Source organism: Cavia porcellus, unplaced genomic scaffold (genome assembly GCF_034190915.1).
Source record: "Cavia porcellus strain 051 isolate PalLab524CR breed Dunkin Hartley unplaced genomic scaffold, mCavPor4.1 scaffold_14, whole genome shotgun sequence".
Taxonomy (NCBI): Eukaryota; Metazoa; Chordata; class Mammalia; order Rodentia; family Caviidae; genus Cavia; species Cavia porcellus.
Genome location: NW_026947497.1, coordinates 10,606,049 through 10,678,137, shown reverse-complemented (window position 1 = coordinate 10,678,137; position 72,089 = coordinate 10,606,049). Strand labels below are relative to the sequence as shown.

Genomic DNA, 72,089 nt, shown 5'->3' with positions numbered 1-72,089 from the left:
ACAGGGACACAGAGTCCTGGTTCAGCCACTACCAGCTGGGGACTTTGGGTGTATCCACCAAGTCTGCATTTCCTTCTGGGAAAATGAACGTAGAAAAGTCCAAATGCTTCCCCCACCCCACAACTCTCAACTCCAATATACCTGGCATAAACCCCAGCAATTTCCTGTAGCCATTGGCACTGCCTGCATCCCTCCCTTACCTGAGAGATCCACACAATCTCTGACTTCTTTCCTGACAGTGATCACAAAACTTCTAGGTAGTGAGAAGTTAATCGCCCAAACTATTGCTGACATGTTGCCGGTGGGACCCAGTGTAAATTCCTTTTGAGGAGTAATCAAGGGTCTATAGAATTCAATGCAAGTGAATTTAATTTTCAACACTCATATGATGTTATATTCTAAGATTTTTCTTTCTCACCAATGCTTTCTCCCTGCTCTTACACGATGCCCATTATCTGCCTTTCTGGGTATCTTATTCTTTTCTTTGCCGTCTGTTCTTTACTTTTAAAAGCATTCCTTTTCTGTCCCTCAGCTCATTCATTCTGTGCCTCCAAGTCCATCTGCGTCTCCTCTTTGTGAAGCCTTCCTAGATGTGTATACGTTTTACATTACTGTTCATACTTCAGAACTCTCACTTTTATGTCACAACCTTAGCTCTTCTGGATTGTTTAAGAAATGATGAGAATATTATTATCTAAGATTTATAAAATCTTTACTAATTATTAGGAATTAATTTAGTACTTTGTTTTCCTTATCTAATTTATTCTTATCATTGGAACCTTCTGACCATGGACTGAGACCACTAAAAATCTCCCCTCCCTAGTGTTGCTGGTGTCAGACACTGTCTCACTGATGGGCAATGGGTGATGTTGCCACCCTGGGTATTGTAGTTCCTGGGTATTCTAGTTCCCAGATGTTCTGATTCTTGGATATTATAGTTCCTGGGTGTTGTAGTTCCTGGATATTCTTGTTCCGGAGTGTTGTAGTTCATGTGTTCTAGTTCCTGGGTGTTCTAGTTCCCAGATGTTCTGATTTTTGGATATTATAGTTCCTGGGTGTTGTAGTTCCTGGGTGTTCCTGGGTGTTGTAGTTCCGGAGTGTTGTAGTTCATGTGTTCTAGTTCCTGGGTGTTCTAGTTCCTGGATGTTTTAGTTCCGGGTATTCTAGTTCCTATGGTATAACAGATATAAACTATCCTTATAATAATTATGTTTCTATTAACATGGAAGGAAAGGCGAAGGCTATACACCAAATTTTAACATTAATTTTTAATACTGCATTTGTTGGGTGAAGTTAAAGAGATTTATACCTCCTGATTATGTGATTATGTGACAGACAATAGAGAAGAAAGTGGCAATATTAAAATTCGAAATTTTGTCCTTTTTTAAAAATATTTTTGTCTATACTTAAGGAATACAACATCATTTTCTTACACATACATGTAAAAAATGTTGCTATAGTGAAATGAATGTCCATTATCTTACTTAGTACCTACTATTGATTTTGTTTTGTGACAAAAGGCTTTGGAAATCTGATTTAGCTAAAGTCCCAGTATAGTGTAATTCTTCTGACTTATTTAGAATATTCTTCTACTACTTTCCTGAAATACTTGGTTTCATTTTCTCTTTCTCATGTTCATACCTGACTCTTTACAAATTGAAGTGGATTTTTTAAAGTGTCTACTGTGACAAGAATATTACTGTAGTAAGTGAAAAAAAACAGGGAATAGTTTTTCTTTCTTTCTTTCTTTTTTTTTTTTTTTTCTTTTTTGCACACAGTACAACTTGTTTCAAACTCTCAAAAACTGTGAGTTTGACATTCAGGACTGCGAACTTTACTTCCAAGTGCAGTCAATCATGCTCATCTTAGGGTGCTCATACTGAGGTCGTTATTGATTTATTCTTCATGTGATTTTAATCTATTAATTAATTCAAAAGACTAAACATGGGAAAATATCCCCAGATCTTTTTAACATTTCATGTACAATGAATGCCAAAAAACAGTATTTGAAGACAAGAGCTAAACTTTTGAGATGTAATATTCTCAAACATTGTCTGCAAAATTCTTATAATTAGCATGATTCTTGGAAAATGTCATTGGATATTTGACGAAACAGGGCATGAACTCTGTCTGAATGTTTGGGGGAGCCTGTAAAACTACCCAGAATGACGCCTGGGAATTTTAAACTACCAGATAGTTCTTATCTAAAAAACTCAGAGGGAAAGGCGTTTGTCCACACTAATGACTTCTGTTAGCAGGTTTATGCCACTCAGATCAATATATTTCCAGCTTCCCACCACCTACGTTCTACCTTTTAGATTAAAAAATAAAAATGAAATGAGAAGGAAGACATACCTGATCTGAGTTTTCATAAATGAAGAGAAAATCCAGCATAGGAAATAACACTCTGATAACTACTCTAGCTCATATACCTTGTTATGTTTTTAAAGTGTACCCAGAGATACTAAAAAATAAATTTTTACAAAAAACTGTTGTCTTTCTTTACAAGATTAATCACACATTTTAAGAGAATAAGTAAAATTAAATTAAAATGAGAAGTTATGGAATAAGATATTTTATTACAAATTTCAATTTAAAGTCACTTCTTCATAAAGATCTTTTAGAAATGGTCATTGTTTCTGTCATTACAAGACAATTATCCTTTCTCTTTAATCCATCTTGACTACAGATCAATGCAGAGAATAAATGTCCCTTTTATAAAGATAAATACTGTGGGAGAAAGGATGACTTTTAAAAAAGGGTGTGTTATAGTTGCAGAAGGAGTGAAAAATCACCTATTATAACCAAGGGTTTGCTCTCTGATTAAAAGTTTTCCTAGAACAAATAACCTGCATGTGTATATGTGTGTGTAACTAATGCAATTAATCTTCATGCTAGATTAACTTGATAAAATATTGACCTAATTTAGGATTAAAAGATTACCAGTAACATTTTGCCCTGAAGGCTGCAACATGCCTCGTGTCAACACAGTAACAACAGAATTAACCTCCCAGCCCTCCTCACATGGGCATTTCTGAGCTACTGCTGGAGCGACGCATGGGGGACCCGCAGTGGCAGGGACAGTGGGCCCCACAGTGCTGCTTTCTCTGCTGATTAAGCCTCCTCCACCGTTCAGAGCCTCACGAAGGGAAAAGAGATTCAAAAGACATTCTAGAAATGTCCAGCTTCTGCTTGTCAAATGAATGTTTTAATTCACTAGTAAAACAAATGTCTGGAAGTACGTAAAACATTCTTACTACAAGTACAAAAATGTCATTTGTAAACAGTGTTTAATTTTTTGAAATGGCAGACATGTTGCTATTAAATATAAAAATCTGAAGCTGGAAATAATTTATCCTGATGTTTAATTCTTTTCTGCCATTTGGGTATGTGTTTCTGACAACGAGTGGTTCTTACTCATTGGTTAATGTGCATAGAGACAATGATATTTGACCATTATTATTTATTCTTTTTTCATATTTTTTATGATGCATCAGATTCTGATCTACAGTTCACTCTTGGAATTGGGATTGAAGTTGCACAACAAATGAAATACAGAGATGACTGAAAGTATTTTATAAAAATGCAACTGTAAGAGAGAAAGGGAAACACCCACAAAGCCACCTTCACCTGTGGATTAGACCACAGTAGGCGCTGGTGAATGAGGCTTGCAATCTTGGACAGACCCTGCCTCCCTCTGATAGAATTTCTAGTGATCTGGACCCTGATTTTCCTTACCTGTGTAAGTACACCAAACACGTACACGGTAGAAAAAAATCCCAAGCCCATCAGTTTATAAATTTATAATAACTTCACAATGTACATAAGTCAAAGCTGTCAAGTCTTTATAATATGCAGTGTGAACCAATTCCTAATTCTCCTACCAGGACAGTTTCCTTCTTTTGGGTTTGGAGGATTTTGGAAAGTCAAGAATTATCTTTTAGAAAATTATTACATTCACTTTTTGTAATACTGGGTTCTTTCCCAAAGTCAAAGAGACCATGAAAGGTAAATGTTTGAAGTTGATACCGGACATTAAAGCAGCCACAGCAATGTGACTAAAGACACTCAGGAAACAGGATTCCAGAGCTGCTGCAGAACGTGGCAAGAAGAACAGGCTAAGTATGTCTACAGCAAGGAGAAGTATTTTGAGGGGCGTTCATGGCAATGTTTCTTTTATTGCAATATAGGTTTAAAATTTAAGTGTTCAATGTAGTCTTTAATGACAACTCATACAAAATCATCTGAAATATCCTCTATCAACAAAACTTACTTCTAGAAATTCCAGCGATGGAAAAAAAATCTGGAACATTCAATTTAAAATTTGAAAGACACAAAATATAAATAGTGTTTCTTAGCCAGTGGATGCAGGCGTTTGAGTTTTTTTGTGTCTTGTGCTTTCTTCCTGTTTTTTTTTTTCTTTTTTCTTCTTCTGATGGTTCTTATTTTATTCAACTGGAGAATCAGCGCACAGTAATGAAAAGCAAGCACATGATAGTGGAAGGGATATTTTTAGGTCAGGAGGAAATATGTTAAGCTCTATAGCATAACCTATTGCAAGTACACACAGGACAATAATAATGAACAGCTTGATTTTTAATTGTGTTTGTTATTATAACTCTTATATAAGTTAAAGTTTCTGCCATTCATTAGATGCGACGTTCATTATTAAGGAAGAATGTTAAGTTTCCATAATTATGTTTTCACAGGATTAAAATTTCTGTATTCTCTTTTTTATAGTGTATTATAGTAAGGTTTTTTTTTTATAAATTTCATAAAAGACAGTTGTTGATAGGATGTGAAATTGAAGCAAAAAAAATGACTGCCTTTTCAGTGGAGCATTTTAATGTATTTGCTTCCTATTTTTCTCTACTAATGTTAGTTTTGAAAACATAGCTTTTGATTTTCTCTGCCTACATCTGAGTGTCTGATCTGAAATGGCATCATGGTGTGCTGGACTGTGTGAGACAGCGGAGCCCATTCCCTGCTCGGCGCTATGTGGGCCATGATGGTGCTGGACTCTGCTCTAGTTTGTAGGATAAAATAGTGGGCAAAGAAGAATAGGCTCCTCCTCTGACAGCTTTTGCTAACTTCAGCGGCTCTAAGACACTGCTCTTCACACTGACCGAGTTCCCTCACCTACAAATAAACATTGCGGTGGATGGGTGCCAGCTCATTCCAAGCTTTGGCAGTGATTTACCCAAGTGCCTTTTACCGCGTCCGAGAAACAGCAAGCCCTGCATAAGTGGTAGCAGTCACTGTGGTTCATCTTCTTCCTAGGACGCAGGCAGCTAACAATGCTGCAGGCTGAGCTACGACTTTACAAATGGATTTATTAAGCATTTCCTTTTAAAAGGTATTTCTTTTATTTTTTATAAATTTTATAAATGTATTAATTATAATTTATTAATTTTATAAATTTATTTATAAAATTTATAAAATAAATTTATAAATTAATTTTATAAATTTATTTTATTTAGTTTATAAATTTTAATTGAATTTCAACATCCCCACCTCGATTTTAATAATATACAAGAATATCTATTAACCTATTACAAAAACAGACCTGTGGCACAACACAAACATGTCCACAAAATAGTGTGAGTTACGTTACAATTAAGAACTGTGATGGGATTTTAGGTGAACTTTTAATGGCTTATACTGGAGCTAAATATTTATCCAAAAATACTTTTCGAAATGTATTATCAGGGGTTCTGATTGACTATGAATAAAGGTCATGAAGACTATTCTGTCACCGATTTCTTGACTTCCATTTTCTCTGCACCATTACTCACTTCCTCCTTCCTTTTGTTCTTGTTTTGTCCCATAAGTAAGTGACACCCTGTTTGGGGTCTGTGTGGCTCTGCCATTTTATCTCTGTAAGTGTTCAGCAGACTGAGGCAGTCTGCATTGTTCCTCATGTGTGAAAACTCAAAGCCAGAGGAAAAAGATTGCAAGGAATCAGTCCCTTGTCAGTGATTCCATTAGTCCAACCGAGGAGGGTGTCGTGTATGGCAGTTTATACTTCAGATGTTTTTGCAGATAAAATGACACTTAGCTGTGCTGGCCTTTCAGCAGATCCAAAACAAATGAACGGGTAAAAGAAGTTGTAATCTTTCTGTCAGTGTGTACAATTGTCTCCTCAAAGTGATTAGTGCTTATAAAAAAGAGTAGATAAGCCCAAAGTTGTAACTTGTACTGGGACAAAGTTCTATTTTAGTACAAAGCACTGTTACTAGTGTGTGCCAAAGAAAGGAACTGAAAATGTATTTTTCTGAACCAAACTTGTTCCTGTATATCATTAATATTATTAAATTTAGAAGCTTTCGTTAGATGAGTGATCTATGATACTTGTAATAATGACCAAGCAAAGCTGTGCTAAGTTAATTCCACTGACTTTTCCCGTCCGTCGATTCCATCTTCCTGTAATTTTGCGATTCTGCACCTCAGCTCCTTCCTAACTTTTCTCTTCCAGCTTCCTGGGATGTGCCTGCTCCGATTCAATCCCTATTGTGGCGATTCTCTTTTCCTGCCTGTGGAGCCTCAATTTTATTCCTCCCGAGTTCTTTTCTTTTATTTCTGTCTCTTGATGGGTTCATTTATTATTCTCTTCACTTCTGCTTTCAAATTTAGGTTAATAGTATCAATCACTAACCTCATGCTCTCCCAAACCTTCTATTTTTGCATTTTTAACTGCTTTTGGCATTTTTGCTGGGCTCAGAACAACTGGGTACTGGAGATGGACCAAGAGAGCTTCCCCTGTGCACCGCACTTCCCTGTTCTACGGCAGCCTCTATCTGTGAGAAGACAGTTGTGTGCAGAGTCTTCGCTGGCTCATGGGACTCTTGATTTTTACAGAGCACAAGTCAGTCACTGTTTTGTGTTTATCATTCTTACATCATTGTATTGATTTATAGTAACAACCAAAGCCATGATCCACCCCTCCAGCTCAGCATTCCTTCAGCTGAAGACATTTTTGTTTTTCTCCATAGGCACAAAATTAGTCACAAAGAGTAGAGGACAATGACTGTGAGTGTTTGTAATTGTTCTGTTGTGAACATTTAAACAGTATATCTTCAAGTATACTTACTTTACATATTGAAATGCTTGATAACACACCTGCAAGAGTAATAATTAGCATGAAATATGAGCAAGTAAACCTTCCACGTATGTTGTGAAAAGAACAACTGGGCCTTGGACGCTTTTCACATTTCATTCTCTGTCGTCTCTGCTGAGTCCTCTCCACGGGGTAAACACACCATGGACTCCTTATGTCCGCACTATGTAATGCTGCTACACTGAGGGCTACTTTATTAAGGACACACCCACCCATACATACACACACACACATATGCACGTGCATCTTTCCTTTACTTGGGTTACTGGAAACTTTGTTATATATATATATATATATACTGGGAGTAAATATATACACTATATATATGCATATATATACACTATATATATACACACATATATAATATATACAGTATATATTGTCTTCTTTTACGATTCACTTTGAGATATTTACGGTTTTTTGCTGTCCATGAAAGTGTGGCTTTATTGTGGTTAGAATACATTCCTTTCTTTTCTCTTTGCATACTTCTTGGAATTTTCCTCAGTGTCTAAAATACACTATTCTCTCAGGAAGGGTTTCAAATATTGAACAGAACTCACGACATGAAGGTTTCGTTCTGCATAGTAGGGGTAGTCAGGATTTTATGATTGTGCTTTCATTAAAAGATTTTAGTATTTCCTTCCTTGAGAATTATTATGATTTTACAAGGCAGTGTTTCAGCACGTGCCAACCTACTGCGGTCTGGAAGCTGAAGGAGATGCCCTGTGTAAAGCAGGTTGACTCCTTGCCAATTTGTCACCGTTAATGAACAGGCTTGTACCCGACACTCATGAGCGGTGGGGGTTTTAAGATTGTCTTGTTCTCTCTTGGTAGAATCAGACATGGCACTCTTGAAGGAGGGCTCAGGGTGGATTTGCATGTTAGGTGTTTGTATTTTTGTTCTCTTGTATTTTGGGAGCAGTTCCCAACAAAATACTGGAAGCAGAGTTTCTGTTCAAAAAATAAATAGCTTCACCTCAAGCATGTTTCCATGGTGACTTCACACAGTCACAAAATACACTTAAAACTTAGGAGTAAACTTAAAATTGATTCAGAGGCCAAACAGTTTTATTTACAAAATTGGACAGAAAGCTATTTTGAGATTAATCAGATTCTGCTATATCGTTCCTTCAAACTGTATGGTAAAACTTTTGAGAAGTTTTCTAGATGTGCTCATCAAACTTTATGTTTTATTATTATACAGAAAACTAATTTTTTTCTCTAATACTGCCAGTTAGAACAGGAAAATGGCTTGGTTGGTCTTGGAATACTGAATCTCCAGTCTTTTGTCCTTAGACTTCCTACCCCAAGGCTGTCTGTTATAATACCTACATTTAAACAGCTCCTACTACATATGCTGATGGCTCCTCCTCTTTCAGGTCCAGCCGCCCCAATCAGTCTCACCCATATCATTGATCCTGGTGTGAGTCTAGTCATCTACCACCCACGAAATCCTAATCCCACCTTCTTGCCCTATCCACTTTCTCCAATTCCATATCCAGATGGCCAAACATACAAAATAGTAATCGCGTAAGTTTATGGACATCGTCTGTTACAAAATGGTAGAGACAGTTTGATGATTCATTTTGACAACTGTCCACCTTTAGTATTTCTTCTCAATCTCCATGATTTGAACATGTATTATTCTTTTAATGTTCCCTGATAAATGTTCCCTGATCAATGTTTCTCTATTATAAACCAATGACTTCTTGATTCATGGAGAAAATATGACCCATCACAATGTTTTAATAGTAACTATAACTTGTACTTCTATCTACAAATTATCCAGTTAGATCTTTAAGTTCTTTTCCCTAGACTCAGATATTGTATCCACCTATTCTATTTGATGGGCTCCATAATCTCCATTTCCTGGGATTTTACAGGATTGCTCAGGCACAACCCTTACCTTAAAAGACGTTTCTCTTCTTTAAAGATTCCCTCCCAAGGGCTGTGTGGGTACAGTTTTTCTTTCTTCCTTTTTATTTCTGCTGCTTTTCTCAGTCACCTTTATAAAAGCATAGTTTTCATTTTAGTGCTGTACTAGTTCTCTGAAATTTAATTTCTTCTCTTACACAGCATTTCCCAAAACTTCCTCAATTAAGGCAGCCCTGAGAGCTTTTAATTTTCCAAACCCAATCCTCATTTTTCATCTTTGTGTTACTGAATCAGATGCTGGACAGGAAAATGCATGTGTTCTAGGATTGATTTGCTGAGTCATTCAATGGAATTTTATTTTATGCTAGAAAATTCTAAACAGTCTGTCTCTACAATTTAATGTTCTTATTTAGGATAGCAAGAACAAATAAAAAACAAAATCAGAAGTTCGACAAAAACTCGAATAAGATCATCGGCAACCAAAAGGAAAATCCTGTCAACCTGGACTCTCTAGAATTTTAGGAGCGGCTGCTGGCATTTTTGAAAAGAACAATGAAATAATTCACTCCCTTGAGAAAGTCATCTAGTTTAAGGAGTTCAGAGATTCTCTACGTGCACCGATAATTTCTAATATCACACTTCATCTTTCCCTCTTAAGTGCTTAAAGTGTGTCTGTCTGTCTTACATGAATCAGCACAGTCACGGAAAAGACAGAAATTCTTCGGCCTACTTTGGGGGTTCTCTTATCTCTGAAGAGACTGGGGAAGGGTAGAGACTCGCATGAAATTCTGCCCCGCAGGTGGTTTCACTGAAATGACTCAGCTAACCGCCACCCATACAGTGTCTGTAAAAGTTCTCCCTGTCCTGGCAATCTTTTAGCATATTTAAAATTGTAAATATTTGGAGTTTTTATGTAACTCCCACCATAACCCATTTGTTTGTTTTTCCACTGATTCTTTTATGTACATAACATGAATGGCAGTTAAATAAAGTTCTCTGATTCTATAAACATCCGTTAATGTTTTCTAAGCGGTTATATTATTCATGGAAGTATTTTTATTGCTAGTTCACTACTCACAAAAAAGAAATGTATTTCCATTCGCATCATTGCTTGTATTTCCTCAGAAACAAAGAGAAAGCTAGAGGTTTTTTTTTTTTTTTTTTTTTTTTAATTTTCACAGCTAAATTCATGGCATGCTTCTCCTGAGGTTACAAAATAAAAAATTCAAGCCAGGGTGCTGAGGCTCAGGCCGCTGGCTCATGGTTAAAGGTGTGTGGAAAAGTCGTATTCCTCAGCCTAAGGGGGAAGGAGTTCCTGGCCAGCATCAGGTTTCTCTGAAAAACCAGGGTCTGAAGCAAGACTTCCATGCCTTTGTGTGCTACACTATGAAAATAATCAGCAGTCACAGTCAAACAAACTTGTCTTCCAGGTTATCATTTGGAAAAAAACAAAGCCCTCGTGTTTCTCCGTGTAGCTGTTTATTTTACTGTGTATAAAATAAAAGTTAGTTCTCATTAGTAACTAAGAAATCAAAATTGCTTTTAATGATTAATAGCCAGTAAATTTATTCTGTATGTCTAGAGGCAACAGCAATTTGATGTTTGCTAGTACAAGTGAAAAAATATATATCATTCTAAAAATCAGTATGTTTCATACTGATGATGTATGCTGAACAGGTTTGTAAGTAGACAGATTTGAGAATTTGTTTGTATACACAGACTAACTTAATTGATGCTAGTTAGAAGAGGATATAGCGTCAGGCCAAAGAACATTTTATCAATTATAATTCCAGATAAACAGTTTGAATCCATACTTGTAGTCATAATTCTTTTTGTGTGCTGTATGCATTAATTGATCCAATAAAAACAAAATTTCTAATAGGGATATTTTACTTTTCATGGATCAAAAGAAATTCTATATTTTCCAGCAAATATGTTTTATTGATTTGTCTATGTAATCATCAACTATTTATTGGGAACTAAGTGTGGGACAGACGCACTAATGGAGCCATGGGATAGACAGAATGAGGATCCTCCCCACACTCAAAATGTTGATTTGGAACTGCGGATCCCCTCTTGTTATAATTATAAATGGTTAAGTGCCCAGTGTATGGGATGGGAACTTAATTTCCAGTGTTTCCTGAGAAGAAAACTCTTCTAGTTCAAAAAACAGAGAATCTGTCTTTGAAAGCATTAACTGTGAGTAAGCATCCCACTGTGCTCCTGCTCGAGTCTGAGTGCATCATCCCCTCCACTGCAAAGTGAGAATAATCATTCAGACAAAATTCGAGATATCTGAACTTTCTCATTTTTGATATTTTAGAAGTATTTAGAAAAATCCTGCTTAGTTTTTTCTCAGTCTAAGCAGAGAGCTACTCTCTGATGAGAGATAATTTTCACTTTAAGAAACACCAGATTATCTAAGACAAATAAACAAATCTTACATTATTTCAGAACCTTAGATGTATTCATAGGTGGGAATTTTATCACTGCGACTATTTCATAGCCACTCTTTAAGAATTTCAGTAAATATAAGCTCCTTCTGTAGAAACTAAAGTTGTTTTTATTAAACATATTTAAGCTTCATAGCTATTAACTGTTCTGGGCATAATAATAGTGATTGTACGAATACTATTTTGGCTGTTGCTTCACTTTGGCTGTAGATTTCATTATCCAACACCATCATATTAAAAATGTATTGCTTAAGGAAGAGAGAAGCACAAAGCACATGTCACTTGGCTGTCTCACCCGATGTCAAAGTTCCCTTTCATCATGGTGACATGGGGGTGGGGAGCTGGGAGAATGGGGTCTCCGTCTCTCTTGGAGGTGCAGGTATTATTTTATGAATCCAATCTCATATCTATCTCACCATCTGTCACTAGGCAGAAGAGATATAGGACAGTGGCAAACTCATGTTAAAAAGCCTGTCTTGGGATAACAAAGAGAAAAGCTAATGGACATGGATTTACAAATTATTAATGATTTTTCTTGTCATTTCTTGAAAAATGAAAGCTATGCACGCTGCCTCTCTCCCCAAACAGATTGCATTTTATTCCTCTGCAGTTTGTCCATCAGCCTTCACCCTGACAACATAATCCAGAACTAATCCAGAGCATTCAGTTTTCCTTGTTGGCTCTCAGGCAGGCTGCTTAGACAAATCCTGCTACCTGTCAGGTCTCCCGAGGGTGCCACGCCGGCTGCCAGGTTAACCCCTGGGGAAGCCGGAAGACCCGCTGATTTAACCCCTACTTCCCTTGTAATAATCCACAGTAAATAGGGGGATGTGAACGGGCTAACTGTGTTAATCAGGCCTGGATCCCTTAAAATCTGCTTCATGCACAGCTCTAAGAACTCGGGTTATGAACATTCCTAGGTGAAGTCACATGGTAGTTTCTCAGAAATGTGGGCCTGAGAGAAGCAGATGGATCAGATACACGGAAAGGTCTTAATCCACTGACATCCTCTGTGCAAAAACATTATCTATCTATCTATCTATCTATCTATCTATCTATCTATCTATCTATCATCTATCTCCCTTTCCTGAGCCACACCATTGCATACAAATACTTCCTCACTGTCTGAGTGAGGTCAAAACAAACTTAGGAACAGAAGGGATGGGGGAAATCCCAGTCTTGTTATAATAAACATTCACTCTTTGCTAATTCCTGATATGACAGTCTGGCCTGGCCTTCTCTTTATCCTCTGCCTCCGCAGGACGGGTATCTGCACACCCGTTAATTCTTGTTGCATGACAGTGAATTTGAATATTGTTTACAGATCAGTCTCCAATGATTCCAATACAAGCAAATAACTAGACAAACTTTTCAAATGAGTAAATATAAATTAACATTGCCTGTCATTTAAATAGCTCACCTCGAATTGATCCAGAATAAAACTGGAGCACATTAGGGCCAGGAGCCCCTGAAGATACTCTTCATTCAACAAGAGCTCCACACTGCCCCCTCCTCGTGGGCACGCAGCGTGGAAGTCCCGGAGCGCCAGCTCTCGAAGTGGCACATTGGGCAGGTCGCCCGGTGAGCCTCCCTCCCTGGCAGTGTGACGGGGCTCCACCAGCTCTCCGTGCAGGGAGGCAGGGCATCCTGGTGAGGGGGAGAAGACCCGTTGCTGGCCAGGATGTTAACTCCACCGCACATGTGCCCGCAGCCAGTGACCTCCAAGGACACTCTTAGCTTGCTTTCTTCCCTTAACAGCCAGGACCAGGCCCCCACCCTCAAACTCCCTCCCACAGAGCAGAAGATGAAAGCCGAGGAATGCTCCTTATGCAAAACAAACACCCAGATGTGGGCTCCACGAGGGAAGAGCACTCCTACACGCATTCACACTCGCGTGCACACACGCACAAACACTGCGCTCGGAGCACACACAGGCGCTTGATAGCTTCTGACCTTGCCAGGGTTGAAATTACAACTTTTATTCAACTCTAGTGATTATGGGGGTGAGTGGATTTTTATAAATAATCACATCTCAGAAGGGAAAGGAGGAAGTTTTTTTCTTGAGTAAATAGTTTTTAAAATAAATATTTGGCTTTATTTCTATTCAACAGGTCATAAATATTTGTGCTCACTTGAAAGGGGATTTTTTTGTTTATTTTTGTTAGCACCCTTCTCCCCTCTCCCTATCCACAGTCTATGTTGTTTCTCTTTCTCCTTTTGGTTCATACAGTATTTGTTTTATTGGTGCTAAAATTTACTAGGATGGCAGACCAATTTATCACAAGCTGACTTTCCTGGTTAAGGTGAAAATGGCGATTAATTGTCAAACAAACCATTTAAGATAAAGCTGGTTTTAAAGCAGGTCGACTTGTTTATATTGTTTGATAAGTAGGTAGTTATTAAACTGAAATTTGGAGGTAAAATGTAAAATCAGGAGGACAAGGGGAAATTTAAAAATTCAACCACTAGAGCAAAAGCTCCATAAAGTTGTATTGATCACTATTTAAAATGCTTTTGTAAAATAACTTTTTTTCCAACAACAGCTGTAAGTTCTGTGATAGTGCTCTGGGCTACAGTCTTAGGACTGACTGTGGGTGATAGCTGCATCTCCTCCACAGCCAGAGGTCAGGAAATGAGGACGGGGATCAAGGAGGTGGACAGTGGCATGGGAGGGAGAAGCCAGTGGTTTAGGAGATCATAGAGTGATCCTTTGGGAGAAAAGAAATTTCAAGACCCTATGGAAATGAGTTCAGCAGTGAAGAGAAATAGAGAATAAAGGGAAAAAGAAAATAGAAGCCTGTCATTTCAGGTTTATAGAAGGACATTCCACATCTGACTACAAATAATTACAGAACTTTCAGGAAATAGTGCTATTCTTCACTGCAATCTTTGTGCTGTTTAAAAATGTTTAGGAATATGTCTCACTAAGAATTTTCAAGAGGCATAGCTCACATGCATGCAAAATACAAGAAAAATTTCTGAATACTTCTTCAGAGGCACAGAGTTTAGGAGAAGAACCCCAGGGCTGGACACGATGTTTGGAATCCTACCATTCACTAGCTGGGTAACTCAGGGGAGGAATTTCCCTTGTACACTCTACGCTTCGTCTTCCACACTGGAAAGCAAGTCCCCCTTGTGATGCTGTGCATATCACATGGAGTTAGAGATGCTCGAGATACGGATGCCGTGTGCAGAGTCCAGCGCGGTCAGCAATTCTTCTTGAGCACACATGTACTTGAACCTCACTTAAACTTCTTGTGTTAGGAGTCTTTAGTCAGGAGTTATAGGTTGGTATTTTTTAAACAAATGCATCAACTTGTTAGAAAGAATATTTGGAAGCTGCATCTCAAAATGATATCCAGAGCTTTAAAGCTTTGAAAAATAGCCTTGATCCTTTGGGATACAAAGTAAATTGATTTAAAAACACTCATACACTCCTTTGCCCTGAGATATTCCAGGGCTTAACTTGACCTACTTTTTGTTTGTATTTGACATATTTACTCAGTGAAGAACACATTATTTTCAGAACGGTCGTATGGAAAGTGGCAAGGTACATCATCGAAGCTATCTATTAAATGCAAATTTAAAAAATCTATAGCCACGCTGGGTTGTTGTTTGGAAACAGTGATATAGGGAACTTCGGCTTGGGCAGTCAAGCTGTTTAGAATACATTGACTGTTGTACAATGATCAATACTTTATAAACAAATGTGAAAATGTGAGGTCATTTTTGATCATCTTCCCTTTCTGCAGCAGCAGCTGTAAGGTGTTATCTAGTTATTGATCAGGCTTCTTATCAGCATTGCACATTACGGTATGTTTATGGTTGGTACATAATCTAAACAACACTGGCCTCATTCATTGACCTTTGAAATCTGGGTCTCAATGGCAGTAAAACAAGAAGACTGATGACATTTGACAAAGTCTCTAACTGGGTCTCACTGTCTGGTGAAATTCAAAACGCTCAGAGCCCAGAAAATAGACTCTTGTGTTTTATCCAAGGAATGAAGGATGTTCATATCTATGAATGAGAATGAGAATAGAATTTGAATTTTAAGTCATCCATTGTTTTTTTGGAAAAGAGATTATAATTTTTTTCAGAATTAACATGAAATGAATTCCAATTAAAATACTGACTTCTGTTTCAGCCAAGAGATAATGAAATTACTCTAGGATGAATAAACTGTAAAAGCTCAAAAAACAGATGATTTTAATTTTCAGTGAAATATTTCTAATGAAGTTTTATGGTTTGAGGCTTTCCAAATACAAATTTGTCTAATCCTTGGAATGCATATTATTCCCTAACAAACATATGCATCTTTCTTACTAAATAAATTCTGAGTTAGTATTTAAAAATACAAAAGTAAGCACAAAGGTAAAAAGAAGGAAAGGTTTAAATTAAGTAGAGTTAATGAATGAATGGGAACCTTTAATTAATAGATTTCTATGCTCCTAACCTGCCTCCCACCAGTAAGACCACATCCACGCTGTCTCCTTACTCAGACCATTCAGGATATGTGTGTAACTACTAAAGTTATCTGAAAGTCACTTTTTCACCGAGGAGCATTCTACTGTAAAAACATGTCAACAAATATTTAACCAGTCTCCTTTTGATTGAAAGTTGTTTTTCAATGTTTTTATCATTTTGGGACACAATACCTTTGCTATATTTATTTAGCATAAAATGAATGGGTTAAATACTAACTGCATTTAAAGCTGTAACATTGTTTCTGTAACGTATGTTTCTGTTAGAAAGTGTGCATCCATTTGTTCTTCCACGGGCTTTGTATATGATTGTTGGCTTCTGATTCCATCAACACTACTTTTATTCATTTTTTGTTTTATGAACGGATAGATTAGTGTTTGTTTATGTTTGGTTATGAGAATAAACAACTTTCCAGGGTTGCAGGTGATTTTAGTACTATTTTCTGACTTCTCTATTTACTGTTGTGCATTTTTCCATTTAGTTGCTAACCTTTTTCTTATTTATTTTAAAAGCTTTTTAACACAGTAACTATATCTTATTGTACAATAAATACATATTTGCATATAGCAAATCTATTTCCACTATATGTTTCAAATATTTCCCCTTTCATACTTCAATGATTATTTTTTATTTCTAAGCTTGTCACATTAGGAATACAGAATATGGACTATGAAATTTCTAATATTCGGATATACAACCAGTTTTAAAATTAATATTTTATGAATTCCTAGAAAAGAAAATAGGTACTCTGCTGGCTAAAAATGGAGTGAATCTAATACAGAGAAAAAGGAGTAATTCAGTTTATTCAGATAACTAAATATCCAGCAATTGTAAAAGAGAGGTTTATGTGCATATGTGAAAGAACCTAACATGTTCCAAATTACTACAAAGTAAAACAGTTCCTTGCCAAATAACCAATACATAAAAGATAATTCTCATAAATATAAGGACCATTTAATAAATGGTTCTAAAATTTATCTAGAGTACAAATATATAGGTACAGAAAATATAAACGTTATAAATACAATAAGCTAAGTATTTCAATAGTAATGTTGAGGACAGGTTGAAAAATACACAACGAAACCTTAAAATGGATTTATTGTTCTACAGGAGGCTAAATTAGAGTTGAATTATTAAGACAAAGATTATGCCATGAATGCTATTAGTTGATCATTTTGAAGCAATATCAACCGATGATTGTTTGGTAGTAGTATTAATTGAACCTAATCTATCATACGTTCTACTGTAAAAAATCAGGACAAATTAAAAAATTGAAAAATATCAAATCACCTAAAAATAGAATGGAACACACAGCAAACATCTGTGTTTTGGAGAGCAAGAGGAAGCAAGTGATTGGTAAAGTTTAGAAGCAACTGAAATCATCCCAGAGTCGAATGTCGGTCTTCGACATAAATAAGATTGATGTAAGCCAACAGGATGTGGGTGACCAGGAAGCCGTGGGCAGGAGCTGGGAGGAAGGAGGGTCCCTTCTGGACTGCTGCGGAGCTCCCGGGAAGGGAAGGCGAGGCTGGCTCAGCTGGGACAGGGACCAGGCAGAGCGCAGGCAGCCTGGAGCTGCGAGGCATGGTTCTGGGCCTGGTTCTGGTTCTGTGCGACAGAAGGTGCTGCTGGGCAGAGCTGGGAGGCCAGCACAACAGCAGCCAGAGGATCCGTGTCAGGCGGGCGCGTCCAGAAGGTGTGGGAGGCATGAAATAAAGATGGGGCGAAAGCAGCTTTATGTTCGTTCTCAATTTTTATTTGCTTATTTGGTGTTTTTTTTTCCTTCCTCCTTTCCTCCCTTCTCGCTCCCTCTGTCCTGCCTTTGTCTTCCCCTCCTCTTTCCTTTTTTCCTTCCTGTCTTTCTTTCTTTCTTTCTCTCTCTCTCTCTCTCTCTCTCTCTCTCTCTCTCTCTCTCTCTTTCTCCTTTCTTTCTTTGTTTAGCACAAGTCTTGCTATGTATTCTAGGCTGGCCATGAATTCACTGTGTGCCCAGCCTGGCCTTCAGCACAGGATCCTCCTGTCTCAGCCTCCCAAGAGCTAGCATTATAGGTCTGTGCCATCACACCTGGCTTTGCCTTTTCAATGTAACCCTCCAGAGAGGGAAATCCAAAACTTCGTTTTCATTAAAATTTGCCACCTCTCCTGAGTAGGGAAACTGGAATATATTCACAGCAGTTAATTCATCTTTAGAGGCAAGAGGCAGGAGCGGGGCAAGTACTTGGCATAAGTTTTGTGCTAGCTGGCCATCTGCTATTTTTAATGAAACACATGCCCAACTAATAATTCCAGCTTTGTTTAGTATTGTCTTGCCACATCTTGTGGTTTCTGAAATAGTAAGATACTCACTGTCTTGGTTACTTTTCTTTCATTGCTAGGACAAAATACCTGACACCCAAAGTGAACGAGGGAAAGGTTTATTCAGCTCCCAGTGTGTGGAGGTTTCAGCCCATAATCAGCTGGCTCCAAGGTGGCATCCTGAGAGGTTCAGTGTGGTGGAGGACAGCAAAAGCAACAAGAGCAAAAGAGGAGGAACAAGCCTTTTTTCCTTCACATTGTAAGCAGGCCACCCGCCCTCTGGGGGTGCGGCCCTCACACCATCTCTGTGTCCCTTCCTGCACAGGCTCAGGATGTTTATGAAGTGGAGATCCTGGCCTCCTGCTGAGTCAGTTAAACTTTTAAACTTCTCAAACTGACACAATGAACAGCATCCTAGTGTGGTAAGGGCGTGTCCTCTACACCCAGGAGGGAGAGCTGCTGAGTTACTTAGTTAAGCTTGTAGGCTTCTCACCTGGATGCAGCATCCCTTCCTTTTGTTGTAACAGTGGTCAGTCATCTCCTGAGGATTCGCCTCCAGGTCTGGTAACTCATGACAGCACTGGACCAAAACAGTGTGTAATGGTGAAACCTGGGGTAGGTTTTTATAGGAGGCTTTGCTAAATTCTAGAAACAATCCTTAGAAATAGCTACTACGGATATCTATGTATGTAAACAAAATAGTCAAATTAATAATTTGGAAGCATTTTACCATTTGATCTTTTAAGCAACCCACTGAAGCAGGTGGCCTGCTGACATCCCAGGACCCTAAGGCTTAGGGAGATGAAGTAACCTGCTGGGATCACAGCCGGGAGCTGCACAGCCAGGCTGGAATCCCAGGCAGGGTGGCTCTAAATTCTAGGTTCTTAAGTGATACGCTATGTCACATCCTTCTTATTTGTCAAGATTTGCTTAAATCTTTTTTTTTTTCTCTGCCCCTTCTCCAATTCCTGACCTGCATTTGCTCACTATCTTTTTTAGATGCTCAGTAAATTTCACTGTTACCTTTAGTATGAAGGTGTCATACACCAGTTTAACCTGTCTTGTAATTTTATAAGGAGGATTGCAGGCTGCAGGCTGAATTGGGGCGAGTGCCACTCAGACCTCCTGGCAGATGCTCGAACACTGACTCTGAAGCCTGAGTTCCAGCTCCTCCCGCCCATCATGGTTTGGGCTCAGCTCCTGTCTCAGGTTCCTGAGTTTGTGTTCCCTCCTGTCTGCTAAAAGGCTTGTGCTTCTACGTCTGGAATCCTGTGTTTTCCTTTACCTTCTTCTATTTCTTCCCCTTTTCCTCCTTCCCTGCTCCCCTCAACTCTCACCGCTGGATAAAAGCTCTTCAGAGTCAGATCCTGTGTTAATTCATTTTTTAAAAAACTTCCATCACCACATGCAACTATGTCTGACACATAATTAGCATTAAAACTAAAAGTGATTTTAAAAATTCTTAGCTTTCTTCTATGCTTAGGATTACATAAAATTTCTATAAAAATAGAAGTGCTCTATCTAAATAGCTCAAGAAAAATTTAAAAGAGAACAATTACTATTTTAACACTGGTATAAACCATTTTAGATGGCTTAAATGACACCTATAAATCATTCCCTTTGAACTACATCCACTGCTTTTGTTTAAAAACACATAAACAAATCTTTCCCCTCAAAAGAATGTTTAAATTTAGTTAAATGACTGATAGTCATCTCACTCACCAGCTATTTGCAGGGCAATCTTTTTCACAGAGCTTCGTGGGTCTAGATACAGCCAAAATGGTTGAAGATCTGTATTTTTCTACTTGACCATGTATTATATTCTTAATTGAAAGCAACACTCAATTTGGAAAATAATCTACTTTAATACTTTCCTATCTGTAAATTGCAAATCTGGCTACATTTCTTAAAACATCATATAATAATTGTCATTTTGTATTGGAGACAAAGCAAATATTTTTAATTTTAAAGCAATAACATTATCTTGATTCTCTTGTTTCTAAGTGAGGAGCTGAATTAGAAAAGCTTGTAAAGTTAAATTGGTTAACAATCAACTTTTTTGAAAAAAAAAAAAAACTCTTACAATCCTGGCATCAGTGTTTACAATATCCAACAATCCTCCTCTAAAGAGATTTACAAAATAGATTGTGGTCATAAGCCAGCTGTACTGGAATGTAGAACTACCTCAGCTAAACATAAGTTTCAAATGTGTTACTTTTCTCTTTGTGTTCTTCCATGCCTGAGAGTGAACCCAGGATCTCACACATGCTGAGCAAGGCTCCACCGCTGTACGTCACCCCCTATGTCACCCCCAGCCCAACACTTCACATAATTAGTATTTGATTCAAATCAATACTCAATTATTGGACAAAAACCAAATGTTTCAATATATTTGAGGACAAAAATACTTAAATAGAAGAAACAGAAAATATGATAGTCACTACAGTTGAATGTGGAAAGTAGGGTTTAATCAAAGTTCGTATATACTATATGCTCCCCCCATCCATTGGTAACTGGAACCAGCAGCTTCCCCTACTGAAAACATTTCACGAGCTATTCCTTAAAGGAGGACCTGTCTCCTTGAGGGATGTGACACAAGTTTTTAATCCAAAAGGGCAATGAAAGAAACATGTAAGGCCTGTACCTTAAATGCACAATTACCAGTTTAGGTTTAAATGGGACTTTTTACCAGTTTTAGGTTAAAAGTCTCACGCATAGACACGAATCTTATTTTTTTTTTTTTTAAATCTTGGGGTAAACCATTTAAAATATATGAAGCTACAGCTGCACAGTGATTGTCATGCATGGCTGGAGTGGAAACCACTTCAGCCTTTGAAATATACCGTGATTGGTGTTCATGTGGATTATATTTTAATATTATGCAGGGAGCTTAATTATAGAGGATTATTAGCAGATAATAAGAGGACTACAATGAAATAGGGTTGTGCAGAGTGGAATATTATTAGCTGTCTGATCTTCAAGTCACTTTGTCCTCTCAGGTTGTCATCTTTCTTCTCTGTGAACCACGGACAGGAGGACCACCAGTCCCCTCCTCTGGAACAGTCAGGGGAAAGTCTGTCTCTGCATGGCTGTGGCTTGGGCTTCTTTAGTTGTTTGGTTTCGTTACATCTTGTAGTCTAGGACCCTTCAAAATTGAGTTTCATCACAGGGCCCCTCGAAAGCTACTTGACTACATTGGCTAATGAGTGTCAGTTGATAAACATGAATAGGACATAGGATCAGCGGGTCTTTGTTTCTTCGGCAAAAGTAAAGCATGAAATAAATAAATGCAATAAAGTATGGACTCAGGCTCCACATTTGAAATCTTGCTAATCTCATAGCAAAACTGCAATTAGGCAAAGCATCAGGGCTGTCTGTTAAGCTTTTCAACAGATGACAGGAGTGGCCAGGCACAAGGAACTCTGTCTTTCATAACGCGGGCACAGCATTGTCTCAAAATAGCACTTATGTTGACTTTGTCATGTGAACTGTGGGAACCTTGGAGGAAATACATTTAGGCACTTGAAGACTAGAAGTTAAGAGATAAGGCAAGTGATACCGTGAACAGTGTGCCTGAGAGGTAAATTGCACGGAGAAACTAAACATGACAGGCTTAGATAAAACACTTATTATGATTAATACCAGAAGTAGAAACAACAAGCTCATTTCTTCCTGCAGCCGCAGGAAACCTCACTTTTACCTGATAATGTTTATGGCTCCAGCTCCCTGACCCAGTGCCCCCCACTTTCTTAATGGCAGGCTACTAATCTGTGAAGCATCAGGGCTTTAGGCATTCGTGCTGCCCTGATTTGCATCTTTCTTTGGAAGATGTACGGATCAGTACCGTCCAGTTCCCACATCAAGAGCACAAAAGGAAGTCCCATAGAGTTCTGTTACTCCCTAAAATGAACTGAGATTTAACGTTGTTAATTTTCCTTAGTATACAGTAGTTCAGTGTAACCTGCTGTTTGTTCATGGAGGGGATGCAGGGTGATGGTGGAGAGACTTCACCCCACTTGCAGCTAAGGGGAATAAATGAGGCAGGTGAACTAAACCAGTGCGGGAGACAACCTCATTTCCGCATTAGAATCTGCAGAAGGCAAGCTCGCCACTTTTATTCAAATCACCCATAAAAACATCCGTATCTTCCTTGAGCTGTAAAAACTTGATTTTGAAAGAAAATATAAAGGCCTTATGATCTGACCCATTACCAAAGTTTTATCCTATTCATTTTCTTTGGTGGAAGCACTTAGATATTATAAATTATTCTATTTACACCCCATCTAACCAGAACTGATCTAATCGCTTTATAACTTTGGCCTGATCACTTCAGTTTGGCACCTTGACATTGTACAGAAAAAGCAGGATTCTTTTCCCTTGAGGCAGTTTTTCAAAGCATACTGTATTTTGTCTAAAATGAGACTTTTGCCTGCAGACAGTATCTGGTTACTTCAAGTAACTGCTGAATGAAATGATCATTGGATAATTCATTTCTTCGAGGGGGCATGTCATTATTTCATTGTATTTCTTAACATGCATCATTTAAAGTAACTATTTTGCTTTAGATGTAGTGTGGGTAGCCTGAAACACAGATTTTACTCATATACTGGGTACTGTATTTCACCTAATAAATTCTAAATGTACAGTACAGTTTTGGTTGTCATTTCTTAGTAAGCTCATATACAACCAAGGATAGAGATCACAAATAAGCTATGAAGCTTTTTTATTCTCTCTCTCAAATACATAGTAACTTCTACTGCTGTTAGGCTAGGCCTCCATTTGTCATTGATTTTTTTTTCAAATCTGTCTCTAGGACTGAAAGTCAACTTATTAGTATTGTTCAAATGTTCCAATAATTGGGATTTTGTTTAAAGACTTCTAGGTTCACATTAATGTGCAGGTTCTTCACCTTTGGCTGTAGTTATCTTTAATTGTCTTTCTCTTTGTAAGTACCTGTGCTTCCTAACACACAGTGTTGGGGAACGCTGGAGGCGAGCTGCACAGGATTAAGAAGACTTCATTTTTTTTTTGGTTACTGTATATTTAGCTCTCCAAAAGAGCACAGATGTACTGGTACATTCAATAAGTCTTAGTGGGTAGACGAATAAATTTGAAAGGATGCCTGAAAACGATCGTGTCATTTGTGTCCAGCTGTGGGAACCAACCTTTATAGAGTCATGTGTAGAGGAGCTAAGATCAAGGCAGTAGACGAGGCCATGTGGCTGGCACCGCTCCCATTTCTAACGGCATTACATTCATTTGGAAGAAGGAGCCCAGAACGATGGTTTGCATCATAAACATCCAGGAGGTTACAGATTTTTTGCACTGTTCATTCCCTTTCATCCAGCTTCTGTGTGGAAGGAGCCAAAATGTCAATATTCTTAATTTCCCCCGATGCAGGAGTACTAGACATGTCCCTATAAACACAGCAAGTGTTGGAGGTTTTAGGAAGAACTGACCAGTGTGATGGTATCTCCAGCCCCAAGATGGCAACCAAATTGACAGCAACAAGTTTGGATTTAAATCCCAGGACCATGAGGGTTGAGGAATGTGTCGGTGATGCCAGTGTGAATAAGTGATGTCTATGTTTGCAGCTGTCCACCTACCCCTCTTCCCAAAATTTTAGTATTAGTTGAGCTTCTGATGTAATTCTCAGGAAAGGGTCCCATGTGGATTTCTCTGCATTTGTAAAAAAATTACTTTTTGTACATAGAGTTTATGGATTAAGTTTTAGCTTCACTAAACACTTCAAGGGAGATGCTATACAGCAGCCAAAAATTCTGTGACTGTCACAGTGAGTGAGCCCACCGAACTGAGTTAGAGCAGGGAAGCAGGCAGGATCTTAAAGCTAGAACTCAAGATTTATTAGGTATTCATGATTAGAAACCATAAGACATACTCTACAGTGGATGACTGCAGAATTGCCTATGTCACAAATGCAGTTGCTCAGCTAAACAGAAACTGTAGTGTGTTGGTGACTCAAACAATGACATCAAATACTGGGCAAGATAGAGCCATGGCACAAGGCAGAAGCAGGGTGTTGTAGGGCCGCTTGGTCCTGGGCAGGGCTTTGAGGGTCAGTCTCACAGAAGGGGTGACGTGTGAGCCCACAGAGAAGGGACAGAGGTAGCCATCACCCTGCTCAAGGGACAAGCACATGAAAGGGACAAGAAGGAGACCAGGTTCACTGGAACCAAGTCACCAAGGTGAAGAGTTGGAGATGACCTTAGCTTTGGAACACAGAGGACAGAAACTGTACCCTGGATCCAAGCAATGACAGGCGAAAATAACAGGCCTGTGGAAACACCTGCTCTTCAGAAGAACAGATTGCTCATTTTGGCTGTATTGCAGAGAGAATAAGAGGAAATATCAAGAAAATAGTCTGCAAAAATATTCAGGAATTAGATAAAGAGGGTATCCTAATTTAGGCTAAGCATTTGAGGTTTTGCGTTGATGGTCATAGAGAAATGGCGATAGCTTCAGTTGGGTAATGTCAGAAACAAACAGTTTGCAAGGAGATGAAACCAGATAGGAAATGGAGTCATCAGAGGCTACAAGACCTGAAATGCGTTTTGGGGAGGTAGAAACCGTGAGACTCACCGTTCAGGTCAGGTTGTTTAGGTAACTCAGCAATGAAGCGGAGACCTAAGGGAGCGGGTGTGGGCTGTGGAGTAGACAATGATTCTGAGCAGTGAAAGCCGCACCAGGGAGGAGAGGAACCGTAAACAAAGCGATACACAGCAGGTGTGCAAGAACGCACGGATGTACCACCGCAATAGTGCCGGAATACCGGCCGGTAACTCCCATTCCTTCAGCCCCCAGCACCCTGCTTCCCACCTCCCTGGGGCTCAGGTTCCCCGAAGGTCGGGGACTCCACCATCCTCCAACCAAAGGCCTAGCTGCTGGGGCAGGGAGCAGCTCTGGGCTCTGCGCTGGTGCCTTCCCAGAACTGCTTATTAACTAGGTTGCAAATCACCCTTGACATGTGTGGATTCAGGAAAATTGGGTTCAAAATACCATTTCTGTACTCCTGCCTCCTTAGCCTTCTGGGAAATGCAATTATCAGCAGTCAAAGCGAGGCAAGACAAGGTGAGGATTTATCAGACTCTTGGTCTTTAAGGGAGATTTCCCAGTGATTTCCAGAGGACTGAGGTTTGCACTGATAAGAATCTCACTTATGTCCCTGTTTTGAAATTTAGACCAGGAAAATATCAATTATATTTTCTGTCTAAACAGCTTTACTGATAATCCCAGAAGCCTAATTACTGTAATATTAAGTAAACTTTTACACTCCTTAGGTTATTCTTTTGTCTTTGGGTAGAAAAATCTAGAAGAAAAAATACACCTAAATTATTACAGGTACATACATTGAAAGTCCAATTTGTTATATTATATGTGACTAATTAAAATTATCAGAAAATACTTCAAATGAGATGGACTAAAAATTAAACACTGAAACTTTGGCCATACTTTATTCAATTATCTTACATGTGTCTATTCTTTTTGGGTCCAAGTTTCTCCTGGAAAATATATGTGGTTAAACAAAGCAGTACTTGGTGGAACAGACGGGGAAATAGAACATTGCTTATGACTCATGAGGACCTCAGTTCTATGGTTTCTATTCACCAGGATGTCTTTGTGTTCTGAAATATCGTGGTCTGAATTTAGAAGTCCAAGGTTGAGCATGAAATTCTTGGCTGGAGCTCACTGGTCTGCAGATCTTAAATGCTACACATTCGAATGCACTGATTATAGAATAGAAGATGCTTTTGAAGTTATTTATGCAAGAGAAACCCACCATTGTTGAGTGAATTTATGACTCATATTTTGTGAAAAATATACTTACCAAGCTATTAAAATAATTTTATCTACCAGCAAGAGGCAGGTGAGGTCATCACTTATCAATGTAAGGGAATACAGCTGCAGATACATGACTATATGTGCCTTGGTTTCATTTAATTCAGCTTGAGTTGAATTAAATACATATTGAGTTCTGACCACGTTCAAGAGACAGGTGTATTTAAGGGAACAGAAGATGGGTGAGATAGGTGTGTCAGGGGAAGACAGAAAAATGAAATGGACAAGTAGCTTTCATGCTAGAGCAGGGTGAAAATGTCTTGAGATGACGATATACACACAAATGTGTTCAGGATACAAGTAGGGATGACAATATTTTGTGTTGGTAAGAGTTTCACCACTAGAATGAGTTAACTTTATAAAAATTAATGGGTTATCTTGCTCACAGGTTTTTGGGGGTTCAAGGTCCCAATGGGCAGATCCTTTGGGCTGGCCTGTGCATGGTAACACATGGTGGCACATGGTGGCAGGGACATGTATGAAGAGCTTGCATCGCCAGACAGGCAGTCTGAGGGACAGGTTCCCACTGCACGGTGCCTGGTGACTGCAGCCCTCCTGCGACCTGAGGACCTTTTTCAGCACCTCCCAGCTGTATCAGCCTGGAAGATCTTGATCCCAGGGGACTCTTGGAGAACTCCTGGGCACATCCAACCTCCCGCAGACTTGATGATGGGAAACAAGAACAGCGTCTGAAATGTTTTGAACAATTCTTAAGTGCCACGCACTGTGCTGAACATTTCAGAGGGATGATCTCATTTTACTTTTTAAAAAATTGTCAAATAACAGTTGTGCATATTTATAGGCTACAACGTGATGTTCTGACCTATGTAACATTAGAAAGATTAAATCAAATTAACTTGATTACATCACCAAATTAATTTTTATGATGAGAATGTTAAAAATGTATTAGAAATTTTGAAAAATCACCATTATTATTTGTGGTTTTCATGCATTACAAAAAACAGATCACTAAAACTTATTCTCCTAGTAGAACTGAGTCTTTGTACAGCTTGATCAGTACATGTCTTTTCCCAGCCCTCCAACTCCTAGTAACCACTGTTCCAACCTCTTTCTATAAAACCAGATTTTACAGATTTCATGCATTAATTATATAGTATTTATCTCTGTATAAATACTTACTTTACTTACTATAATTCTCACTTACTATGATATCCTTCGGGTCCATTCATGTTCTCATCCATGTTGTAGTGAATGACGTAATTTCCTTTTCAGAGCTGTACAGTATTCATTTTTGCACACACATTTCCTTTATCTGTTCATCTGTTGATGTACACTTAGGTTGCTTCCATATCGTGACAGTTGGGTATAACACTGAAATGACCATGGGAGTGCAGATCCCTGTGACATAGGGATTACAATCCCTTTGGGCATGTATTAAAGAGTCGGATTGCTGATAGCATTATTTTTAGTTTTTTAGGGTCTGCTATACTATGTTCCAAAATGGCTGTACTGATTTACATTCCTGCCAGTAATGTGCAAGTGTTCCCTTTTGTCTACATCTTTGCTATCACTTTCTTTTTGATGATGCCTACCTTAACTCAGGAAAAATAAGACCTTATTGTGGTTCAAATTTTTATTGCGAAGAGTGGTGATACTGGTCACTTCTCACTTGTCTTGGCCATTAGTAGGTCTTCTTTTGAGAAATGTCTATTCATTCACTTGTCCATTGTAACTGAATTGTTTATTTGCTATTGAGATGTTTGAGTTCTTTCCTTGCAAATTTTGAATCCTAGACGTATGTTTTGCAAATATTGTCTCCAAATCCCCAAATCTTCATTCTGTTAATTTTTCTCTTTGCTATATAGAAGAGTTTTAGTTTCATGAAATTCCATTTGTGTATGTTTGCTTTTGATGCCTGTCTTCAGGAATCCTTGGCAAAAACAAAACAAAACAAAAAACAACAAAAATGAACAAATAAAACACACAAAATATCCAGACATTGTTGTGGGGATTTCCTTTCATGTTTTCTTTTAGTAGCTTTACATTTTCAGGTATTATGTATAATCTTGGATCCATTTTGAACTGATTTTTATATATGGTGTGAGATAAGGATCAAGTTCCACTCTTCTGCATGTGGATATCCAGGTTTTTCTGGCATCACTTATTAATGAAATTGTCCTTCCCTATTCTGTGTCCTATGACATCTTTCCCAAAACTTAGTCAACTGTAAATCCTGGGTTTATTTCTGGGCCTTTTATTCTGTCTCACTGATCAAAATATCTATTTATATATTAGTATCATGCTGTTTTGATTACAATAGCTTTTTAACATATTTTGAAATCCTAGAATGTGATACTTTCAGTCTTATTCATTTTGTTCAAGATTATTTTCACTGTTTAGGGTCTTCTGGGGCTTCATACTCTATTATTAAGTTTCGTCTATATCATTATTTCATAAATAAAAAAACCTAAATCTTATAGCTGTAAACTTGCCTAAATAAATTTAACTGGGCAATAATCAGAGGAATCAAAATTCAAATCTGGGAAATAGTATGTATAATCTCAAATTGTGTTCCAAGTTATTATCTTACCACAAGTTATATTTAAGAAGGTATATTTGAAAAAAAATCATGGTTTGTGACTTCACATATATTAGAGTTCTGCAAATACCAAGTCTGTCTGTTACTTAAATTATCTGATGAAAGTGAAGTCTATTATAAAAAGAAAATCTCTCTTTTTGTATCCAAATACTTTTGCATCAAGATAAGCTTTGAGATAAATATTACTGGTAGAGCTACAATAAAGGTAAAATTGTACTCTACTTATCTTTATCAAGATAAGTCTCTAGAAATATGAAATATATCATGAGTCTGATATAGGGGAACAAAACTCCCAACCTACTATATATCTGATACGAGCTCTTGTCCTCTAAAATTGAAGAATGAATTAGAAACAATGGAGGTTAAGAGCAGAAATATTTATTGAGAGAAAGAAAGCTTCTGTCTAAAAAAGAAACAGAAGGGGTCTCAAGTGGGTTGCCAGGGACTCTGTCTTTTGTAGGGATTTTAATAAAATAAAACCATGAGGTGGAGGTGGGTCTAAAGCTGGGGAAAACTGGGAACTCACAAGGCAGATGGGCATAAGGTGGGACAGAGCTGTGGTCAATCAATAAGTTTAATTACTCAGGTAAAATTGGCCAGATCAGGGACAAATGGGGAAGCGAGTCACATAGCAACGGAGTATCCTTTATGGATCAGTGACTCTTCCTATAGGGGGTTGGGATGGTGACTCCTGGCTTCTCGAGGTGATCCAGATTTAATCCCAAGGATTATACTTAAGGGTGTGGCTGCATTTGTTTCCCTTTTTGTCCTGAAATCTGGCCCACAGCAAGAGTTGTGTGTCTCCTCCAAGGTCACCAGACATCTGGTCCTCTGTGCCAGCTTCTTCGAGGGCCCAGCCCTGTCTGACGGCCTATAATATTTCTAATTAACTCAGCTGCCTATAGCAAGTCTTAAAATTGTTATCATGATACTAAACTGGGTAATACAGAGCAGTTTCCTAATATGTTTCAATAAAGGTGCAATTGATAAACATAACCTAAAAAGCAATTTGAAGTAACTTGAATTTTAGCTTTCCATCTAAAGGCATTATAAATTGTATTATTGTTAAAAACAGCTTATGTGAAAGAAAGATAAATATAGCGGTCCATTTACTTTTGTAGATGAATTTATTTCAATTAAATAACAAAGTAATTTAACTAGAAAAACATGTACTGTCAGAGCAGTAGAAATATTCATTAATATATTTCCTTTGTATTAATTAGACTGAAGAAACAGCTATTTTTCAGTGTTGTTAATTAATTCATGCTGAGGATATTAGTTGAGTTTTGCCAGAAATAGTTTATTTCAAGCAGTAAAGTAGGGCAACAAACAATACAGACACAAACTTCTGCCCTTCCTGAAATTTATATGAATAAATAAGTATAAAGGCATGCAAATACATAAATAACAGGGATGGCAGATGGCCAAAAAGCTACGGAGAGCACTGCAGTAGGACTAACAGGATTGAAGAGTGAGTTCAAATATACACTGGGTGGAGGTGGGTAGGGAGCTCTTGGAATTCTAAACCGACTGGTGATCTTGCTATTTTTTGCTTCCATGTCTTCACACATTTTATGATAAGATATGTGACCAAGGAAGCCCTGGGATCAGAGGACATGATGAGCCATTTGTCTTTGGGACATGGGTTTGTATGATTTCATGGTTGTTATGTCATTAACACTGTCAGGCTTGCTGAGTCTAGATCAACAGTGCATTAAGGCCATCCATTTTCTTATAATGGAGGAGCTCATAAACTTATTAATCTATTAGTTTTTAAGTGAAGGACTTAAATGTTATGGGCAAGATAAACCACTGTATTTTAAATGATAATGAGAAAGTGAGATAAATATGTAGAGTCATCACCCAGAAAGAAATTTGGGTAAAAAGTAAGCGGAGGCATGAGTTAACTATTAGTTAAAGTTATGAATAATTTGGTTTACATTTCTATCTAATTAGGCAATATTACCGGTGGCGATAGATTTATGGTAACCATTATCAAATTTGAAGAGACTGACTTAATATTTCCCATTTGCAGATATTACTGGCAGGCTTCTTGATATCCATAGACTATGGATATAACATCACATATGTGCACAGCTATTAAAATACTTTTTCCAGAGGAGCTATAGTAGGAAAAAAACTGAACAGAAAAAGAGCAGATTTTGTACCTAAGATGAGATACTTACAGAGATAAGATGCATTGTACAGAGCCAGTTGAACGGAAGTACAAAGTAACTAAGAAATTTATGCAGCAGGGCAATGTTAGAAGATGTATTTATTTAAGATATAAAAAGATACAATTTATTATCTTCTTTTTGTTCCTTATAACAGTATGAAAATTAGTGGAAAGAGAAAGAACAGTAAAATGAGTGGACTCAGGACAGCTGCATCACAGCGAGTGGGTGACCACTAAGGCCAGCAAGTGCAGTCAAGGACAGGCAGCCTGGGGGGTCTGCATCCCCCCAACCAGGAGCCCTGGGAAGAGGGCGGCCCCCTGCACACGAGACCCACTGCAGGATGGAGGAGCTATTTTGGGCTGAGCTTTCTGAAAATATCTTTCCATAAGATACACTGCCTGAAATACATGTTCTTTATTTCCTCAATAATTTAATATTTTTGAATGAAACTTCAGAAAACAGAAATAAAAATTATAATGATGTACTTATAGGGAGAAAAAAGCTCAGTGAGGCACTTAGGAAGATGTATTGTTTCTTGGTTTTATATTGTTTGTCTTTAAAACTTATTTCCCGCCCCCAACCCAAAAGGTGTTATTGCATGATTTTCTAATGGCTGTACTCTTAAAATAAGAACTATTTCTATTAAAACTCAAACAAAATTTATTTAATTTAAAATCTATTCTTAAGTCTACTTAATTGAAAAAAAAAATTTCTCCAATTATTTTTATTTTCTGGACAGCACCGCAGGGTGTACATTTGACTTAGCAGCAGTCAGCCTCAGCTGCTTGGGGGAGACCATCTGTGTGACGCGCTGTCTTCAGCTAAGCTGCCTCCACCTCTGCAGGCCAAGGAGCTGGTGCGTGGATGTCCCCGCTCAGGAGTTCCACGAGGGCAGGAATGACAGGTAATGACGGGGTCATGGATCCCACGTGTGACCACCGTCATCCACAATGGGGAAGGGTGAGAGTTAACGTATCTCATGTGTGTTCCCTGACCCTGCCTGTGTCTTGTCTTTACACGTGCTGGGTGAGCATTTTCGGGCAGAGCCGTGGGCCATAGCGCACCCACCAGATGGTTTGTTCTCAGCTTAGGCGAGGTTCTATGCTTCACTTGTTTTCAGGTGTCACTGCATTTGTTATAAGGCTCAGGTTTTAAAGTAGCAGTGTCTTTAGTATTATGCACTGTGGCCATACAGAGCTTCCACGCCAACAGAGATTTGCATGCTATGCTGTGAACTGCCCAAGATGAGTTACACACATTTGTCCTAAAAATGACAACAAAGTGATTTGATTTGCCTGACCGCTTCTGCTTCTGTGATATCTACAGGATGGTGATACTGTGATACCTAATCAACAGTATCAGGATATCACACAAGACAAGTTCATGGTTTGAACAGAGATTCCAAGATTAAGTGCTATTTGAAATAAACTTGTGAAATTGGATAAAGTGTTTTGAAAATTGAAGTTAAAACTTTTTCAGCCATTGTGTGATTTTATTGTCAAAATATGGTTGTTTCCTATAAATACTTCCCGAATTGCACACTTCAAAAATTTTCAAGTTTTGGAGCAGGAATTCCTAACTTACTTAAAAGTCTCTCAGATGAATATTGCAATAGTTTTGATCATATATTTAAAAATATAAAGTGATGAAATCTTCCACATAGTTTATAAGAAAAATTGATTGGTTCAGGGCAGACATATATTTCCAAGCAAAATTTAAATAATACTTTTTCTAAATTATATATACATATATAATTATCTATAATGTGTATATCATGTAACTAGAACAGGCTACTGATGATTAACAATGTGGACTGGTCATAATAAACACTATATTATATAGAATGATACGACATAGAATAATGTACATTTATTGTATTAGAGATTATATTAAGGGGTTGCAGAAATAGGCATCATGATTTGGTCAATGATCTTCAGTACATTCCCTCCCATTGTGTTAATTACCTCTTTTAGCTATGATTGCCATTAAAATTTAACCTTTATTACACTTCATTATGCAGTAATATATTTAACAACTTGTTTCTGTTGAAAATATTATTTATCAAGTTTCACGAGAGCGAAAGTCTTTAGCGCGTTAATCATTATGTAAAATGCTGGCTCTTTTTCTTTCTTTTTTGCTGTACTGAGGTCTGAGGCCGGAGCCCTTCCTGTGAGCGAGGCCCCCAGGCTTTTTCATTTTTCATTCACTTCTTTTTCTTTCTTGAGCTGAGGTCTCTAGGTCGCTGCACTGCTGCCAGGGCTGGGCTTGAACTTGAGACCCTCCTGCCTCAGTTCCCAGGGGGCTGACATTACAGGGGTGCCATCCCACAGGCTTTTATAAGAAAATGCGATTTCACCTTTAGCTCATTTTTATTTACAGTTTCATTGTATTCTTAACAATGTGTGTTATATAATTTCAATGAGTCTTCTCTAAGTTTTCAAATAATTTATTACGGTGAAATGACACCCCATTGCACCAGCCGTTTTAAAGGGACGTTTCGGTGCAGCTGATCCATCTGTAATGCAGTGCAAGCACTACCTCGGTCTAGGTCTGGCTCTGCAGGATAAAATCCCTGGCGCAGGGGCAGGTGCGCCCTGCTTCCCTGTCTGCAGCCCCTGAACTGCCCTCTGGCCTGTCGCCTTTGGGCATCGGCTTAAGAGAGTCCCCCGGTTCGCACCCTGCGTGTTGGGTGCGCTGCGGAGCCTCACCCGCGGGTGCCCAGCGGTGCCCGTGCCTTTCCTGGCCGCCCACGCGGTCCCTGAGGTCCACCTGCAGGCTTCTGCCCTTGGCTGTGTGGGCGGTGCTGCTGGGGGGCCCGGTGTGTCAGGGTTTCACTGTTGTCACTTCTTTGGGGCGCAATCTGTGGAGTGGCATCGAGGCAGACGAAGGGTTTTCAAGCGGAGCCAGGCTGCCTGGGAAGCTGCCACCCTGCTTCTCATCAGGCGCCCTGGAGCAGGGCCAGCTTCTGATGCACTGTTAGCAGTGGAATGAAAAACCCTAAGCCTGGCGCCTACCTTAGCAAGGCACACACAGCCCATAGAGGTTTTTGGGGAGGAGTATTTGGGAAGGGACAGAGTGCGCCTGCAGGGCTGCAGGAATCTATCCGGACCTGGGCCTGGCTCTTCCTCCCAGGTGTCTCAGCCTCCAGATCTGAGGGCGGGGTTTCTCATAGCCCATGGTCTGCCCAGTGTTCCTCCTGCTCTAGGCACCTTTGCTGCTACGCAGCCTCTTCTTCAAGGAGTCAATCAAGAGAGTTCTGAGAAGACGCCTTGGATACAGAACATGGTAGGGGTTTTGCAAATGATCTTGCTGAACTAACATTAGAACCCTTAAGAGACAGGCAGGCCTTGCAATTTCTCCTTTCCAGAGAAGGGATTCTCAAGCTAATTGAGGTCCACAAGTTTGCTTAAATCATAGATATGATCTCAAGATAATTTCTCTTTCCATTGAACTTTGGCTAGAAAGAAAAATTGTTTTAATGTTTCCTCTGCAGGTTTCAGTCAATCATTTACCCAGCAACTCTGGCCTTGGCTTGATTTAGCTTCTTTATGCTTATGGTACTGTTCAATTGTGTAGCACCATTAGCTTCAAGAAACTGAATCCTTTTCCAAGACTCCTTCAGAACTGTGATTTCACTCACCCCAGAGGGCTGAGGACCCCTGGCGGGCCCAGCACTCCCCTCACCCAGAGCTGGCCGGGGGAATTTGTTCATTTTTCTTCATTTAAATCTATTCTTCTTTAAGTTTGTGTGTTTACTTCTTGTGCAGAAAAAGAGAGATATTTTAAGGCAATAAATCTCAAAAGCCTAAAGCCAAATACCAAGATCCATCATCCTATATGATAAAAACACCAAGTTCCTACTGTGTAACACTATACATTTCTCATGCTCATTCAAAGATTTACAGAGATCATGAAGTCCTATGTGTGGCTCTAGAAATCCAAATCAGGGGAAGCATAGTAAAATCCTGATAAAAGTCATCTTGTTAAAAAGAAAAAGGATGCCAAGGCTGTGAAAATGTTAGCTGCAGTTTGAAATTCTGAGTACCAAGTTTACATATCACACATGCACAAAAGAAGTATTTGCTGTTATTTAAAACTAAAACATCTAAGGCAAATCATATTTTGCAACAGATAATGGCTCTCAGTCATCCTGAATGCCATTTTTCTAGTCATTATTATGGCAATTTAATAATGGGTAATTGCCTTAGTTACTTTTTATTTGTCACTGAGACAAAATAACCGATGCCAAAAGTTGGGAAAGGAAAGGTTTATTTCTTACAGTTTTTGGAGGTTTCAGTCCATACTCAATTGGCTCCAAGACAGGGTGGTCTGGCGGGGCCACAGTTCATGGCGGCTGCAAACAGCAAGGCAGAAACTGGCAAAAGAGCAAGACACACCTTCTTCCTGCCATTACATCATATCTTGGTTTTACCCCTTTGTGGGTGGAGCACTGACACCATCAATCCAAGCACTAGACAATGAACCAATCAGAAATATGCAATGCAAACTCATGAGGCCTGGGAGCCACAGGCATAAACCATGACAGTAATTGAAAGATATGGTGAATAATTTAAGTTAAAATTACAAAAAGCACGTTTTCAATAATAATGAAATGTGTGTTCACAGCAACTGTGGGTATTTTGAATAGAGGGATTAACGGTGATGTCTTCTACTATGGTACATTTTAAAATTTAAACATGCACCATGATTTGTGTGACCATCTGGAAGTTAAGCATTGATGGAAATTTTTGTTGAATACATTATGGTATGTCCTCATGCATGTTGTGCGCTGGATCTGACACAGCACAACTTCCGGCTCTTCCCAAAGTGACAATGACTGTGAAAGGGAAACAGTTTGAATGGCCGGAGCACATCAAGACAACCAGGACGGTGAGACTAAACATGCCATGGAAAGAAGACTCCGGAACTGCTTCAGAAGGTGCCAGGAGTGACGGGGGGAATGTGCTTGCACAGAGGGAGATTATTTTGCAGATAATTAATGACAAGGTGTCTGGGACTTAAATAAATTGTTTTTAAAAGTTTTAAGCATTCACTGTATTGTTTGATCATGCCACAGATGTATTGACCTGTTTTCCCTACAGAATGTGAGTTATCGTGGGCTTAGCACTGTCATTCCTGATGCCCTGCACGAAACCTGGCAGGAAGGGATTGCTGAGAATAAGTAGGATGACGTACTTGGCACAAGAAGCAAAGATAAAATTGCCCCTCAAGGCTAAAGGCTTATATTATTTATATTTTAATGATTTTTACTTTGGATTCTAGATCTGTAACATATATGAGGATTTTCTAAAGTGGTACAAACATGACTATATAACTAAGACAAAAGAGGCCATAGAAAGATAAAAGACACAGGCAGGCCACTCTGCTCATGGCCACCTCCATCTCTTGGCTTCTCAGGACTGTGGCATCCTCCCTTCACTGGGTCGTCTTCCTGGCTGTTCCCAGGGCCTGGCTGCATGGGCTCCTTCTGGCTCTTGCCCAGGTAGTCTCTGCTGGGGCAGGGATCGTAACTGGAGACCAGAGGCACGGGCAGAGGCCAATGTGTCCCTTCCTGCCACCTCTCCCCTGCTATTCTTGGTGGGTCACACTGGCCGCTCCATATCCAGGAGCTCAAAATGTCAGGTGAGAGGATCTCTGAGCGGTCAAAGGTGTAATTGTGATATGAGAGCCTGCTTTCTCCATTTGGAGGAAAAAGTTCCTTAGTTTGAAATCATAAAAATGTAATTCACTGCATGCTCTTTTAAATTTTCCATTATTTACTTTTCTTCAAGAAAAATAACATGGCTACTTCTAACCTGAAACCCTCAGATACACTTCGCATAAATGTCTCTCTGTGTTTTCCCGAAGCAGTTTTGTGTGTAAGGACCCTTGGGCCACAGTCGCTCATCTGTTAGGACAGACCTCGTCCACAAGATAGATTGCTTAGATTCTCACCTGTGTCACTCCAGTGCTGTCTGGAGAAATGGGTGCATCAGGAGTTGCTGCAGCCCGAGTGGCCCAGTCCAGTCCATGAGCTGCATGGGCTCCACGCTGACTCCCCACTACTGAGAGCCTGAGAAATTCACCCACGGCATCTTCAAAGGGAGGGAGCTGCTCATACTGCAGGCTCAGGCAGTGGCAGCTGAGTCACCAGCAGTCCCAGAGGAGGACAAACCCATGGTCAGGCATGTGGAGGACAGGAGACCTGGGCAGCAAACTGCGGCCACGTAGAACTCTAGACACCACAGCCTGTCCATTGCTGAGTGTGCGGAGGCTGAGTGTAGAGGACTTAGCCCAGCACCTGGCGAGAGTCAGCACCTGGGTATGCTCCTTGCTATGACGGCACCTACCCAGACAGTGTCCGGCATCAGCTCTTTGGACTTCACACAACCTTCAATACTTAAAAAGAAAAAAAAAAGAGATTTTGAGTGCATCGTATTTACTAATTTATTATTGTTAAATAAAGACTACCTTGTCCTGGTGACGACTCATTATATATTTATGATACCATTAATTAATAGATATTATTTTTGTTCACTTATTTACTATATTAATTTTCTGATGCTATAACACAGTTCGTTTAAAGTATAAAGAGAAAAGCTTATTTTGGTTACAGTTTTGGGGGTTTTTTCCCTAAGATCGAGCAGACCCCTTGCTGCTAATTTTCTGGCACTGATGGCAGTGACAGGGATCATGTGGCAAAGCAAACTCTTTATATAATGGGCAGGACACAAATGCAAAGGGGGAGGATAGGTTTCCTACAACCTGGACAGCACGCCCCAGAGGACTTAGGGTCATTCTATTAGGCTCCGCCTCCTGCAAGGAGAAAGGAGAGGACCCAAGTAGGAGGAAGCAGATTGCTGGAGGGGTGAAATCGGTCTCACCTGCTGTCCTGACAGCTCTGGGCATCGCTGGCGGGACATAGTACGTGGGCTCTCTATGGCTCGTGTATGGGATTCGTGGAGAAAATCTAAAAGTCATTTCTCCAAATTCAGGTCCACTATTAGAGGCTTTTGTAAAAACTCTTCAAGAATATGAAAATTTTATCCGCCATCCTTTCTCTGCCAAGAATATGAAAATTTTAATGCCCTCAAAATAATCTTTGTAGAGCAGGCAAGAAATCGCCATCTTCAGTAGATCTTAGCCAAATAAAAGAGATGATTAAGGAACCACATATAGGTATAGCTCAGTTTATTGCATTTAGACTAAAATTAATTGCTTAGAAATCAAGTAATACCTCATGAAGTCTCTTACATGAATTGTTCTCAAATTTTATGTTCCACTCATCTAAGCATATCTACTACTTAGATTTTTTTTCAGATATCACTGTATCTTTTGGTAATTCTTCCTCTCCCCCTACCTCCTAGTTTCTCCTTATGTAAAAGAGCAGAATAAAGGGTTAAGAGCTTGTTACGGAGTTGGATAAACCTAGGTTCATATCTAACCGAAGCCTATATCTCCATGTGTGTCTTTTGGCAAATAGCTACTTTGAGCCTCCATTTCCTGCTTAGGAAGCTGAGATGATAGCACATGCCTCACTGTCTTTCTGAAAAGTCAGTGTGGGGATGTATGTAAGATGCTTAACCCAATATAGCTAAGTATCACATAGCTATTGGGTAACAGATGAGCTGGCTCTTTAATTTTCCAAATGAAATTTTCACCAAGATGTTAATAGTTTGTGCTGTGTATTTATGGTACAACTTGGCATCCATTGTCTTATTTCCTGTCCCAGTTGGCGCGGCTTATTTTTGTCATTCTATGTGTACAGTTAAGAAAATTGAGACTCCCAGATGGGAGATTTGAGACAGACATCAGCCATCTAATTGCAAAGTGCGTGTGTTTCCCTCGGTGGTGTAGAGTGATGGGTATGGGAAATAATGATGAGAGGTTCTTTGTTTTTAGGTTTTATGATTTCTTCTGTGTTAGCTCATCTCCCTAACTCTGTAATCCTATGACTACAACCTCTTTTCCTTACCTCAAACAACCCTCTGAGAGCGCGAGGGAGACACTTTCTTAGGCAGGCATGGAAGGGGGAATTAAGCCACTGCTGTCTACAGTCACTCTACCTTGAAAGATGGCCTTTTTACCATTGCGCAGATAGTTTTGAAAATGGGAAGGTATCAGATGAAATATAGCCAAAGCGAGCTCTCCAGAACTCCTGAGATAAACAAATGGCCTGAAGGATTTCACTCGGCTTAGGAAGTGAAACCAGGAGACCTTTGGCCTCACTCATATCCTGGAAAAAAATAAAAACTATAAAATGAGGTATTTTATTTGGCTTTATGTCCATTGGCAGGGAAAAAAAAGAAACATCAGTTCAAAAGGATTTTTCAGGTCTTATAGATTAACAACTGAAAAGAAAGACAATTTTATTAAAACTTCTTGACTTTAACCATCCATACAGGGTAGATCTGAACTGTAGATTTCAGGAGATTTTAAATTAGGTGATAGAATCATTCATCTTTACAAAATCAACCAGTCAGGGCATGAAACTCTAAATTCCTTGGCAAAAATAACGTTTTACTGTACATTATTGAGTATTTCCACACTAAGAACAGGAGTAGAATTTATTCCATTAATTAGGAAAAACAAAATGCTGATTTAAAACAACAGATAATTATTATCTATCCTTTATTTTTCCCTTTGTCTGCCTTGAGTACATTTAGTATTGTTTAGAAAACACAGCATAAACAATGCATTTTATTTTATTTAGAAGATTTGAAAAAGAGTTGGTTTGCTAGCATCCTCTGTGGGTGACCTTAATTTAAACAGAAGCTACTGTAGTTAGTATCTAGGTTAGTGACGGTGAACTTTTATATTTTAGATGAGTACCCAAACTGCAATTCAAAGCCCACTTATTTATCACAGAGCTTCAACTCTGAAGTTACACCCAAGTACTGAGTTTTTGGGTTAGAAACATTAAATGACTGTTATCTGGTGCTTGGCTGCTTGGGCAACTTGGCTTGGGGGCTGACGGAGAGGGCTCTGGGTGCCATAGGTTCACCACCACTCATCTAGAGGTTCACATGGCCTGTGACACGCCTTTATCTCCCAGGCCCTTGGGACATGTCTTCAGTACTTCTGTCAGCTTTCTAAACTTGAGATAAGCTCGTCCTGTACATTTACCATGAAGAGCAGGGATCAGCTATGCCTCCAAGAAGCCCTGCTTCTTTCTAGTGGGCAATAATTTTACCAGAAAGCAATCTCGATGTTAGGGAAACCAAACATAGTCTACAGGATGTATCCTCACAGCTTCTTGACCGATCCTTAGCCATGTGCTGCCTGCTTGATCTAGCTGAATTTCTATACTAGCCTTGTCTTATTTGTCTTTGAGGACAGGGGACATGAAGGCCAGAATTTCTCTTCAGGTGAGGCAGCCTAAACACTGGTTGGATGGAAGGTGGCTGCCGACTGAAGCAGGACAATCTACAATCTCGTTAGAAGGTCACATACATGCTGACACCCCACCCACCATGACAGTTGCCATTTGCCATGATAGTGACTAGAGAGAACCATAAAAGCTGAGAGAGTAGTCCCTCCTGGGAGAGATGGGACTATTTTTCCTTATATTTGCCTGTTCCTCTGTTCTTTTTACCCTATATGTATAACCTTTTCAACTTCCAGTGGTTTAGAAGTTGATTTTTATCATCTCCTTGCATTCTTGGCTAAGAAGAAAACTCTCCTTTGTTGTTCAACTGTTCCTTGCTATTGATTCCACAATTTAGGGAAAAATAAACCAGTTACACTGCAGAAACTGGTAAAATCTTAGTTCTCAATTCTTTAAATTACCACAGTTCATCATACTTCAGTACCAAACCAGAGTATTTTAGACCAATGATTTGCAATTAACTTTGGTCATATACACCCATAAGTAAAATGTTCTCATGATACAGTGCTCTGTCATATTTATACTCAATTATGTTTCATTTACAAACATTATTATATTAACTTACTTTATAAAAAGTTACTCAAAATGACAATGACTTTTGTAATCTTTTCTTGTCACCCTCCAGTATATTATGCTATTGAGGTGGGGTATGTATCAAATATCGCACAGACTAACCCTGTCACCTGCTTGACATTGGTGGACAGTTTGTTCTTGCTCATACTGAAGATTAAATCAAGGTTTAGTGATAATTATTTTTGATAAAATCGTGAAGTAGTTGAACATTCCTGTTCAATGTTTTCACTTGTAGCTGCATTCAAACTCCACCATGTTTCTGGTGATTTAATATTTTTCTCAAGTACTTGCCTTCAATTAGCAAATAAGTATTCATTATCCATTCATTTGTACTTAATTAACACAGGCACATATGTAAGTAGAGTCATGCTTTCAAATGCTAGTGCTTATGTTCAGTTGAAATTAGTGATTTTGATAATCCAGGAAATTTAATGAAATGTTACTTTTGATTAAAATGAAAGTTTGATTTTTGGGAATGCTGAATTTTCACTTATGATGATGGAAGGCTCATAGAAAACAGTGCTTGGAGCTTTAAACTCTTCTCCATTCCACTAAATTTATAATATCTAGCTAACACGATTGCTTACTTGTATTCTCTACATAGTACTATAAAGTAGATAAAAATCAATTTTTCTGTACAAGGGTTTGAAAAACCTACTATTGGGTAGTGATTGTGCTAATAAGCCTCAGTCTCACTGTGTTTCTTTCTGCAAGTGGCCTGGGGCTGGAAACTGTACGGATTGGGATATTAAACAAACACCTTATTATAGGCTCTGGGGACTGTTGGTCTCTACTGCAAAAACTGAACTGTGTTGCTGTATCTCAAAGGCAATAACAGGACCATACAGCAATTAATGAGTTTCACTGTCAGATAAATTTCTGGATATAAAGATTTGGGCTTTATATAATTTTCACTGTTGTAGAATCACTTCCTCTACAACCATTTAGAAATATAAGAAGCATTGTTGGCCCATAGATCATGGAGTAACGGCAGTAGGCTGGGGTTGAGGAGTGGGCCATAGTTTTCTAATGCCCGGTGTAGTTTACGGAACACAGTGAATGTTAGGTTTGATTATTGATGTATATGAACCAAAGGAAGCTCAAAGTTTAAGTACTCAGAGTCCAGGAGATGATCTAAGTAGTGATTATCAGATGTTCAAGTTGTAGGACAAGGTTTTAGGAAGAAAATGCAGAACTTGATACTCCACTAACGTAATTATAGCATAATCTTTTCTTCATAATTTCCTTGTATAACAGAGGCTATTATTCACATGCATTGTGATTTATATGATTAGAATCATGCATGAAAATCAATTGAAATGTTCAGTGAGTTACATGTCCAGGCAGGAAATGATGCTTTATAGATCGTTCTCTGGAACTTATAGTAACCATGGCCTTTAATTTTGTTTTCTTTATCTTGTTTGCTTGTAACAACAGCATGTGAGTCAGGTGTGACATAATCTCACTCTCGGAATCAGAAATTAAGAAATTTCTTTTTTTGTGTCTTTTTCATTTTTTTCTATCGGTACCAGGGCTGAAACTCACGACTGCCTGCTTGCAAGGCAGGCACTTATGCCGCTGAGCTAAATCCCCAGCCCCAAGAAATTAAGAAATTTCTAAGCAACCATCTTGTGTGCTAACAAGATGAAGCCAAAGCCTAATTATTTCTCTTAGATTCCGAAGCTTGTTCTTACAGGGATCACAAAGATACATGTCTGTGAGTGCTTTTGCGTCTGCATATCCATTTCTGTAAAACCAATGTCCTAACCACTTAACAGATTAGCTAGCCTTTATTTATTTGAGAAGAAATCAGAAAACATTATATACAACTTTTACATAAACATGAAATGTACAATTTAATTCATCTCCCTACTTATTCTGAAGAACATCTATTTGGAAATTCTTGAAGCTTAATCCAATATTTCAGTCATCACCAATGCTAAAATTAGGATTTTGATAGTTCATGAAATAACTCGTTAAAAAAAAAACTCTTTTATTTTTCTTTCCTCTCCTGGTTTTTTTTTTAGAAGATGTTTATCTGAAGAACAATAAAACCAATGGGATGTGGTGAAAAGTAAAAAAAAGCAAGGTGAGATAAAATATGTGATTTTGGCTTTTAGGAATCCAGTGGAAACATAATAGAAAAATGTATGTTTAGAATAGGTTTCTAATTTTATATTGATTGCTTCTCGGCCTTTTGGCTAAGATCAAGTGTAATATCTCTTCTTATCAATTTAATTTTATATTGATTTAGAGAAATCATTTATGTTGAGCTTTATGTTTCTATGTAGCTCAATAATAACCCTCTGACATATGCTTCACTGTAATAGTTTGGAAACTCTGAGTGATTTTACATAAGTAGATCTACGTAATTAACATGGCAAAAGTGTCAATCAGAAATGATAGACTATAAGATGTGAGACGACATCACGTATTATTTCACGAGAAAAGCCTCGCTTGGCGTGATTGGTTGTGTCTCTGCGGATGTGCTTCCTGAGGTCTGCTGGAAAATGAGTTATCAGTGGAAGCTGGACCAAGCCTTTGGGAGACCCCTCTGTATGCTGGGCAGAATTCACTTTCACCTCTTTGTGTACAATTTGTTGTGCCAGTTCAAACTCCAACTTCAGCTCTAATTACTACTAAGTGATGGAGAGAGTGATTTACAGTGCATTTGATCTACAATGTTTATCTTCTTTTCTCATTTGTACTTAGCTGTGCTAAGCAAGAAAATCCCAGGTTCTGAGAGTTTGGACAGAGATATTTTAATGACAGTGAGACAAAACATGGGCAGAAGCCTGCAAGAGACACGAGGTGGGCAGAAGGAAACAGATAGATAACAACATATAAGGATACAAGATTAAGACCTAGCTCACAAGAAACACACTCTAGAAATTTTATATCACCATGTGGAAATATATTATAGGGCACAAAAGCTGTATTTACTAAAATAATCTGAATTAAATATATTTTTCAATAGGCAACATGTTTATTTCTATGTGAAATATCAAACCAGTCATTTTCAGATTTTGGCTTTCAGAGACCAGAGAAAAATCAAACAGAGTGGAGCAGCATGGCTTGAAGTTTTTATTTTATCAAGACAAAGAAAAAAAATCAAAGCGCTACCATCCTTCATAAGCGTCTTTTGATAAATGACATTTTAAAAAGGAAAGAGTACAAGTCACAAGAAAGAATACATTTTCTTTTATTTGGAATACACTCTGCTATTATTTGCTTTCCTTTTAGCCCCCCAAAATGCTGAAGAAAACTTTCCCTTGGTAGCCACCTTTCTAAATGGCTTTCCAGTGCTGTCTGCAGTCTGTCTGTCTGTCTAGGCTCCCGTTCTAAGGAGGAACCTACCCAATAGCCTGGGGGCCTGCAGAGATACAGATTGTGCTCTGTGTGAAGCTGCGCTCCGTGTCTTAGAGCCGCTGTGCACATCAGCGCTGGCGTGAGAAGCAGGCGGTCAGGGAAACACCGGGTGATGGATGGGCTGGGTCCTTATCAGAGCCGCCCATCTCTTTTATGTTTGCATGGCTGCCTAAGGTCTCCCAGAGCCTCTCTGGTTTTAGACCATTTGTTCATCGAAATGACGCACCCTTGAAACAATGTGTGTCACAGAAGGCAGCTGAAATGTCTCCTTTATAGTATCCCATCCTGTTAGCTCGTCTGTAAATGTGCCTAAACTCCCTTGAATAACTGACCGAAGGAGAGTATTGTCTCAGCACGCTGAAGCATTTGCTTTCTTACATTAGGCCTGCAGTCATCTCGATGCACAAGCCGGGAGAGGCAATGCAGGAGCAGGCAGGGAGCTCCGCTGACCACTGGCTGCTGGACGCAGGCAGGGAGCTCTGCTGACCACTGGCCATGTACACGAAGGCACGGAACTTTGCCAAGGCCTTTCCTCCCTGCTTCCCTGCGGACTCCAGGCCTCTCGCAGAGCCTCCAGTCTCACTCTTTTAACCTTTATCTTGGGAAAAGCCATTCAATGAAAAACTTACAGGAATCCATTTCCTGTTCACTACCCCTGCTGGCAACAGCACATAAAACACTCAACAGGCACATGTCAGCAGTAGCCCATATTGTTCGAGGTTTTTCTTTAGGTCTTTGAACCTTTTGGAGGACTGATGAAGGGGCTCATTTGACTAACATTATCCTGGCTTTCAGCAGTGTCACGTGTGTGCAGGCGGATTTCACAAGAGTGGAGCTGCCTCTGTGATCTGCACTGCCTTTCCCGGTGGGAGGTGGTGACGGCAAAGCCCTGAGTGTGGCCAGGGTGCTAGAAATGTCCTCCTTCCAGCCTTCACCTGCACGCCGCGTCATCCCTGAGCGGCCCAGATCTCCCAGGCCCTCCAAAGAGCTGCAGAGGTCTCTCTGGAACTTAAACATCTCGGGCTTGAGAGAGCGGAAAAGTGCGTGTTGCAGGTATTCAGGGGGACTGCAGTCCTGAGGAAATCCTGCCCAGGCTTCAGCAGCTGTGCAACATCAAGTTCAGTGGCTGGTAGACTGCCACTGTCACACTGCTGCCTCTGTGTCAGTGATGAATTAGGAAGAAAGCCCTGGGAAGGAAGCCACAGAGGCAGCTTTTTCTATTAAGCCTTAAGACCGATTCTTAGCACACAGTATATCTTAATTTAAACCCAAATGGGTTTAAATCGGTGGTGGATCCCATTTCTTTCCCTTTCTCATTCATCCACCAAAGCTGTGTTGAGAGAGCAAGTGATGAGGTCTGCACCTTCCCACTGGCCATCCTCAGGCTGTGTGTGGTTGGAAAGTTGCTCAGAGATTGCGAATGGGAACGGGTCTCACACCTGCTACAGCTGCAGGGAAACAGACCGAGAAAGCTGCGGACCTGTGCGATGTCCTTCTCCACCTCAGCTGTGGACCTCTGCTTATTTTTCTTATGCTAGCTTCTCCTCTATCAGGAATTAATGTGGTCTCATTGGAATATAAGAACTTGGGAACATTTTAATGACTAGAATTCATACAATAAAATATTTAAAAACCACTGTGGACATGTACATATTTATTTTTTTTTAATTTTATTTAAGGTGAAAAAAAGCAGAGAAAGGGTACAAGTTATACAGATTTACAGAAAAATATAAACAGTAGGAAATCACTAGTTAATGGATTACATATTGTCATCCTAGAAATAATTGTTCAAGTCACAAAATTAAAGCTTGTAAAGTGGACATTCCAACAGTGAGACTGTAAACAGTTCCGTTCAATGATCCAATAAAACTCAGTGATATCATTTTCTATTTTATACACTTAAATATACATGCAGTTATATCGTTTAGAGCACTTTCTTTTCCTCTCTTTTGTACAATGACAATTACACATTTTGGGTTTTGTTGCTCCCACAGTTCTTATTACTTTTTTGGAAGGGAGTAGAACCAAATGTGACCTAACAGAACAGAGTCAATCAAATCAAAAGGGTGTGACTTTTAAACATGTACATATTTAAAAGTCACTGTGAAATAGTGGCCCGGGACCACTGCTTCTTCTTTCTATACCATGTTATTCATAAAACAGAAATGATATTTTTCTAATTCCTAAGAGCTATTGTAGAGATCAAATGAGATATTGTATAAAAATAACACAAATGCTATATGGATTATAATGAGAGGTTTTAATTTAAGAGCATTAAACAGAATTGTAAATATTTTGGAAAGAGAACATTCAATTTGTAAAATTTTACCATTGTGAAAAAATATAGTTCCAAATGTCACTGTGACTTTCCTTTTCCAGGAAAAATCAGTGTTTAGAAGTATTAATTTCATTGCTCAAACATCCCTGGCAACATGTCTTACCACTTTGTTTTATGTGGAAAAAAAATCTCTAAATTTTATGTACATAAGTAGTTTACTTTTAGCTACTTTTTTTTTTTTTTTTTTTTTTTTTTTTGAGACAAGTTCTCACTTTGCAGTTTAGGCTGGTCTTGAGTTCACTTTGTAGTCCGGGTTGGCCTTGAACTCACAGCAATCCTCCTGCCTCAACCTCCCAATTACTGGGATTACAGATGTGCACCAGCACACTCAGCCTTGTAGTTCAGTTTTAAGTGAAAGGAATTATTCTTTTTTTGGGCAGTCAGGGTGGAATGTCAATTTGCTTGGGATTGAGACCCACTGGGACTGGGGAGCACACTTCTGAGCCTGCCTGGTGGCCCTGCGTCCGGCCCCTCTTCCCTCCGCTCTGCTGTGCCCACTTGCGCTGTTTCCCGGCAGCATGAAGTAAGAAGCTCTTCTTCACCCCGCTGGCATGCAGGACCCCTCTGCCTCGGGGCCAGGAGCCAGGCACCCCGCTGTGGACCAGGGATGCCGCTCTCAGTGACCAGAAAGCTGACTAATGCATCTGAGTGTCAAGTATGCCATTGAAAATCCTTTGAAATATCGAACCTACCCTGGACTGAGAGTTAAGAACCTCTTTTAGAGTTCTTAATATGTGTTACATTATCCTGAGTTTTGGATTATGCTTCTGGAGAGAATAGGGACAATAATTACTGTATATTTACTTTATTAACTGCTCGGGAAGAATAACTTAGCAAGCCTGAAATGCTATACAGATATATTCTGGAATGCATAACACTTTCTAATAATAGAAGATTTTTTGGCATTCTTTCATGTGAATTATTTATGTGGGAATAGTAGCCATGATGCTTGCTATGTTTTGTGGAGTCTTAGGAGGCTCCTTGAGAAGCTCCTAGATGTCTGCGTGAGGACACAGCTGCTGCCACAGGAACTCCTGGACACCACAGACATGGGTGCTCCTGGCTGCAGGGCCTGTGTTTTAAAGGGTATTTTAGGATGTGTTAAATAAGAAATGGCACATACAAACCAACCTTTCAACAGCATCCGAAATTGTGGGATCACAACTGTTTGGGAATATAGTTGTATAACAATATAAAGGATCAAAAAAGGTGAGACTAGAGATGATCATGCACGATGAAAGCTGTTCTTGCTTTAAAATAATTATGCGCCATAGCTTATAAGCAGGATTGTAAGTTTAAATGGTGGGAAAGCCATTAATGTAACTTCACAGATGGAACAGGGCTCCAAATGGCTGATCCCTAAGGAATGCAAACCAACACGATTTCTCTCCAAACTGGGGATGGCTGTTCATTAACCACCACGTCTATGAGTCACCATAGGGAAATATGTGTGGTCCTATGTCTGACTAGCATGCCATTTGAAATATTACATGATTGCATGTAATATTTGAGAAAATATGTGAAGTTAATTACTTGTTTGTAGAAGACCTTATTCTGTCTGTCACCAAACCTAAAGGAGTGGCAGATACTCAGGAAACATTTCTTTATGACTCACCCAAAGTCTGAGTGAAAATACGAACTAGGACACAATACCAACCTCATCTGTGGCAGATTTAACCTTTTCCATGTCACAATGTTTACTTGTGTGTACAGCCTTCCTATCTGTTGTAATACTTTTGAGAATTTATCATATTGTTCCACGACTTTAGTTTACAGCTTTATCTTTTGTAAAACCATAATTCTTGTGGTTGAATACATAAATATGAATACATTTGTTTAAGCATATTTTAGGCACCCTTTTGGTATGTAAACATACATTACTGGTGAAATGTTGATTCAATACAATCTGTTATTCATCTGGAGAGATCCTTCTTTAAGCAAAATCCAACTGAAACGGGTTTGTGTTATCATTTAAGGTATTCTGAAACCTTAACTTTAATTGTTATAAATTAGTGTGTTTAAATATTTCATGGACTGGTGAGATAGCTCAGGGTACATGGCTGTGGGTTCAATTCCTGGCACTAAAAAAACACAAATAAGTAAATAAATAAATCCTCCAGATACAAATATTTGGCCTAAAAGTAATTTATGACATGCATTTGGTAGTTTGTTGACTTCTAATTGAAAAGCAGCTCAGGAATAGCTCTGGCAGCCAGAGGCTATCAGGTGGCCAGTAATGAGAGGAGACCGAGCCTGCGGGCCAGGCTGGCTTTGGATCTTCGATTGTCCCTCCTCCTCTCACGTTTCTCTGGAAGCTGGTTCAGTCTCACGTGTTCCCACACTGTCATTTGGAACTTATTGAGTGTGACAAACTGTGCTGACGTGAACAACCCCAAAGGATATCCAAACATTGTCTTTGCGCCATATAGCTATCAGCTTAAATCTAAACTGTTTTCTTTTCATTCTCATGTGATGCGCCAAACAGTTTAGCGGTCACATTTTTTCTGTGATCTATTTTCCAGTTGATAATAGAAGATGTTTAAGGAGCGGACATAATTCTTAGTTTAATGTTACAATTCTTAGTTTGGTTTCACCATCGTGATGCACGGCACAGAATATTTAGGGCAGAGTCAGCGACCCCACATTATAGGAAATGATTATAGGAGGAAGAAACTTGACTTTCTCTCTTAAGTTCTCCTGAGTGAGAGTTGTGAGATATTAAGACTTACAGTGCTAATTGTAATGGAGAACAGGGAAGCTTTCTGTAGATGGTGGGAAGAATACTTACAAATCAGACACCTTAAACATGTGTAGTGTAAGTGCGTGTGCATATACTTTTATGGAAGATGAAGATGCACACACACACAAGAGGTGGCTGAATAACTTATCCCAGCGCTCAGTAGGGTACGGCAGGAGGATTGTAATTTTAAGGTCTGCCTGGGCTATGGGGCATAACAGGACCCTATTTTTATTTGTTTTTTGGTATCAGGAATCGAACTCAGGACCCCACACTTGCCAGGCAGGTACTGAGCTACATCCTTGGCCAAGACACTGTTCAAACAAACAAACACACACAGAAACTTTCTTGCTTTTTATAATTCAAAGAATCATGTTATATATCTAAAGAAATTGAAACTTAGCCAAAGGTCTAATGCTTTCAACACTTCTTACAAAGAAAGGAAAGAAGTGGATAATTTCAAAATTAGGGGAATGTGGTTAAATATGCCCAACACCCTTGGGTGGTCAAGTCCAAGAGCTTTTTCTATTGTTTCAAATGAAACTCTGCAGTGACATAGATGTCAGTTTCTTGACTTTGGCAACTTTCTTAATTTCTTTTTTAGAAGATGGTTATTTTACTGTTTTCTTTGGAGAACTTGGAACGTGAGCACCATACATGGTAACAGGTGATAAATTATGTCAACTGATCTTCTTGATACATTAACTGGGTGTTGGTAAGTAAATAGTGAGTCTTTGTTTTCTTTTGAAACCTTGTGATATTTATGACCCTGAGAGGCCCAGTAGTTTATGCAAACTCATTTCCAGATGCAAGTGGTGAGTCAGGAAGAATACAGAACTGGTTGGGAACCAGTGAACTCAAGAAGCCACTCCATCTGCCACGTCTGTGTGGTGTCCTGGCTTTATTCCAATTACCTTAAATTTGTTGTTGCAAATCTAGAAAATGGTTTTTTGAACACCAGCGTTTTTCACATTCCAAGTTACGTGCCAACTCTACAGCAGGACGATCATTTTCTTTTACCCAGAACTTCTATTCGTAGGTGAAGTGTTGCTGATTAAATCCTGTGAGGTGGACAGATCATTCACGATTAGTTTCTGCACTGTTTCACTGGACAAATTTCACTCATCAAGGAATCCTGTTTACTTGCAATCTCTTTTAACTTTCAGTCCTATAATTTCTTTTTGATACTAAATTCACAAAGATTCCTGAAAGCTCATAAAGATCACGTCACTTTTGTCCTTAAAAATGCCGTGTGTTTCTGTTTGGGGATCTACGAGGCTGTATTATTACTATTTTAACCAGCCCGCGCTCATGGTGTATAATGAATACATCCATCACGTACCCAAACACACCACATCGCATGCTTTGTACTTTCTCTTACCCTTTCTCATCGGTCCCTAGATCTCCATCCCATTTCCACAAAGCCTACCTCTCTTGTATATTCTCTCTAATATTATTGATATGATTTTGATATGAATATTTGGGATTAGTTTAGGCTTCCTTTACTTACTATTACATGATTAATTTCTGAAATAATTAAGACTGTGTATTGTTTATTTCCTGTGTGCCTGCTTCTATATATGACTATTAGACCAAGATTCTTAATTGCATTTCTTAAAAATACATTCCCCACTAGCAGTGTTTTCAAGGAGAAATGTGGACAATCTCTTAAAGAGTTGTGAATTTGTCAATTCCTCCTGTTATTCTGTTAGAATTTTGTTATAAAGAGTTTGAGGATACTTAAATACATTTAGACTTAAGGTTGTTATATTTTTAAGACCATTGTTTCTTCTACCAATGAGTGGTATCATGTTCTTTCCTTGTAAATCTCTCTTGTGTTTTATTAATCACAATTTTGAAAATTATTTGGTCTTATTCCTTTCTGTGTCCTTATGTTTTGTACTTGACTCTGGTAAGTCTAGTGGTAAGTGTACGTAACCCAGTGTCAGAATTTCTACTTCAAAACTTTAGTTGATTTTCATTGCTTGTAAATGCTAATATGTTTGATTATAATTCTATGATACTACGTTTTTTCTGGAGTTTTAGTTCTTGTCTTCATTTGTTTCTGTGAATTGACCTGTTCTACTTCATGCCTGCGATCTAGAGGTTTAGGTAGGCTTTTCTGTAGCTGTGGATATGTTTAATGGGGTGATTACTGCAGCCTTCCTCCTGACTTTCGTATGTTCTTCACTCATTTCAACATTTTAATAGTATATATCTTAAAGTCATTTTCAGATTGCTGTACTCTCTTGGCTGTGAACTTTCTTGGTTCTTCAATCTGTTGGCTCAATCATAGTGTATTTCTTTTTCTCATTACTCAAAACTTTTAGCTGTATATTCTCAAGTGAAAATCGTCAATCTGTGGGAGCGCTATGCATGACTTGAGCTGTGGAAGAAGCATCCCCCACCCCTGCATCCATTTCTATGCGTCCTTACAGATCTGACTGGCCAGTGTTTCTCCCTCCTTCTTGACCCAGGGCCTTCTTGCCTTATGTGCATGGGTCCATGTGGGCCCCCACTTTTCCCGTAGGGCAGAGGTTATCTCGTATGTGGCCTGTGCCTGTGCTGTGTCTTCAGACCATGGTGCTGACTGTTTTCCAGTTTATAACTCTAATCCCTCTTTATGGAGGAGACAGGGCCCCTCTGGTTCCCAGATTTGTGGATAACTTTGGCTTTGCTCTCGAGTTTCCTACCTTGATTAATGTGAGTTGTGCAGCCCACGCCCTTATTTACTTGTGGAGACCTCAGTCTTGTGGATTGTATGCGTATATGGCGTATGTAATAATACGGTAGGACACACAGCTGTCTACCTCCCTGCCTATCTAGATGATAATTCCTAGAATTTTACTCTGACACATACCCAAAAGCCTTCAGATTGTTTATGGTATTTTTATCAGCACAGTCACAAATTCTAATTTCCTTTTTTTTGTTTCTGATGAATACAATTATATTTTCAGTATTTATATTTAAGAACTTTTATTTCTAAGCATATTTCTAGCTATATAAATGCATCTATATCTATGTAAATATTGTAATTTTTGTTTTGAATTCTATTTTCAGGAGCTAGTGATGCCTATTGATGTGGTTAGTTTTTATCAAACTTATAGCTAAATAAATTCTGCTGAGCTCTAGGCATTTTGAATGAGACATGAGGGGCATAAACACACATATGCATGGGCACACACATGCACGCATGTACATACATGCACACATGCATGCACAGCTATACACATGCATGCACACATGCAATCACGTACACGTGCATAGACACACTAGACACACACAAAACAAAACATTAGGGTGAACGAAGTTTCCAACCAATTTAAATACAGTTATAAATTCTTACTGGTAATAACCACTTCAATAGGGTAATAATTCATGGTGCTGGTTTCTGTTGAGTTCCCTTAACCAACAAAGCAATAACCATGACGAGAGTTGAGGGATTTAGTTCTTATGCTCACCATTTGCACTATCACTCCGGTACTAACAGTGCAGGTGTATCTATTTCTGGGAATATTGACAAACTTTGGATTTTTCTGATTCTCACACCATCCTGCATGAGTAAGATCAGATGCTCGTTTGTGCAGAGGTGAGAGTTTATGCATAGGTGTCTTGAATTATTTCTTACCCTATGGCTTATTGATGTCCTGGAGAAACCTATTTCTCCCCAGATCACACTTTAACTGATACAATGACTTTTTTCTTGTTAGTTCTGATAATGAGCATGACCTAAATCAATTAGTTGAATCAGATGTTTTAAAAAATTCATTTAGAGCTCATGAACTGGTAGGTCCACATGACTGTGTGCTTCTCTATCTTTAGATGCTGCTGCTGCTGTTAACAGTGTTCCAGAAACATCTTTAGTTCTACTTTAGGTAAAGTAAAAACTACAGGAAAAGGTTGGTGTTAGACCCAGTATTCTACAGCAGTCAGATCATGCTAACATCACAATGTTCAGTGTAGAAAATTATACCATGTATTTTTTTCTTTCTTTCTGTGAGATCATGTCAGCACAGTCAAGGGGCCCAAAGGACATTTTTAAGGGTGAGGACGTGTGCAAACACTCTTGTGTAAGACGTGAGCAACAACGGTAGGAAGCCTGGTGCAGAGTAGAGCAGAGCAAGAGGGCCAGAGCGAGAGCTGTCTGCATCTTTGGTGTATAGTTCTTATACAGGTTGTTATCTCATACTTACATTCTTACAGAGTGCCGTAACCAGCACGTATGTGTTTGCCTGTGCTAAGTCATGGTTATATAACTGAACCCCACTGTGCACCTGCACCAGACAAAACAGGGTCCTGTCCTCCGGTGTCCTTAGGTGGCCCTGAGCCTTGAAGCAGTCTGAGTGGTTCCCCACTGATGGGAGTCTTGCTGTGTTACCCGGGCTGATCTTGCAAACTGGGCTCAAGCAACCTTTCCATCTTTGCTTCCTGAGTGGCTCTGTTGTCATTCAACACCACACCCCGTTCGGGACATTACACTTTAGGGGAGACCCCGATTGCAGATTATTCATAAATTGCCAAGATGTGGCAGAGATTTGAAGCAAGTTATGTGAAAATTGTGTGAAGGGATTGGAGAAACACACTCGCTTGTAATAAAATTGGGACAACTTGTATTCATCAGTTCCTGCAGCCACTTTCATGTAATATGATGACATTAAAAGTCTATCCCCCTTATTTCTGTCAGCGTGAATGTTACCAAATCATGGTACATGGATCAAGACACACTGTAGACTGTCACAGGCTTGCAATGCTGAATAGTAGAGATGGAGACATTCCAGTGTTTATTATCCACCAAATGCCAGTGCCAATGGCGAGCTCAAGTTTTGTTTACCTAAAAGGATGGGAAAGCTACCATCTCATGCTGGAGAAGACCCTTCACATTTGTTTCTGGTCAAACCCAAATAGCAATAGTCCTTTATTTATTTATTTACCAAAGAATAAATTATAGCTTTTCACACTGAGAATAAACTCTTTCCATCTGTCTCTTTTCAAAATTGTGTTGTGTCACGCATGGGGCTCTTGTGAGCCACAGATAGAGTCACATTTCTTTCTCCTAACTGAAACAAGCTTGTCGAAAGTTAACCATCTGAAAGTTAAATATTTGTTATGGGTTCAACAAATGGAAAATATGAACACGAAATTAGTTTTTCTTTTCCTTGAAAATATGATCTATATGTAAAATGGTAGGATTGCAATATAAAAATGATTTCAATGCATGATAAATTCATAGCACTCTACATCAATTTGGGGGAAGAGAGGTTAAAAAAATTTGGAATTCTGGCTTGTTATCAAATTTAAATCATTACCAGACAAGATCATACTAAAGCCCAAATACTGTGGTTTGGGAACTATCTGAATCTTTTCCAAATTACCCTTGGACAACATCAGACAGGTTTAAATTCATTGGGCTTTGTTAAGAAATTACTCTTTCCTTGTACTGGTTCCATCTGTTCGAGGCTGCCATGAATGTGGCCCCTGGAAAGGTGTCTCACAGCTGCACCTGTGATGGGAAAAGACCATTCTGCTCTAGACTGACGTTTAACCCCTTTTCTCAGAACACTGAAGGGAGAATTAGGGTGGCAAGGAAAGGATTTATTTTTTAAAACCCAAGAAAATGTTGCTTACATTTTTTCCACTGGAGGATTTAGACTTGCAGAGGTCATTTTATATTAAAGCATATTCAGTTCGAGGGCAGTGTCCAAACATCTTGGGCCACATTTTGCCTTATGGTCTCTTGGGTCTTTCATTTAAGTTAGGTAATGTCTATGTCGGTTCTAGGGAGGAGGAAGCAGAGAGTTTGGCACAGCTGATAGGATGGAAAGTCTGAGATACTCCAGCCCCTTTCAGATCTCTTAATAAAACATGTTCACCATTTCATCCTTAAGATTTTTATTGTCCTTTCCCCTCTTCTGGTTAATATTCTAAGACAAATTCATAAAATTGATACATTTTATGAATAAACAATGGACGTGTTATGTTCTTTGCAAATGGAAAATGGCACGTATTGAGCCCTGAGGCCACCGTAGAATGCAACTGATGCGTTGGGAGCTTTAAAAGATAGGATTTGCCTTCAAAATCATCATCTTCGATGCACAATGCCTACATTACAGAAAAAAAAGAAATCTTTAATAAAAGCATTTTCCTATGAACAGATACCCAAATACATGTTTTAACTAAATGCTTGTCTGTGTTATGCAAAAATTTAGATTTCCAATAAGTCTTTATTGAGATATAGCCCAAACAAAAATAAGACAATTCCTGCCCTAGCTTTTAAATCTCTTTTATTTTGCTGTCTTTCTCTCGATGGCATCTTCACTTCATTTTTATATCTGTCCCCTGTTTCCCTCTTGCTGTAGTCACTATGGCTTGGTAGAACACAGAACTAATTCCTGGATTTCCTTCCAGAGGAAGCAAGCACGTGGCTGTTAGATGAACCAGGGAAGGGGCTGCAAACACTGGGTTTTTTCTGTGGCAGTATCTAGGGAAACTTCTTAGAGAGCTGAACATGTTCTTGTCTGCTTCTTTCCTTTCATTTTGATGCCTAAGCCTGGGTTTGGACCGCCTGGGTCATAAATACGAGGCACCCTCCAAGACTCTGGGAGCAGCGGTTGAAGGGGCTCAGATGGCTGCGCTGTCATAGAGACCCCTGTGGGTAGAAGTTGACATGGCATTACTATGAAGGGCTCTTCTCGGAGATAATGTGATTCATAACTGAAAGGGACGGGTTCCTAAAGACGTTTTGAGGCAGGCCCTCCATACTGGTGATTTCCTCCAGAATTTATGTGAGGAACAGCTTTTTATCTATTTCTTTGTTTACTTGGTTACAGCTAATGTGAATAAGGTTTCACTGGTAATTATGATTGAATCTAAAGACCACCTTATGCATGCTGTATCTGAAAAATGTTTTCAGTCAAGTTCGGAAATGAATATATATACATAAATTGACATAAACCAATTATCAAGTTATTTGACAATAGGCATAAATATTAAATCAAATTAGTATTTTATTAGTGAAGGCTATTGAATTTTTCTTCCCTTAGGAAATATACACAAAGGCTTGTTTCATAACAAATGATATAAACACAAAAAGTAAAATTGGTTGTTGATGGAAAACAGATGAAAAGACCAGGATGGAGGGTGGGAACTAGATTATAATGAGACATGAAATAGGTGACACATGGAAAATTGCAATGCGGATGCCAGACATGATACTGATTGTAATAAAACTTGTGCAGTGGTTGTATTTAGCATTGTGACAACATGAGATGCCTGTTTTTTTCTCCAAAGAGTTATGAATGTATGTGGCTACTCACTATATAAGTTAAAATCACCAGAGTATAAAAATACTTGCTGATTTTGTATTTTCTTATTTTATATTTTCTCCAAATAGCCTTCAATTATTTTTACAGTAAGGAAAAAAGTTAGTAATGTTACAATAAATCATAATCATTTTTAGCATAACTTCAGGCTCATGTAGGTCATTAAATTTAAACTATTTACTTTATGTTTTCATACAGATTTAATTTCAGATGATTGTGTTTGCCTGATAATTTCCTTTAATAATATATTAACTACATTTAAAATTTTGACTATTGGGAAGTTCCTCTATCTTTAAGCTAAATTATGTGGTTTAAAACAATTTTTCTTGATTGTCTCTTAATATAGATATGGTTCATGTCTTGTGCAATTATCATTTTAAAAGGAAATGCAGTATCACAATGTTAAAAGTAATATCTTAATGTTATAAAACTTCATACATTAGGGTATCATGCAACATGTATTTTGTTTAATCTTCATAAGTATCCCTGACAGGGATATTCTGATTTTAACTGAATATCTCTTCTGGAAACTACTTAGGGGAGGATTGAAACCATTTCTTATACCTTCACATCTAGAGGACTTTGCATATAAATCTAGATTTGTGACATGTGAAATCTAAATTATACAATATTAAGGACTCTCCTTGTGATAAGTAACACATTAAAAATAAAATTAGGTTTAGAAGTAACCCATTATTTATAACAAAAAACGCACAAAACAAAAATTTTTGAAAGCTGAAAATTATCAAAGACTTTATTCCCTATAAAACTATTATTTTAATAAGCTATTTTAGATCTCTATAATACTTTTATCCTAACATTTTAATAGAAAACACTGTATTCTGCCTCTCACATGATGATTTTGTAACTTCTTTAGCTAGAAATGTAATTGAATTTATCTTATGGTTAATGAAAAATTCTGTTTTTAATTGATAGGTCTGAAAATTTTTAGCCTTCCAATTCAATTAAGTAATGTCAAGAAAATTTTAGGTTTATTATCAAGTTTTCAAAAGCTATCAGTGTTCATGTTTCAGCTTCAAGTCTTCATGACATTTTAAGGTTACTTATGCAATAAGTAATCTTTAGCACTCTTTGCGTTAAATAGTTTTCCATCCAATGTGACCTTCCTGTGAAAGCTTGCAGTGAGTTTTGGAGTTATTTTGCTCATGTCTGTATTTATTTTTGCCAAATCAGCAAAATGTCTTTACCACATATTTATAAGATTTATTCTGGGGCTAATGCAGTGCAGTATGATGTCTGCAGAAGATTTATTCTTCTTCACTTCTTGTATTTTCAAATAGCCTCAAGTCATTACTTCTTTTCAAAATGTGTTTTTTTCTTTTAATAAATTATTCCTACTAGCGTGGTCTAATTTTTTTGTCATATTTTATTTCTCAATATCAGAACAAATTCTTTTGTGTTCATTGCTTATTTTATCATTTTGACTTCTATTCTAATTTTTTAAACAAACTTTTCTTGGTTGTTTTTGTATTTTTGAAGAGCAACACAGAGTTACTGTGTATTTGTTCCCAATCAGGAGTCTTGACCTAAATGGTAGTGCATCCAAACACTGATACCAGCATGCACGGCTGCGATTATTTCAGGGTGGTGGTTGTTCCCCTGGTCTTGTCCCATTGCCCGACTGTATCTGCAGTGAGTTTTGTCTGTTTTTCATCTGGATCTCTCAGACTTTATGGCCAACCATGGTGAGCCACACACACGCGGTCCACGGGGCTGTCACTGAAAGGGAGTGACTTCACTCACATTCTCCTTGAAGCCAGAGTGCTGGGCTGGTGTTCTCCAAACAGAGTTATTGATAGTTTTCTAACAAAGCGGTGCATGTGTGGTTCACTGCTGTAGTACTGAGTGTACTCTTTCCTCAAGAGAAGGAACCCCGGTTTTGTCTGAGAACTGATGAGGAAGCGAGTCCTTCACTGAGGAATGCACAGGTCTGGTGAAGGCAAAGTTATTCACATGCTGGTTTCCGGCCCTGTTTCTCCCTCTTCCCTTTCTCCTCCTCTCCTGCTTTCCCAACATCCCTCCTTTTTCTTTCTTATTTCCTTTTTCCTTGTTCCTCCATCGCTAACCAAGACACATGTGCATCTTGGTGTTAGCCAGGGTCTGAAATCATTGATAGCAGGATCTGTGAGGCGCTCCCATGAGTAACAACTGTGCACAAAAGTCTCAGCTAAAAACTTCTCCAAATAAATTTCCCTAAAATGGTTCTCATAAAGGTCCTTGACCACTTGATTAACTCAAAATGAGAAGGCAGAAATGGGTAAGAGTTTGCAAAGATATGTAGAAAAGGGAACCCCTGCACCCTATTAGTGGGAATGGAAGATAGCATAGCCATTATGAAGAACAGTAGGAAGGTTCCTTGAAAAATTAAAAATCATGCCACCATCCAGTCCAGCAGTCCAAGGCGCAGGTGCATAAGGGAGGGAAATAGAATCAGAATGTTGGAGAGACATCTGCATTACCGTGCTCACTGCAGCACCATTAACAAAGCCAAAGAATGGAAACAGCCTAGGGGTCCTGTGGGTGAAAGCATGGTACATTTACAGAGTGGGTTAGTATTCAGCCAAAAACACCCTGATGTTTGCAGTGGCGAGGAAGAACCCGGAGAACGTTACATTATGGAAAAGAAGCCAAGCACACACAGACAAGTGCCCCCCACCCTCACTCGGTGTAGGATCTGAAACAGCCTCGCAGGAGTTTAGAACACAGTGGTGGTTAGCAACGGCCAGGACAGCCATGGGGAAGGAGCACTGGGGAAGGGTGAACACTGGAGATCCTGTGGTGGGAGCAGGAGTCCTGTGAGATGTTTAGGAGTGTGATTATTGATAATTATACACCATGTATTTCATAAAACCAAAGGAAAGCATTGTGATGATAGAGATGCTTGAAGAGATGTATACGATTAGTCTGATTCAAACGTTGTGCAGTATGTACATGGTTTGGAATATTGCATAGTAACCCAGTAATACACACATTTTAATGTTTCTGCATATTACTTAAAAGTAAACTTAATTTAATTTTTTGTCTTTGTTTTTTTGAGACAGGGTCTTGCTTTGTAGGTCAGGTTGAACTTGCACTGACTTTGTAGCCAAGGCTGATGTTGAACTCGTAGTAATCCTCCTGCCTCAGCCTGCTGAGTGCTGGGATTACAGGAACTTAAAGGTTTTTATAGCTTTGTAGCAAACCTGATTCAGTTTGCATCACTATAATTTTAAAGATATATCTAAAGTTGATATATCTTAAAATGTATCTAAAGTTGACATGCTTAGCTCTCCATTATGAATAAAAGTGCTAAATCAGACTTACGATGGAGATTATTTTAAATCCAAATTTCATCTGTAAGTGTCAGCAGCATAGCTATTCTACATGGTCTTATTTGTGTATTCAGTTCTGTTTTATCTTTTCATGTTCTGGGCAACACCTATATTTTATTATGTGACTGGATGGTCTGGTTGTTTCTAATACTTTTGAGTAATTAATGGCAGTGCCATGATTCTTAACAGGTTTTCCACAAATTTTAGTAACTTCCCCTCACCTTTTTAAAGTATGTTCAAAAGATACCATATAACTATTTGCTTTTCTTCAAGTTTTTCTTTGCTCTTCTGATGTTGCGTTGTTTTGCAGTGGGCAAGTGAAATTTTTGTTGAGTGACTTGTCTGTATACTGATTTCTGTTACAAAGGTTATAGTGTCGGAATCTTCATATATAATATTAGTGAGCACCAGTGTGTTGCTTGTGGAAAGTACATACATGTCTTCATTATAATTCTTCTTTCTTTTGTCACAGATTATTTGGTGCATTTTGTCAGCTAAATTTCAGAGTAATTAATATTGAATTCTTGATATAATGTTCTTCTTTCTTCTTGCAGTTACACTGTTTCCTTAGTGAAGTGTATTTTTTCAATTAAATTTCTCATCTCACTATTTATTGCAAGTTGTGTGTGACAAGACTATAGTATGTTAAAAGTTCTACTCAACAGGCTGGTACCATGACCCCAAATTTTGCACATTTTTTATGTTGGGATAAAACATGGTTTTCCTGGGGATAGTTTATAATACTTGGTGATGATATATGGTTAGGGCTGGATGTTTATATTACCTGTGTCAGGGTTCTCTTAGGTCTATAATTAACATGCTCACCAAACACGATAGAATTCTCTGACAAATGTACTCAGCCTTTTAGCTGAGTGACCCAAGGATATGTTGTATTTTAATCTCCACCTGCCTTCTACATTCACTTTCTTCAAACATTTTATTTGGCATTTATCACATTCAGTACCCTCCCATTCTTTTCATCCTTCTTGTTTTATTGATGAATAATGAGAATGTTAACACTGCTTATCTTGACTCGGGCAAATGAAGAGTGACTCGCCTAAGAGCCTCTTGCTTGAATCAACTGGATCATTTCTGTGTGTTTGCTTCCAGTTTTAAACTATGATTGCTTACACCTAACAGTAGCTATAAAATACACATTTGTGGGAAAGCCTCTAATCTCACAGTCAATGAAAGTAATCTTATTCTGTGATATGACTATAAATGAAATTGTGCTTTACAGTGGCTAGTCTGAAGCCCATGTAGGTTGAGAGGCACAGTAAAACTCAGAGGAATTACTTCAATGAGAATTTTATCTATGGTAGCCAATTTCCCCCCATTTTGTATCACTGTTATAGTGAAAAATCTTAAAATATATTAATGCTTATAATTTTACGAGGTTAACTATTTTTGTGAAGGAATTATTTTTCTAGCGAGATGAATTATATAGCTATGGTGGAGATTTAGAAACTGAAATCACAGTGATACGATAACCCCTATCAGCATAGGAGAAACATAATCAAGAGAATTCTGAATTTATATTTATCCTGAGGGTGTGGAGCAATGATAAAATGTGAGATCCATGGAGATGGCATGTACAAAGGTCACTGAGCTATGCAAATCTTTATGCTAACTTCACTATGCAGACATATATATACACATGCATGTGTATGTACAGACATACATATATGGGTATCAGAATAGCAAATATGATTCTAAAATAATGTCTATATGAAATAGGTAACCAAAGTTGTGTTTTTACTTTACTGAAGCATGTTTGCGATCCCTTAATATTCACATGAACATAGGTGTATGTGAAGCCCCGATTACATGTGTTACATAAGCAGACAAGCAAATACTCTTCCTTTCTCAGTAAATGATGAACTTTTAAAACGTTTGGCTCATCAAGCATCAGTCTTGGCAACTTCAACCCCTCAACACTTTTTAAGTCTAGAGTATTCCCCAAGTTATTGAATTCTTCTTCTCTAGGAAAAAGAAGGTTGTTCTTGTAAATCTTCATGCTGTTTTGATGATTCTTGAAAAAGTGAACTAAGAGATACATCTTTTATCTTCTGTTTATAAAACCGAGTCTCAGTCTGCTTAGTCACACGGGACTCATGTTTCTTTATCATCAAAGATTTTCCTGGAACAGATTCAGCCATGAAGTCCTTTATTTTCTTTTATTGCTTAAGCATTGTTCATACAAAAAATACTAATTGAAATGACAAGACATTTTTGTTTGCATGTTACCTTCCTCTTTATAGTATGGAGTTTCAACTCTGTGAATAGTTTTGTGACATTTGTTGTCTCAATACAACATTTTTATATTCTCTCTGGGATACAGAAACATTTATGCAAAATATAAAAGTTAAGAAACATGCATTAAAAAAAGACCTCTACATTTACCTGGAGATAATAACTAGCCTCAAGTAGGCATTTTCTAAGTAACATATGTGCTATTGATTTCTCCTTTTTCAAGAGATGCCACTGTAAAAGTAAGCAGGAATACACACAGCACAACTAGGTACACTATGGAAAGATTTGTGGCTAAAACCAGCCCTGCTCTATGAATACTACCTTGGCCTATGAGGTTGCTTTTCATCCAGGTGTCTGTGCTGTATGGTATTCATATGAGAATATCTGCAAGTCCCTCTCCAAATCGCAAGTTCACAAGATACCTTGATTTTGCTTTTAAATACAGAACACAGAGTTGTTTTAGGATGAAAATAACAGAAATATCACTTCACAAAATTTTGTGATTACTGTAAAAAACTTCTTACTTTCCTCTTTTGAACATTCCGAGAAGTAATTGTGGTATTTCTCTAGAAGCCATTTAAGTATCATTAATCACATGAATATGCAAAAGTTACTTAAAAATTTTAAATTTTTCTTATGCACCCTCAAAATCTTTTGACTATTATAAATTGAATTTTCACGGAATATTAGGATGTTGCTTAGTAAAAATATACGCGTATAAAATGCCTGTGTTAGAGGCTTGAGCATTTCTTGGTGGTTGGCTTCTATAGAGGAGCTAGCTTTACCCCATTGAAGTTAGTCTTCTCATTTGGAAAAGGTAATCAAAGTATGTGATTCCCAGGACGGTTAGGAGAATGAAATAATGTAGATATATATGTACATATCATCTTAGATACATACTGTTTGTGATTTTTAGATAGGAGTACATTTAATTATCTCTAATTATTATTGTCAATAATTGGGTGATAACCTACTTCTGTGTTTGCCTCAGCTGTCTAAGAAGAATGAATGGTGTAATCATACGAAACATCGAGCTGGACCCTGCATAAGAGAGACTGAGAACACGGGGAGGTGATGTGGTTATTACAACTAGCGGAGCATTTCCCATAGGGGAGTACCCCTAGCCAGTACAGGAATAGCCTCATCTGAGCAGAGGCTGAAGCTCTTGTTTTAAGGGATTAACTTGAAAGAGAGAGCTATGCATCTACATCAGGAAAGGCAGTGCTATCATCGCAGAGCTTCTAACAATCACAAATCTGTTTCTATTTTGTTCACTCATGTTGAAAATTATTTTTTTGTACTAACAGTTCTGTAAAAATTGTTCAAAATATTTCAAGGAGACTAAGGACAGCTGTTTGGCACACTTTAGGTATTGATAATAAATACGCTTGATCACTGCTGATAGAAAACAGCAGGCCTGGGTTGAGTTTAAACAGCCCACCTTAGTATGCCAGAGCCGTAAATTTCCCTTGGGAGCCGTGTTATGTAACATCACAGGAAATCAAACACCAGCAACTTTAAAAATAATAAACTCAGAGGGAAAGTAGCTTACTTAGATCACCTTTCCCATCTCAGCCTCCAGCTTGCGTGATCATTTAAAACAGAGAGAGACTGCTTGGCAGAGTCTTTAAAATCAATTTGTAATTTAGGAACTGATACACAATTAATCCCCAAAGCAGTGTAACTTGATGAATAAATATTTCTACTTAGAAAAACAAAAAGATAACATAAGAAAAATAAAAAACAATACAAAAAGAAAAATAATTGCTTGTCTAGTAAACATGTACAGAATGACAAAATATTTCACTGAATGTTACTTCTCAGCTGAGGCAGAAATACACATTTTAGTAAGACAATGTTTTAAAAGTGTTGAGTTAATGCTTAGAGTCATTGAAAACTATTTTCATACTAACAAATTCTCTAACATTTACTTCTTATTGCTGATGATTTTAACTGAAATTTGTCAGTTTTGAGAGAATTTCACAAAGAGGTTTTGGCTGTGCTGATCTTTAGCAGGGATGGTATTTATTTTTTCTCGTTAGTTGATCATTTTGTTTCCTCTGAGTAACATTAACAGTCGATAATTATCCAAAAGATAAGCAACCTGTAAGAAAAATAAGCAAAGTGTTTTAGCATAAACTACTTTTTACATGGGGCTGGGGATTTAGCTCAGCGGCATAAGCACCTGCCTTGCAAGCAGGCCGTCGTGAGTTCAACCCCTGGTACCGATAAAAAAAAACGAAAAAAAAAATTACTTTTTACAGGTGCTTGCTTACATCAATGATTGTACTAGTAAGACAGTTTCTGTATAAATTATTTCTGGGAAGCTACAGGGTATGGAGAGGCTTTATCTAGAAGAGGGATAGTGTTTAAAGAACTAGATGAACACAGCTCTTGGCTGTTGGCTGTGGTGGTACAGGCCTAACATCCCAGCTCATGCAAAGTTGAGGCAGGAGAATCACAAGTTCAAGCCCAGCTTAGGCAATTGAGGAAAACTCTGTCTGCAATAAACAACCCATGCTCATCTCCTGAGTGCTTATAGATTCTATTTCCTAAGATTTAGGACCTCAAAAACTTTAGTATCTTTTGTTTGTTTATTTTAACATGGTTCAAACAGAAATCCCAGTGTGTTGCAAAAGGTTTTTCAGAAGCATCTGTGTGATGAATACCAAAGAGGAAGCACAGTCAGGGAGCTCAGCATGCAGAAACCACCTCCAACCTCCGCCTCGGGTGGAGGGGACACTCAGAGGCACCTCCTGGGTTGAACCGCCATCAGTTCTGGCTTGCATAGCTTACTTGGTTCTTCAAGTGGACGCTTAGTAGAAATTCCTAACTTGAGTCTAAAATTAAAGTCTGGGATTTTCTTCACAGTTACAGGTTTTCTGTGTCATGATAAAAGAGCACCATCATGTTTGTGTTGGCTGAAGCCCTCACCTTCGGAGGCGTCCTCTGTTTTCCCTTCTCCCCACCTTTGATCCAGCACCATCCCTGAACCCCTAACCTAGCTGGTGTGGCCCTCGGTGTCTCCCTGCTTCCTGCTGAAGACCCAAATGGCTTCCCCAGCTGTCAGCAGGGGTGGCATCCATCTTTCTTCTCATCCTGCAGCTGCCAGCTGCCGGCCAGGGAAGCTCATTCCACAGCCACTCCTAGCCACCTTCTCTGATTCTCCTCTGCATTTCTATTTATATCAGTTTGAAATTTATATGTATCTATCTAGTTCTCATTATTAGTCTTTTGTATGTCTAGTTATTGAATGCCAGGCGTATAACACATTTTCCATAAATAATTATTGGGGAGTAGAATACATATATATGTTGGTGGGGGGTGCTGTGGTTTTTAGTTCAGGAAAGCCAGAGTACAGGGACTATCACAAAAAAATAGAGGAGACATTTTTGGTATAGGAAACAGAATAACTCAGTTTCCCTTGGCTCTAATAAAAGTTTATGAAGTAATAAGAAACAAAACAAAGCAGCTGAGAAATCTCGAGCTTTAAATGCACGGAGGAGTTATTTGTACATTACTTGTAGGGTATTTAATATGCATTAGTACAGAGAACTTGTAGGTCTTCCTAGGTGAACAAGTGTCATGCATTGCTCAAGCCCCACACGTAGGCAGAACTGGTAGAGCCCAAAGGTTGAATTTGCTGTTGGAGTGGCCAGAGAGTCTGGGCTTCAATCCTAGTGCTTCTGCTTTTTGCCTCAATTCCTTCCTATATAAAATGAGAATAATAGTTTTACTATCAAAGTTTTTATGAAAGTTACATAAATCAAAATGCATGAAGTGCTCAAAATTAAACCTCGGCTGTGCTAAACAATAGCTAAACTCATGTCACAGCTAGCTACAGGGAAAAGTTCTTGTACATTGTCTGTACTCTCATAAAATATCCACACATACAAAATGAAATGATATGGAAAAGATTAACCTGGCAAAATGCCTTCCAGTTCCGGGACTCAGTTGAAAACAGTCGGTGTTTGAACTTACTGATTTTCAGAGTTTTGCCCTCTTGATGCTGCTATCCCAGGGAGAGCTGCATGCCCCATGCCTGTGGTGACAGAGTGCAAGCCGAGGGCGGTTGGGTAGAGTGTCAGACTGGCCAGGCCACCAGGCATCCTTGAGCCTATCAGAAAGCTCCAAATTTCAGGGGAAAAGGACTGCTTTGGTATCTCCTCCACTGTCTGCCATTGGCCAGGAGTAGCCCATGGGAGGCGTGGTTCCCATGGAAATGCGTTGGATGCAGAGAAAGCACTGGTAGGGTAGGTGACCCACTGGCCAAGTCCTACCTTGCAAGAGTGCCACCATGTGCGTTTCCACAATTGCCACCCTGCCTGTGAATACTGCTGGCTTCTATCCAAGTGTCAAAGGGAACTTGCAAGTGCCTGAAGCCTGCTGGCTAATGGAACTACACAGCCAGAACTTAGTGGCAAATTTGCATTCAGAAAAGGCTTCCATCTAAAAGGGCACCCAAGTCGTGTCCAGCATTCCCAAAGAGAAAGAAGGAGACAGAATCTTTGGGGGAAAAGAGGCGTTTGGTTTCCATAGGACAGCGTTCAGCTCCAGCAACTAGGTAGATGCAGTTGATAGTTTTAATAGCAGCAACAGAAAATAAGAGACCCTAAGGAGATTCCAAAGCAACATTATAAACAAAAAAGAGCAGCGATTGAACTTAAATTTTAAAATTTAAAATTCAGTACATAAGTTTAGGAGTGATAATTTTTGAGTTTTATCTGTCAAATGGTTGGGCTTTGCCATTGACATTTAAAATTTCATCACTTTGGACTTATGAATGTTTTGTTTTCAGACTTTTTTCATTTTTAAAAATATGTTCCCTTTTTCTCTGAGTGACTTCCTTGCTGGGTATTGCATTCTTGCACTGCATTCACCAGAGTTGGGCAACTGTGCTCTGCCTTTTCTGTGGAGCAATCCAAGCACATTGATCTTTCCTCTTACACGGGTGAATTGCTATCCCTATCAGAATGCTTAAATTACTCTTTTTTTTAATCGTTGAAGCATTATGATTAAACCCAAACTGAACTTCCTCAAAAGTTTCTAAGTACTCTTTAATCATTGATTGCATCTTATAACTTGTTTCAGGAAAGTGTTCATGTAAATGATGTTGGACACATTTGAGGTCTTATTTGTTGTGTTTTCTTTTGCATCTTACTCATCTCAATCTGTTCTCATGTCTATGATCTTCTCCTACATCTCTTGAAGATCTTAGTTCTGCCAACTTACGTTTATCATTTTAAGACTCACTGCAAGTCATTTTCGAGTCATTGAGCGTAGTCATTTATTATTACTTTGCAATAATTTTTTTCCTTAATGTTTTAAAAAATATTAAACCAGTTCTGGGATTTACAATTCTGAGATCCTGTTTAATTCAATGCATACTATTACTGTGTTTATTTTACTTATTGGGTTCTTTTAATTATTTCGTCTCCTCCTTGTCCCAGAGTAGGCCAGTTACTGACGGGAACTGAGGAGTAGACAAGGCGTGACTCTGACTGAAAACAATCCCCTGGGGCTGCTCACTTGAGGAGCTGGGAAACCCGTCCTAATCTCCTCTGGGTACTACAACAAAACGCCTCAGACTGGCCATCTATTAACAATAGGAATGTATTTCCCACAGTTCTGGGAGTGGAAAGTTCAAGGTCAAGGTTGCAGTTTTGGTGTCTTGTGTGTATTCTTTTACTCTAAAGAATTCATATCTCAATTTATTTGCTTAACTTATTTTAACATTTATTTGCTTATTTATTCAATTTATTATAACTATTTCTGCTTTATGAAATAACTTATTCATTAATTTGCTACATGTTAAACATTTTTGGGTCTAGGGGATGCGTTCTTAATGATGCTTTTTGTGCTACATCGGCAATCACCACAGCCTTGGAGATCAGTCCTGCGTGGTGAAAATCATTTTTCCTTATTTTATGGTACTATTTTTTTCTTACAAAAGTTTGTCTATCCTACCTTTTCTTAATATATTTTACTGCACCATTTTATTTAATTAAAGACACAATCCTAATAAATCATTCAAAAAACATGGAAGTGGTGGCAGGTCATAGAATAAAGGTTACTTGCTGTACAGATCAGTTAAATTTACCTTAAATAAGTAATGTAAGGAAAGATTCCAAGCTAATAAATTTGTAAACAATAAATTATTTCAGAATTTGTTTGGAGACATTTAAAAGTAAGACACCTAATTAAAATTTAAGCACAGTTTATAGAATTAAAATAGAAACAAAACATGGAAGGATGCTAGCTTTTGTTTTATATGTAGTTTTTGCTTAAGAAAACGATTGAATTATTTCCATAATTTTTGTTTCTTTTTTTCTGATGAAATTAAACATTTTAGACTATCATTCTATTTGTACAGTATTTTCTTCTGTTTTGATGTAGTTTTGTTTTCTCCTTTTAGCAAAAAAGCATAGGTAGCAAAAGTCTGGCTTTTGCATTTATTCACCTTCAATAACCAGCGTTACAATGAACAAGCTCCGTTTGCTCCACATCCAACAGTTCTAGGAAAAGTGCTGATTTGCCCAGTTGGGGCAGGAGCTTGTCTCTTCTCCTGTAAGCAACGAATGTTCAAGTTGATTTTGCCTTTGTGTCTTGATGGCCTCCTTCATACGCCCACGTTTGAAAATGAAAGTCAGGTAAGTATTTGCGATGGTGCATATGGATTAGCTTCTGCTCCTCAGGAAAGTGTGCTATATGTGGCTTTTTTCATCCTCAAGAGGTCTGACTGGTTCACAGGTACACAAGGCTTCCTGACAGGTGTCACGTTCAGTGAGTGGGGAGCAGAAGGGTGGCCGAGGCTCCCAGAGAGCAGCACCACCATCAAAGCTTTGCTTGAGGCAGCAGCATTCACACTTGTAGCTCCTCAGGTAGCCGGATCTACTTTTCAGAAGACCATTAGTTTCTTTGTTTCGATCACGCAAAGCTATGTAAGTGGAAGTGAGTATAAACCAGGCAAGTGGGGCAGCCGCCCCACACCTCCGCCCCCTTCACCAGCCCAGCCTCAAGTTATCCTGATTATTTAAAGATACCATGAGAGCTCTGACTATGGCATTCCGCAGTGTCTGCTCAAGGAAGAGAGAGATGTGTTTTTCTTAGTATTCCATGGACAGTTGGTTTTCTGAGAAGCTGTTTTGTTAACAAAATGACAGTGGAGAAACCCACGGTGAAGAATTAGGCCCAGGTTTATAGTTCAGTGAGGTGAGACAGATAATAAATGGAATAAACAATAAAATATGTTATATGGCATTGTGGAAGGCTCCATGGGAAAAACGAAAATAGAGGATAGACATGGGCTGTAGGACACCCCGCAAAAGCAGGCCTCACAGAACCGGTCTGGATTGTCTCCAGACCTGAGCAGGCCCCGAGGTGGGCTGGGGGAATATTCAGCATGAGTGAGCCTGGGGCTGGCTCCCAGGGTCCCAAGGGTGGGTGAGCGGGGACGAGGCCTCTGTGTTGGGGAAACAGGAAGCAACTTGTGTTTCTGCACTGGGAAGGGGAGAGGGTGAATGGGAGGCGATGAAAAGGGTTTCCACGCACCTCTAGACCATCAGAATGGGTGAAGGTGGCTTCCGTTTTTGCTTTCAGGTTGCGGGGAGCACTCTTGGAAAGGGCCCAAAACATGATTATCACAATCTGAAATGGTGTTCAAAGAATCACACTGATCTGTCCACTAAGAAAAGCTCTTAAAGGACAGCAAGGGTGAAAGCTTAAAGGACTAGTTAGAATGCAGTGCGCAGAGTAAGAACTGGTCCTGGTGACTTTGTTTGTATCTTAGTCCTCAGGAGGCTGAGGCAGGAGGATCATAATGTTGGGGCCATCATGGTTATATAATGGATTCACAGCCAATCTGGACTACAAAACAAAACAAAGTAACACCACTTAAGAACACATAGTGACCAAGACCAGAGGAGCCATAAGGGTGAGGAGAAGTTGGATTCCAGCATGATGCTCACAGGATGCATCACACGATTGGATGCACAGTGGAAGCAAATCAGTGAAGACCCAGCACTGTGCTAGGAACGGCAGGAAGATCGAGACCGCTGGAAACCAGGTTGAAAAATGCTACCAAGAGATGGGAGTTTTGCTACAGCGATCTACAGTTGGCATTTGCTGTTTTCAAGATGGCTATAGATCTCCAAGTAGAGAGGTCAAGTGAATTCATCATGGCGCCATATTTCCTGTGTATGCAACTGTACATTTTAAAAACTCCATTGGAACAGAAAGATTGGAAAGCTCTATTTCCAGCTAATGAGGTCTGTTTTTCTCATAAGAGTTTTAGCTATTTGGACTGCCTTCACTGTCTGCTATGCTCAGGGCATTTGTCTACTGTTCAGATGGAAGATGGATGTCAATAATCCTTTGGGGGTGGAAAGTCATGAAATATGACAAAGAACTCCTCATATCTTCATGTGGCTTTCATGGAGACAGAAATCCAGAGGGAGTGGGAGAGAGAGATAAAGATAGACAGACAGAGACAGAGAGACAGAGTTGAAATTAGCACAGATTTCTCCCTTCCAAAAAAAAGAAAAATATCAAAGGAGACTGACACTTCCACTAAAATATGAAGACATAAACATTTATTACTATCAAGGACCTTTTGTACAGAAGAGGTCAAAGCAAGCGGGTTGCCTCTGGTGGCGGGTCCACAGCACCCTTTCTCTGACAGCCTTGCTGGCTGAGGTTGTTAAGGGAGAAGAGATAAAGTAGAGTGCTCACAACTTAGCAACAGCTTGGAAAGTATTGTCAATAAATGCTGCAGGCTGAAATGGGGCCAGAAGATAGGCTGTGATAACATTGTACAATTGAAGCAGCACTTCAGTATCTAATCTTGGGATTAGAGGAGATCTGGGGGTTCACACCACCGAAACCTTGTCGGAGTGGAATTTATAGCACTTCTCCATTGGTATTAATAACAGCCACAGATTAGTGGAGGCAAACCATGATAGAGCGTGCTGCAGTGGAGGCATGATAAAGCGTGGAAACTCGTGCTTTCTGTGGAGGGGGACCCGCCACCCAAATGTGTCGTCGTAGAAATGAAGGCATCTGGTTCTCACTATCACCATGTTTTGTGTAAATATTTCCAAAGATCTAGCTGCTTGATAATGGCTTTTGGTAAATGCATTTAAGAAACATTTGGCCCCACACCAACATTTCCCTGAACAACAATGCCTCTACATAGGAGACGGCTATTCTGTAGCCCAGCTTTTCAGAGTTAGCATACTGTTGAGGCAATTTGCATGTATTTCTTAATAAGCAAACAGGAAATCGCAGGGATGTGTGTAACGGCTTCACAAATAGAGGGTCCAGAAGACAGGAGGGAAGCAAGGAGGTGCCTGAAGAGGACAGAGGAGGAGGAGTGACGGAGGGGCGCACAGGAGAGGGAGTGTGAGAGGCTACAAATTGGAAACAGAAGCTTGAATGGGAAAATGCCATTTCAGAAAATCATCTTTTAAACTCTGCTTTTAAAGTCGTGCCTAGAAGCTGTCCAAACTACAGCCAAATAATAAGATTATGTCTGACTCCCGATCCTCGCGCTGTCAGGCTTGGTTAGCATGATGCCTGTAATGTATTTGGTACGGTTACTTTTTGTTCTGTAGGAGCAACAGGAATCTTCTTCATTAGGCACAAATTATTTACAGGATTTTTTTTTTCGGTTGCCAAATTCGCATGAAAATTTCAAAGTGAATGCTTTTAATTTTGTAATTTTTTTTGCCCAACTGACAGATTCAGCTCCTTTAACAGAAACAAAAGTTTTTATACACAGCCAGTATTCCTCTTTTGTGAACACTGCAAAAGGTCCATGTTATGTTAACTATGTCAGCATGAGAGAAACCTTGCTCATTTTCCTTTTAGAAATATATTGCTGCATGGTATCAATAACGTTAGCAGCTCCCAATGCTCATGACAGCAGAGCCAACATCAGGACCATAGCGCTATACTCGGAAAC

The 72,089-nt window shown here is 38.8% G+C and overlaps 1 long non-coding RNA gene and 1 pseudogene across 1 annotated transcript; one reads left to right on the top strand and one right to left on the bottom strand.

Moving 5' to 3' along the window:
- Positions 1–25,691: 25,691 nt before the first annotated feature.
- Positions 25,692–35,464, bottom strand: LOC134470380 (uncharacterized). Its single transcript, XR_010039231.1, has 3 exons — positions 35,099–35,464; positions 27,248–27,973; positions 25,692–26,771 (listed from the first exon to the last, which is right to left on the bottom strand). It is a non-coding gene; the product is annotated as an uncharacterized LOC134470380 (long non-coding RNA).
- Positions 35,465–42,961: 7,497 nt separating this feature from the next.
- Positions 42,962–43,088, top strand: LOC111756287 (U2 spliceosomal RNA; annotated as a pseudogene).
- The last annotated feature ends 29,001 nt before the right edge of the window (positions 43,089–72,089 follow it).